Here is a 72,089-nt window from a genome sequence, read left to right on the forward strand (position 1 = left end):
AATAGACCATTATTGCTATCATGTATTACGTATAAGCTATAATTATTGGATGTATCTCTCTATCTTCCAGATATACAGAATTTAATTAGTTCTCCAGAAACATCCTTAAAAAATTCGCACAGATATATTATTCTTATCTCCAATCACCATACTGGCTTATTTCCACCCCCCCCCCCCCCCACCCCCCCCCCCCCCCACCCCCCCCCCCCCCCACCCCCCCCCCCCCCCACCCCCCCCCCCCCCCACCCCCCCCCCCCCCCAACTCTGTCCCTATCTACTTTGGTTTATTACGATATAAGTAGGTTTGCTTATGTTATCCATAAATACGTTTACCAGTAGTACCAACGTTAAAGGATAACATTTAAGAGCGCTCAAGTGGTATGAGCTTGAAAAATTTTTTACTCTCTTGAGGGATGTTTTTCTTTTTTCTCTAGAAGTGCGGGGGGTGGCACCACCGAAACTGTTACGGGATGGCGAGGGGCATTTCCGGTCGTTACTTCCCCGACATCGGATCACATCCCAGATAGTCCAAATTTTTCTGCGCCATCTTTTGGACCACCCGACACGTAATCTGAGATCGAGAAAGTGTCAATATTAAATATCCCTGGCCATCACTGCGGGCTTCGGGAGCAAACTTTGGCAACACACCCCGCACTTCGATAGAATAAAGAAAAAATCCCTTCTAGATAGTACCTAAATTCAAGCTCAGATCACGTGCATGGTCGTAAAATGTTGACTTTGACTTTTTATTTCTAATATGTAAGTACGAGTATGTATAGGCTAATAACAAATAACGATGCGGTGTATGACCTTCACTGTAGCGTAAGTGCAAAGCTGAAACGAGAGGTCACAGGTTCGAGTCCCGGGGTGGTCAATAAATATTGCGTAGAAAGAATCCCCTTATAAAGTATAGAGACAAAGTGGGGCTTCTTCTCGCCGAATTCGCTTCCTTTCGGGAGGCATATATCTAAAGTACCATGTTTTTATTAACCACTTAATGTTTAATAATAAAACATAATTGTGGATAATTGCCTCATAATAAGTGATAAATAAACACTCATTTATAGGGAATTTGCCGAAATATTCTTACAATCTTCAATAATCTTCCAAATATTTTTAATTGGAGCGATACCTTTGATGTATAGTTTATAATACTAGTCAACTATATCAGTTACATCAGATAATATATAGACGTAAACTGTAATGATACTATCACAGTGTATAACTTTCTATTATATACTCGTTTCATATATATTTATCATATAAACACAAAAGCCAGTAGTAAGTATTTACTTTTCGATAGGAATATGTTTTTAATTAACGGATTTTTATGTTCACCGGAAGTTAAGTAAAATATTTTCTTGTTTTATAACTGAAGGATTGCAAGTTGTTAACTTAGAGATACAACTGCACGTTACTCCTTGCAAAGTGTTCTACAAACAGTTAGTCGGAGAAACGAGATGACATCTGACACAATATATTAAGTGCAGTGCCATCCGCTCAGAGACGCTCCATCATCCCCACTTCCTCCACCTATTTTTTCCCTATTATACAGAGTGTTTTGTAACAGGTGACCTATATTTCAAAAATTAATTCAAAGCACTAGAAAAGAAAAAAAAATATGTAAAGAAACATATGTTTGAAACTGCTTAGTTTCCTTTTTATCTATAGGTAGGCTAGGTTATATTTTTAATGTAATTAAGTTATTTGTTCTATTATTTGTTACGAAAACTGTCCTGTCTCTTAATAGTATCAATAAAAGCCATTTAAAAAGCATTTGGGAAATCAGAGTGTAATCGGCTAAAATCAACATTTACCCAGCACTGGCTGCTACTTCACTCACACTCGTTGCTCTACTGAGGATGTTTTGTCTCTTTTGTTAGTAGATTTTGTCGTTCCAATTTCAATTGATTTCATCTCCAATATCCATTTATCTCTATTATCGGCAACTGTTGAGCTTTTTGTCAGGGCCAGACGGGAAGTTTTGGCATCATTTTTAAATTTCCAATTGAAATGTTTTTGAGGTCTGAGCTTTAATTTTTATTGTAATGAGACGATTTGAAGCAATTTTGGTTTCCGATTTTGTCCTGATCATTTGGAATATAAGGTTTGCACATGAAATCTGATATTTTTACCAGGCATGCGTTTAAAAGAGGCTTCCACCAAAATAATCTGTCCATTTTGCGGAGGAAACCTGCTAATCGATTTTTTAAAATGTTAACTTTGTTCGATTAGGCAATACAAAGTATGACTACATTATTAGTTAATATTTTATTCCTTGATTTCTTATAGAGACAAAATGAAAACATAAGTATGGATTACTGTATTAGGAGTCGGGATTGCGGTTGAAGGTCCAGTTAGTTGCCTTGCACGCACGCACACCTACACTCACGACCGCAGAAGGTTGGGGTCAGCCGGCACCTCCCGTTTTCAGTCCCGCATTATTTATTGACATCTCAGACATCAAGACATGACGATAAATTGATTGGGTGTAGTAGTAAGTAAGAAGTTATTTTCGCTTCATTTATTATTTATATTAGTACAGATTTAAAAGAATACAGCTATAGCATAGATGGGGTAAGATAATTATTCTGGAAATTTCATTCCAAAAAAGAATCCTGAATTAGTACCGCCATTGGGAGATCTGTATATAAAAATTAGAACAATTTTAAAATTTGAGTTAGGCCATTTTTAAATACAATTTTATTTCAAGTCTCACTCTAAATAATGAAAAGTTTTAAAAGTTCTGGCTTCAAAGATTGGCAAAAACTGTTAGACCTCTCCCATTGATACTTTCTTGACAAAACACCTTTGACAATTCGAAAATTGTTATTTTGAAATATTTTATTACTTTGATTTGGTTTCCGTATGCTAATATTATAGATACATGGATTTAAGGAGTGTTCCCAGTTGCGTATTTTGAGTGTAGAGAAAATTCTGTGTCCGAATATCACAATGTTATGATGCTTGTTTAAAGTCAACACTTAAGATGTCACCACATAAGTCAGTATCATCGAGTTTAATAATTGAGTTCTGCACGACGGTCACAGCCTGACATAGGAGATTTTTTTCACTCGTCAGCGTATGTCACGTGCTGAAGACTCGGACCAGTCCACACTTACAAGACGGTAGCTTGGCCATGAGTCTACGTGTACGTATCTCGTTGAAATCCTCAAGCCAATTCCATTAATGTTTAGAACCAGGCAGTTGTATAGGACAGCCAATTCATCAATACTTGGCTGTGGTATTCAAGAACACGGTCTGATAATGAGTCGGGTTGTCGATGTCCAAGTCATGATGGTGTTGTAGCGTAGTGAGGACGGTCTTGGTGTTCCCTCAACTATCAACCGAGGTCATGAGACCGGTTGACTTCTGTACGATCTCAACGTTATCTGGGACCATAATATTCGTAAGGTGGGGAGGGAAAGTTCCATATAAATGAGATTTCTTTGAGTTGAGAACGATAGCGTAATCTATCTCCCAACCGCTTCGAAGATTTATATATGTATTTAAAGAAACTAATTGGTTGGTTTCGCAGTTACGTCAGAAATGAATGTTATATTGCATTATGCACGGTATTAGGTTGGGTTTTAACCCAACCTTATTGAGTTGCCAATAAAAGTTGCGAAAGAATTAGCCTAACTACTATTGGATAATACGAACAGGTTTATTTGCGAGAACTATTGCAAGGACTGCATCACTAGTTGTTGAGGGAGTCAATGCAAAATCTGTTAACAAACAACAATGTATTTAATTAAAACTGAATTTCCGACACTGTTCTCCAGTATAATTCTCGTGTAAAACTGTCTGACACTAATGTAGTCATGACACAACTCAGGTTATGTATTTGTTTGCACTAGACAGTTTTATTGCCCGACATTGCTGTTCAGTCCTCGTGTACAATAGTCCGACACTACTGTAGTCGTTACAACCACTCGGGTTACGTATCTGTTTGCACTAGACGGTTTTATTGCCCGACATGGCTGTTCAGTCCTCGTGTACAATAGTCCGACACTACTGTAGTCGTTACATCACTCGGGTAACGTACAGTATCTGTTTGCACTAGACAGTTTTATTGTCCGACATTGCTCTTCAGTCCTCGTGTACAATAGTCCGACACTACTGTAGTCGTTACACCACTCGGGTTACGTATCTGTTTGCACTAGACGGTTTTATTGCCCGACATGGCTGTTCAGTCCCCGTGTGCAACTGTCGGACACTACAGTAGTCGTTACACCACTCGGGTTACGTATCTGTTTGCACTAGACGGTTTTATTGCCCGACATGGCTGTTCAGTCCCCGTGTGCAACTGTCGGACACTACTGTAGTCGTTACACCACTCGGGTTACGTATCTGTTTGCACTAGACGGTTTTATTGCCCGACATGGCTGTTCAGTCCCCGTGTGCAACTGTCGGACACTACTGTAGTCGTTACACCACTCGGGTTACGTATCTGTTTGCACTAGACGGTTTTATTGCCCGACATGGCTGTTCAGTCCCCGTGTGCAACTGTCGGACACTACCGTACTCGTTACACCACTCGGGTTACGTATCTGTTTGCACTAGACGGTTTTATTGATCGACATTGCTGTTAAGTCCCCGTGTGCAACTGTCGGACACTACTGTAGTCGTTACACCACTCGGGTTACGTATCTGTTTGCACTAGACGGTTTTATTGATCGACATTGCTGTTAAGTCCCCGTGTGCAACTGTCGGACACTAATGTAGTCGTTACACCACTCGGGTTACGTATCTGTTTGCACTAGACGGTTTTATTGCCCGACATTGCTGTTCAGTCCTTCTGTACAACAATCCGACCGTACTGTAGTCGTTACACCACTCGGGTTACGTATCTGTTTGCACTAGAAGGTTTTATTACCCGACATTGCTGTTCAGGAGCCCTCGTCCTACACTGGTTGCGAACTGCACTTATTAGACCTGGCCCGTTCAGACGGAGTGGACAGATATATATATATATATATATATATATATATATATATATATATATATATATATATATTAGTAGATATGAATATGGCGGTTCTAGCGCACTTTTGGGACAGACAGAAAATCAAGGGAAAATACTGTTTAAAGGACAATAAACGAATCTGTAAAATCAAACAGTAAGGCGGTTCTAGCTCACTTTTGGGACAGACGGTAAATCAATGAAAAATACTGTTTAAAGGACAATAAACGAATCTGTAACTCACGAATGAAAAATTACCGAATCTATAGCTGTTTGCTTCTACTTTCTTGAGCTGTCAAATCAATCTATTTGAAATGTCTGCTACGACGAAAAATCTTCTACTCTACAAAATTGATAGTAACACAGTCTTTATCTTTAATAGTCTTCTTTCCAGTAACAACCAAGTGTAATTTTTCATTTTTGTTTAATTCTTTAATCTTTTTCTCATCCAAAACAGTCAAAAATCTGTTCGGCAAGTGTACTTTACAATCTTCCAACTCGGCAATTATTGTAAACCCGAATTTATCTTTCATTTTCTCCAAATTCAAGATTCTATGTTTCTTCCTTTCTTCCAATTCATTTAACTTCTTATACTCTTTAAACATACATTCTCCAATATCATTTAACTCTTTCAAGAACTCCATTTAAATAGAAAAAATTTAAAGACGGAAAAAATGAAATTTGCTAACAATCACTCGAGAAGTCGAGGGAATTGCCAACATCTTCATTGTTTGACGAGGTTCTTCATTTACTTTCTCCAAATGTACTATAAAATCATCGAGGATTTCTGGCTTAAAATCGTACACAAATTCAACATCCAGATAATGAAAAAATACAGGTAATATCTTTTCATAATAAACGTGTGTATCGATACCTACAAACCTAATGTATTCTTTGAAAAGGAAAATAATTTTGTCAACGGTTCCAAGAGATAAGTAAAAATTTTTTATTCTGTTTTCTAAATTCTGTAACAAATTTTGTTTGTTTTTCACCTCCGTATTGTAATTTTGTAAGCAGATTATTCAAATGTGTTAGTTTATTTCGAAATTTCCTAGGTTTAGGTCTTTCGTACAAAATTAAATTACAATCTCTACAAACTAAATATTTTTTTATCAATAATTTCTCCTCTATTATAACACTTGTAACAGTTGGCATTATACTCTTCCATTTAAACAGAAAGATTTTTTGTTTAAATGGAGATTATGGAACTAACTCTGCCGAGATATAAATTTTTTCAGCGCAAATGTTTGTGTTTACATTTCTACAACAGAGATAAATAGAAATAATTTCATTCTATTGTACAACTATTTACGATATTTTGTCTATGATTACAAAGATTATTCCGGAAGAAATCGAGATTTTTCATCAGCGAAAGAGTATATTTTTGAAGTTTTAGAAGGAATGAAAGAGAATAATATGAATTTTAGCAAATTATTTTTCTTAAATAAAAAATCTATTCTACTAAATAGTCATCAAACAACATGAACTCTCCAAAAATCACTTCAGTTTCTAGCATTTAAAGAACTTACCACAGGAAATAGTTATAAAGACTTCTTTGAATTACCTAAATATGTTAAACAAATGTTGATATTTTCCTTAAGTGAAAACGAATCCTTAAATGAAAACGAATTCAGAGAACTTTTAAGTACTAAAAAGTGTTCAATGCAAATTTATTACAGACAACTTAGATAGTATAAATATGTTAAATGTAATAGGAGATTTTAAATTAAATAATAGAAAAATAAGAAAAATATTCCGATTTTTACAAAATAAACTAAAACACCAACAATCTGACATTTTTCATCGCTTTTATGCTAAATTTCATTGCTTATTTGTTGAAATGTTGAGAAGACAATATCCATACTGGACAAGAAATATGCATACAGCTAGTTTTTTAACAAGTCTTTGTAAACAACAAGATTTATCAAAGGAATTTATAAGAGATCACGCTTTTGTTGTAGATTGGGATAAATTATATGGAAAAAACATTTACGAAACAGATATATTGTGTGTGTGTGGTTCTGACGAAGAAAAGAGAAACGTTTGCTATTCAGCAATTCATTACGATATAATGAAAGACATACAAAATGAATGATTGTGTCTTTGGTGTAGTGTTGTTAGTGTGCGTGTTTGCGCTATGGGGAATCACCATCACATTCAACTTCTACGGTGTCTATTGTTTAGAGACTTGGCCCTGCACTGCTACTGTCCAACCAAGTTAATGGCTAGGAGCTGTAATTCGGGTCTTAGACTCTGGAATTTTTTTGTTCCCAAGTCTCATTTTTTTCTTTGGTAACTACTGTGTAGAAGTTGATGGAGAGATACAATTAGGGAATTTGTGTCGGGTGTTTTGTAAGTGTAATGTTGTATTAATGAACGATGTGAATGAATGTAATGAACGAATTAAGGAAGAGAAGGAATTAAGGAATGAAGTGGAAAGGTGAGGAAGCAAATGGCGCGCCAACCACAGTTGTCATTACTCGGCTTGTTCTATAGTCATTACACTATGGCCACTCGTGTAAAGACTTGTCCCCAACCACTGAAACGACAACCATGTCTTCCTCAATAAAAAGCGCGCCTGAAGCTCTGGGATTTGAACCCAGAACCTCAGGCTTTGAAGGCAAGCGTCTTACCAACTGAGCTACGGAGAGTCTCGAAAGTTATAAGCTATATCTCTGCTATATAAGTTGTTCAATTAGGAGTGCTAGTTTACAAATTTATTAATAATTTTATATTTCAAAAACCACTCAACCGATTTTAATGAAATTTGGTACACATATAGTAAATACTTAACTCTTTCGACTTAACTTATCCATAAGGGTGAAATCATCCCCTATTTCTTAATATTCATAAAAAAATAAAAAAAATTATCAGAAATATCTGAAACTTCAAAAACAAGCGAGTTCAACTTAAAATTTCATGAAAATAACAAAATTTTCAAAAAACTACCCCAATCATCCCTTATCTTAAAACTCTTATATCTCGAGAACTATTGGAGCTTTTTTGCTGAAATTTGGTATATAGGATCAGTAAATATTAAAGTATTTTTTAAAATCATAACTTCCGGTCCAACCCTTAAGATGACCTTGGAATAGTTTTTTGTTAATATCATCCCCATTTTTTAAGATATTCTTTTGAAATTAAAAATGAATACTTATATCAATGTCTTTAACAATTCTGTAAAGTTTTAAAATTATCCGACGAATAATAGTGAAAATAACGCGATTTTTACTGAATTTCTCTAATATCGTTCTTAATCACATCATAGGCTTAAAAATTTCTCAGAAACCACAACCACATAACATTTCGAGTTTGTAACAGCTTTTTGAAAATCCATATTGATAATTATATCGTTCTTTGAACCAGAAATATTTGTCATACTCTTTGTTGTATCAATGACATAAATAGGTCTATTCGCTAAAAATTCTTTAGGATTGTAATACATTTCCTTATTATTACAGTAAACTTTCTTAAAATCTTGATACATCTGATACATGATTCTGAAAAGACCTCCGGAAATGTTTAAATTTTGTAATTCATCTGGATAATAAGAACCGTTCAATTTTACTCTGATATTTTTTACATCCAAACTATCAAACTTTGAAGGATTTCTTTCTTGATTATTCTGTCTATCTGTTTGAAAACCTATAATAACGAACTTGGGATTGAAAGATATTTCTATAAATGTTTGTAATATCGAACGAATAAGTTGTTCCGGAAATACCTTTTTGTTCAATACATTGCCAATCTAGAAAATTAAACATAATGTTTTGACTTTTTGTAATTTCATCAATCAATCTAATTTTACTCGTGGTTTTATAATCAATCATTGGAACTCTAATAAAAAAATCTGTAATTGTTATTTTTCCATCAACAGGCATAACATTTCCAGTTGCAGTCTTCAGAATCACATCATCGTCTTCTGCTCTTATAAAACTTAGATAAAATCCTCCTTTATAGATCGGAATAGTAACATTTTCAAAAAATCCTAATCCAAAATGAGATAAATTTCCAGCTGCTTCAAAAACACCAAATTTAAAATCTGATTCAAAGCCATTAGAAGTTTGAGAAATAACATCACTTTTTGAATACGAAATAGTTCCTTTAATTGTGCTTAATTGGCCACAGTTTTCGACTTCTTCTATCAATTTATTGTGTTTTCTTACTTCAATCTTAGAAAATAAAAAACGGTATAAAATTATCGATTAATCTAACATTATCAGTTCCAAGATATGCTTGACCATCTTGTTTTGTTTAAAGTTCCAGAAATATAAAACTGGAAGTTAGACGAGCAAAAGTTATCTCCAAAATCAATATTAAAACTCAGTTCTTTTATTTGGTTCATTCAAATGTTGTTTACTAATTGGATAGAAATTTTTAAAACTCCGCCCTTTCAATATCACTAGCATATTTTCTGTAGTCCGCCATTTAATAAGAGAAAATTTAGAAATTTTAAACATCGTGTATCATTTTTTTATCGATCTAATGTACGTTTTTATAAGAAAAGATATAAATTTTAGTAAAATAATTAAAAAGATTAGAGTCATTTTTAATGATCTACTTCGTCATATTCAGGATTCTCTTCCTTAAATTTTGCGATCTCGGTCACATATTTCAATAAAATTTGCACAGGATAGTAACCGCTATCTATAATATTGTTCCAATCAACTGTATCTTTATTTTCACTAAAAAACTTTATACTCAAGTGTTGATAGAGACAAAGAACAGACATATGATCTTTTAATTGATAATGTATATTTTCTTGAATGAACTCTGATGATAAAGTTTGATATTTAGCAATGTTATACCAATTCAATTTGTTTACGTATAATCTCATCATATCTTCGGATAATTCATATTTTTGAGAAATGTCATCCCAATGTTCTTTTTTCAAATCTCTTTCGTGTTGCATGATAAAAAGATCGAAAGCACTGTAATGTCCCGCCATCTCTATTTATTAAGAAAAAATTTCAAAATCAAGTTTTTATAAATTGGCTCTTTTTTGAGTTACATTCAGCACATTTTCCAGAAATTCTCTTAACTCCGTTAATGTTTGCATAGTATTTTATATCATTTGTTGCAGTTTTTTCTTTACATCTCACACAATATATGAGCGCCATTTATATAAGGAAAATTAGTCATCATAGCCGCCTACTCCATTAAATCTGTTATCAATATTTTCAAAAGTTTTATTAACATCTTCTTTAAATTTATTAAAGTTTTCTTCTAGTTTATTTACTTTATCGAGATATAAAGAGTATCGATCATCTATACTTTTAAGTAATTCATTATTATGTGTTATTTTCTCATTGAAACGTGTACCTAAATTTTCAAAAAAGTTTATTTTCTCATTGAAATGTGTATCAAAATCTTCCAGAATTTTGTTAATTACTTCACCAACTAATACATTAACACTATTTTTATATGTATTAAAGTTTTCTTCTAGTTTATTTACTTTATCAAGTAATTCACCAACATCGTCTACTGATCTTCTATTTCTGGCTTCTAACTTGTCATAGACTTCTGTTGTAAAATCTTTAACATGCTGTTTATGATTCTCATAATTTTGTTTTAGTTCATTAAACATTTTAATAGGATCTTCTAATTGAATCATTACAACAACATCAAATGGATTAATTCCTTTACTAACACCGCTAATTCTTTTTCCTTTAAAATCTAAGGCATTTTTAACATTCGGATCATGTAAATCAACAATATCGATGTTTTCTGATAATTTTAGAGGTTTTAAAATTTGTTCTTTAACAACAACATCATGTTTGTCAATACCAGGTCGAACACCGACAATTCTTTTCTTATTAGCCAAACTAACATAATTCTTTTCAACTTTGATCGCTTCAGTAATTTCATCAGCTTTTTCGATGTGAGACATTAAATTGGTAAATAATTTTTTTACACCATCATCAACTTCTTTTTCCAATGTTTTTATTTTATCAGCAACTTCATTTGAACTCATGAAATTTGCAAGTTTGTTATCATATTCTGCTTTAAAATCTTCAATCTCGACAGCAAACATATCTGAATCTGGAAGGTTTTGTAATACATTTTCTAACTTGTTATCAAAACTCATTTCTCAAACTATCAAAATTCAAACTATTATCTACATTTTGAATAATTTGTGTTCCAAATACGTCAAAAATATTTTGTGAATCCATATTTATTAAGCAATAATTTGTTAACAACTTCTTTAAAATCTTTACCAGTACTCAGTTCATTCAAAACAAAAACACATAAATGACCACAAATTGGGGGATCTTTATAGTCTTGAATCTGAGAATCATTGTAGTAGACGCTTGATTTTTTCAAATATTTAATCAATTCTCTCGGTGGTTTGTCCTCAATTCTTCCATACGAATCAAAATAATATGCATTCTTATCATTTTTATAATAACAAATCCAATGTGTTCCACTTCCCATAATCGAGTCTAAATTCACAATTCCACATTCAAATTTCTTAACTTTTTCAGGTAATGTATCTCTCATGAAGATTCCTCTAAAATGTTTTAATATTTTTGCAGATTTCTTCCAATTCCCCGAATGTTAAAGGTTTAAATTTTTTTTTCAATGTTTGATTTCACGTAATTCAAAGTTTTTTCATCTAATCCAGATCCTGTAACATCTTCCAACTCTTTATCTAACCAATTTAAAATGTTTCGAACAATAGGAATCACATCTTTTTTTAACGATTGGAGCAGCTTTACGAACATAAGGAACAACATTTTTAACAACTGGAATATTTTCTCCAAAATCTAATAAATCTTTCAAAAGTCCACCATTTTTAAGTTCTTTCAACTGATTATAAGAAAATTCTATTCTGGTTCCTTTATTGTTTTTCTTATGTTTTTCGAGTTTATTGTATTGTCTATTTGTTAAAAATATCTTATCTTCGTCATTTTTTAGTTGATCTATTTTAAATTGAATACTAACGGGTATTTTTTTTCTTAAAAGCGGATTTTATTTTTTCTTTCTGATTTTTGCTGAAATTTTACATTCACCTCCATTTATATAGTTAAAATTTCAAGTTTCTCTTCGATTCCCATTCCTAGTTTTCTCTTCAAAAACATTGCTCCAGCTGTTGGAAGCGCAACAAATCTTTCACCTAAACTAGCATCTTTTGATAAAAATCTATCCATTGCCTTATCTTGCAAAACTTTATCTGCGATATGTCTGGAATTTGTGTCTCTATGTTTTGCATAAAAAATATCGTGTTCCATAGCAGCTTGATCTAATTTATTTATACCAGGATCTCCTCTTTTTAGTCTTTTTTCGAGTTTTGTGCCAGGCCCCAGATACTGATAAGTTGGTACGTGTAATTCAAAAGGTAAATTGTTGATAAAATCATTCAAAAGTCCGCTAACCCTCAATCATAGATGAACTTATTGCCGGCAAAACTCGTTTTAAATATTTAATTCCATCAGGTTTTTCAATCATTTCATCAAGTTTGTTCGAAATAAAATCTTTAATCGCTTTCTTTTCGTTCAAAAAATTGTTGTTTCCAGCCTTTTCTTGAGCATAAATATAATTAATAATTCCATCGAGTTTTGTCAAATCGTCGATATATCTGTATTCAATCTTATTATCACTGTATTTTCTCACACCTGATCCTTCGATTCTTTTTTCCCAAATTGGTTTAATCAAATTGAGATATTTTTTACCTTTACTTGACTTTGGTTTCTTAGTTGATGGATCATTATTTTTGTAAATTGAATCAGATTTCCATAAAATTTCAGTATACTTTTTCAAGTCTTCTTCAGAATATAAACCGTCTTTTGGAACATCAGTGCCTGTTTAATAATCTCCATAAACCTTGAGTTCCTTCATATGTTTTTTCATTAATAATGATATCATTATGCTCAAAATTCACGGGCAAATTTCCAATCATAAAACTTTTCTTTTTTCTGTCCCAATACAAACCAAATTTATCATCCTTTGCTCTAGGAAGAAATTTTTTACCAATTTCACCAATTATTATATCCGTTGTTTCCAGGACTTATTGGTTCAACTATGGTAGAGTCTTCAATGATTCTAGGTCTAAATGGTGTTGAAGATGGTAATTTTGGCAATTCAAACTCAGATTCTGGTATCGAAATATCAGCAAATTGTCGTACAACTGGAACCAAATTCATCAAATTTTGATTATCGCTTAAAACATTTTCAATTTTGCCCTCAACATTTTTTATTGCAGATGTTACAGGTTGATTAATTTTTTTGAATAAATTCTTGTTCTTTTTCATCAATTCGAATCTGTTCTTTAAATTCTTTGATTAATTTCTTTTCTATTTTGATCAAGTTTTTTTGCTTCTTCAGAAGTTACGTTCGCCATTTATTTAGGAAAATTTTAAACGTGGAACGTAAAACGTGAACACGAAACGTGAACACGGAACGTAAAACGTGAACGTGGAACGTGAAACACGAACGTGGAACGTGAAACACGAACGTGAAACGTAAACACGAACGTAAAACATGAACGTGAAACGTAAACACGAACGTGAAACATGAACGTGAAACATGAAACGTGAACGTGGAACGTGAACGTGGAACGTAAAAACGAGAACACGAAACGTAAACGTGAACGTAAAAACATGAAAACAACTAGATTATCACACGTTTATATTGGAAAATTTATTCAAATATTTACCATTTTTAGGCTTCAAAGTTAGATTAATAGTTAAAAATCCATAGTCCTTCTTTCCAAATTTTATCACACAATTCATTAAAGTGGTTAAAACTCATATCAGATCCCACATAATTGTTGTAAATCTTTTCTCGAATAGTGATCGTCTTGCTTAAAAATACACAACATATTCAGGTTATTTCTTATAACTTGTTTATCAACCTTTGAAAAGCATTGGGAAAGATAGATACAAGATATGTTTTTGTGACGAGACATTACGAAAATATTCCTTAATAACGTCCTGATTTTCCAAAATACAATCATCAAAAACGATTAACGAATTGGGTTTACATTCGCTTAAACGGAACTATGTCCTCAGAAGCATTATAAAAATGTGATATTTTTTTGTTTAAGTTTTTCTCAATATTTTCAAATCTTTCTTGTAATTTTTTATAGGCGTCTTGTTCTAAAGATTTACTAAAAACATACAAATTGGAATAAGGAATCAACCTATTGTAGATAAAATTCAATAATAAAGTTGTTTTTCCACATCCACTTGAACCAACAATTAACAATCTGATTGGTTGATCTTTCTTATTTTTCTTCAAACGTTTGAAGTTTTATCTGATCTTTTTGCTTTAAAAATTTCTCCATTTAAATAGAAGATTTTCATCTTGAAGCAACGCTTGCGAAAATGAAGCTGTTCAAGTTGACTTCAGAAAGCTCTAAATTAGTTTTAAACTTGGAACATCCTATACACTTAGAGGAAGAATCAAATTATTTTATCGGTTTAAGCGGTTTTTATTCTGACAATTTTGTAATAAATATTAGTGAAAGTTCTCCTTATTGTATAGGATTTAGTGAGAAGAACATAACAAAATATTATGGTTTAAACAAAGGATATTATACTTTCGATCAAATTAAAAATTCCCTTAAAAATTATCTGAAAACATTCAAACAATCAGATAAATCTTTAAACTTTGACGAAAACAAGTTTGAAATGCAAAAAAAATTATCTCTCTAATAAAATTCAAATAAAATCACCAGTAAGAATAATGTTTTCAGCAATTATAGTAGATTTATTAGGGTTTGTTCAAGAAACTATTGAGCCAAATCAGGTATATTTAGGAAATAAAACGCCAAAATTTAGACCGTTCGATGTAATTGAAGTACATTGTAATCTCGTTGAACCTAGTTTTGAAAATCATACCCGAACATTTACACAAAGAATCTGAAATTTTGTACACTTTTTTCCCAAATGTTGCTTATGGATCAAAAATTAGTGAAAACCCGAATGAAATAGACTATATTCCAATTAGAAAAAATATTAAAAGAATTCAAAAAATCGTTCTAACTATACAAGACTCTGAGGGAAATTTATTAAATAATGAGAGTAAAACAACAATATATTTAAGATTGTCGAAAGAATGATGAATCAAGGGGGGAACGAATCGTTCTTACCTTCAAACTTTCAAAACGAGTTGATAATGATGATAAATACCAATACTTTTATCTAAAAGATAAGGTAGCCCTCGAGGGCCGCCTCACAAATATTCACAAAAAATACGAATAAAGACAATGTTAAAGAAAAATACAAAAAAAGCTTTTGAAAACATAGATTCTGACAAGGGTATCGAATCGCGACTCTTCAAAATCTTCATCCTGACCCTGTTTTTATCAATGAATCTGGACTTTATTCTCGAAATAAAAATTACTAGTTAAATTTTATTTCTATCTAAATGGAGTCACTTGTAGACCTACTCAATAATCAACTAAAATTCAATAAACAAACATATCTTTACGATTGTTGACGAAAACAATGTGATCTGGTTTAAGGCTAAAGACGTAGCAAAAATTCTAGAATATGAAAATACTATGCAAACGATCAGAATAAACGTTGACGAAGATGATAAAAACTTCTATTTTAATCTAAATATAAGGGGGGCTATAAATAGCCTACCTTCAAACTTCCAAAATAACACTGTTTTCGTTAATGAATCTGGACTTTATTCTTTAATTTTGAGATCGCATAAACCAGAAGCGAAATTGTTTAAAAATTGGGTTACGAAAGAAGTTTTACCGAGTATTAGAAAATATGGCGAGTACAAACTTGAAAACGAAAATAAGCAGTTAAAAGATGAAATAAAACAGTTACAAATTAAAGATGAAATGAAATCATTGAAAATAGAGAATCAAGAATTGCGAATGGAATTAATGAAGAGAGATATGGTATGTAAAGATTTTGATAAGAAAAAACATCATGTTTTTGTGTTAATTAAGAAGAATCACATGTGGGAATGGCCTTATTACGTTATCAGAGCTCAAAAGAGAGAAATACCGAAAAGATTGAAAGAACTTGAAATTGATTACCCAGAAATGGAAATTTTATTAAGACATGGAGATCCAAATAGTATAAATCTCTACAACCAAATGAAAGAATCTTTGAATATTTTATACAACGGAAATCATTTTACTACAAATATGGCAGAATCTCGACTGATTTATAGAATATCTAAATTACACGATGAAAATGTTTCTAAATTTTACTAAAAACTCTCGATTTATTATATTTTTGTTTGTAAATGTTTAGCATAACTAGGTAACCATTGTAAAATATTTTTTTCATATTCACAAGGCATTTCGTTTTTATAACTTTCGCTGAAAATTTTTTTAGCACAATCTTTACAAAAAGCATCTTTTCTATCTTTACTATACTGCCAGTTATTAAATTCAGAAATATTTTTAATTTATTTACAAAAGTAACACTTTTTCTCTTCTAAAGTTAATTTGTTCATTTTTATCGTATAATTCCTTTACAATAACAGTCTTTTCTATTCTCTTCTTGACACTTTGTACATTTCTTTTGAGACTCCATTTATATAGAAAAAATTATTACACGATGAAAATGTTAAAACTCTTGAATTATGATATTTTGTTTGTAAATGTTTTTGATAATTATTTAACCATTTTATAGTTCTTCCACATTCACATTGAGTATCTTCATAATATAATCTATGGTGATTCTTCTTTACACAATCTTTACAATATGAGTCTTTCTTATCTCTACTATAGTGATCACTATTAAACTCTGAAATTTTTTTAGTTTCTTTACATTTAAGACATTCTTTCTCTTCCAAAGTTAATTTTTCTATTTTATCATACAGCTCTTTATGATACTTCCTATAACAATCTTTACAATTATAAATAATTCCATCTTTTCTACTCTTATCTTTATAAAATTCTTCAAAACCTTTTAATTCTTTGCACATTGAACATTTCTTTTGGGCCTCCATTTATATAGAAAAAATCTTTGACTTTCTCAATTCATATTCATAAAACTTTCCGGTTATTTCTTCATTATTTAAATCTTTTATACTATAAGTTACAGGATCTGTGTTATTAATTTGATAAATCACAAAGATTTCTCTTGACCAATTGTTCTTATATTTGTTCGAAAATGTTTGTTTTTTACTAACAATTCTTACATGATCATTGACTTTAAATTTAGTTTTCGTGTGAATTTCTGGTGGAACATACTTAAAAACCGACTCTAATAACTCTTTTTCTGCATCTTTATCTACGTCTTTAGGCTTCATTTTGATTGTGCTATGAACAGTATCGTTATATTTCTTTACGATTTCTTGAAGAATATCGATCCATTTAAAGTTTTTATTAATCTCAAAAATTACTTTCATTCTCTCATTTTGAGTTCTGTTATATCTCTCTACAATACTTGATTTCTCTTCGTTTTCAGTATGATAAATCTTAATGTTGTATTTTCTCAAAACATCGTTAAATTCTTTATTTTTAAACTCTAAACCCTTATCTGTATGAAGTAAGTTTGGAGGTTTGTGATTGATCCTTATGGCATCTTTTACTATATCTTCGAAAGCTTTTGAAATATCCTTGCCGTTTTTTCTTTTGATAGCTCTTGACCAAGCATATTTTGAGAAAGTATCAATAACATTTAACATATACTTAAATCCATCATTTTGATCTGAATAGTTAGACATTATAACTAAATCTGCTGCCCATAAATCGTCAATTCCTAATGTTATAATTTTTCTCTTTTTAAACTTCTTTCGTACTGGTGCATGAATTTCTCTAGCTTCAATCTCGATTTCTTCCTTATTTTTAGATTCTTTCTTTACTTGTTTTTCATTTGGATTCTTTATAAATTTACTCTTATTTGTCTTACATTTTGAACATTTTGCTGCAATTCTATACAACCCGTTTTGAGTTTGAACGATTTTAGAATCTATATTTTTCGTTTTTTTTCTTGCATTTGTGGCAGTGAATCAAATCATCTTCCATTTACATGTCAAAGTTTCCAAGTTTATTAAACTCATCTAATATATCAGATTTTGCTTCATTTTTATAGCCATAAGGTACTGTATCGATCTTATTTTCTAGAACGATTCTCTTATCATCTTTAGCGTTCAGTGCCAGCTTGTTTATGGTAACTGTGTACAATTCATGTTTATAGCTTTTTATTACAGTCATCTCCCTAAATTCTTCTTTATCTTCGAACAAACATCTCTTCAAGTTTTCGATATTTATTGTTTTATTTACAACGCTTCTCTTAATTCCTTTACACCTAACTGGATTTTTGTCTAGATATTTGTACGAGTACATCTTTGATCTTAAACCACAAAATTCTTCTAATATCTCGCCGTTCAATTCGTCTTTGAATTTCCCTATTACCTTCTTATTTTTAGTAGTGAAACATTCATGATCTTTTGGATAATCGCTCGTATCAAAGTCATCTATATTTTCTTTAATAATTTTAAAAGGATCTCGTTTCAATTCTAGAAAATAACTGTCTGTATCCATGTAACACAGATTCAAATCTGGATCAAACTTCTTTAATTTGTTTGTAATAAAACTCGTACATTAGCAATTTTGAGAGGTCGAGAACTGAAAATCCTATGTAAATCGGTTTTGTTAAATTTAACCTTTTGTTTGTACATGTGACTCGCTATACAGTTGTCGTCAAAGATGTTAAAGCATTTGAAATTTGTTTTCTTAGCTTGTTTCATTGAAAATTCTTCATTTCCAAGCTTAATATCACATCTGTTTCTCACATTTTCCATAGATTTTCCAAAAACTGAGTTGTTCATCAGCTTATAAAAGTCCTTTTCAAAGTCGCTTGTAGCTTTGGTTCTCATGTTTGTGTTAAAATCAATGTATTCTTTCATAAAAGGCTTCTGATCGAATGCAATAACTCTATTCACATGTTTCAAAATCATACCTTGTTCCAAATAGAACTTCAAATTTCTCGAATGAACAACGTATTCAGTTTTATCCAGTAGAGTTGTGCAAAGTTTGTTTTTAAAATGTTCTGGAGCAAGAGGTAAATCCTTGTGATGTTCGTGTAAATTTGTTGGATATTCTAGATCGACTTCAAGAATATAGCCATAATCTTCGTCGCCAGTGAGTTCCAAAATTGTTTCTTGCCATTCTGCTGTTGTATACGTTTTAGGATCCATCCACTTGATATCGTTATATGGTAAATTTTGCATAAGCCCATACCCATAAAGGTTGTTTGCATCGACGTACAACAGATAGCTTTCTGGTTTTGTCTTATCGAAATCTTTCAAATATTTGTTATTTGCTTTAACATATCGTTTAATACATTGAGAAATGCCTCCGCGAATACCTTTTTCAATCATCAAATACATGTTATAATCGTTAATTAGCTGAAGCTCAATTTTCGTTAATTTTAACATTGCGTCCCATGCGAGACTGGGAGCTGTTAGATAGTGTGCCGGATCGAGTTTATAACAATTAAGGCAAATGTTTCTGAAATTTTCGAATATATCAGCAAGCAATAAAACATCTTGGATATTGTACAAATCAGAGTAATTTCCAAGATTTTTCTCTTTTAATTTGTTCCAAACGCTCAAGTAGTGTTGATAATCTTTCTCAGATATGCTCTCATCTGTCAAAAGTGAATAGAAATCTTGAATTCTTAATTCTTCTGTGTAATCAAGTTTTTCAATACTATCGATAAATTCATAGGGAAATATTCCTTTTCCTGACAATATTTTAAAAATCTCTTCTTTGTCATTTGGCTGTCTTTCTATAATTTCATTCAATATTCTTCCATCCTGTATAAAATGATTTGTATGTTTGAAGTCTTCTTTCTTTAAATTTTTCGCTAATTTTTCGATAGATGACGCCATGAATCTAAACGTGTCTACGAAAGAGAATTTTATGAACTTTCTAGGTTTGTCACCATCAAACTCATACCCGTATCCAGAATTTACAGAGTAATTTATATATCGTTCATCGGTGTTTGCAATCAAATCAACATTACCGTATTGTTTTGCCAATTCTTTTATGTACAAAATGCGTATCGTAATTAGACATATTGTGACAGAAAACGGGAATATTCTGAGGAAATTTCAAATTCAGATTACAAATTCTATGAGCTGCACCTCGAAATTTTCCAGTCAAATGACAGTGATCTCTGCATTTTTTGAATGCATCATAAGCAGAACTCCAATTATCTGGTAAAAACCCTAAAGTTTTTTCAGTGTCTTGATACGATATTTCTTCACAAATGTGGCAAAGATTTGAATTTTGATACGAAATTTCTTCTTCGTCAGTCAATTTCATGGGCTTCATGTTCTTTGAATTATATTTTTTAGCTATGTATTTCGATAATTTATTGAGCTCTTCAAACAATTTTGTAGGAACGTTCGGCAACTCTTCTTCATTTTTGGCTCGATAAACATATCGGTTTGTACATGCGATTGGTCACATTCGACACTAAATATAGAGTAAAACCATAAGGAATATGCTTCTGAATCTTGGTTGTAGTCGATCTTTGTGGATTGTTCTTGCATGTCGGAATTTTTTCTAATATGCTCTCAAAATCCATATAAATAACGTACGGATGGCTAAACTTCTTTTGATAATTAGTAAATTTAGTTGTTTGACCTGGAAATGGCATAATAGGTTTGCATACTTCATGTTGCTTGCAAATTTCTAAATGATCTGCTAAATCTCCAGATTTGTAGAAATGGCTTAAACATCTTCTACATAGCAATTTTTTATGTTCGTGTTTAGATAACTGAGAACTCACTAATCTATTTAAATCTGTTATCAACACATAATGAGATTTGTCTTCTTGTTTTACATACAATAAATCGATTTCTAACTCGGCATTATAAACTTCGGAAATTTGTAATGGAACAATGTTAATTTTTTCATCAAAACTGTAGACATTGATAGACATTTTTGGATATTTGTACTTGGAATTGTAACTTCGTTTCTCAAATAATTGTATATCTTTTAAGGACATTGGATACTCGAAACCTGAAAATATCTCGTCATTTACAAATTTTTCATATTGTTTTTGATCTTTCGCAGTCTCTTTCGGGTTTTTCAATAGCACATCGGATAGAATAAATAAAGCAATAATCATCTTTATTTTTGATATTTATACAAGCTTTTTTATCTTTGATTTTCTTTGGCAAATCGATATATGATCCTGCGTTCATCATTTCGTGTTTGTTAAGGCTCAAAACTAGTTGTTTGCAGCTTTTAAATGTCCATCCAGAACCCTTATTTGGATGATTTGTCTGTTCTCGATGTGTTAATTTATTAAATTGCTTAGTAATAAAGTCGTTTACGTCAAATATTTCGTCTGATTTTATAGTAAAGTACATTGGACACGTTTTGTGTTTCACCGTTCACTAAAGTTCTTTCGTATTCACATTCCAAAGATAAATAACCTTTCATATTTTTAAACGGTTTCTTGAAATTTTTCTATTAAACTTTTAATCTCTGGCCTCATAATTGATAGATATTTGTAAATTGACATGAAATTTTCGTTTAAATTTGTTAAAATGTATTGCTTGAAAAGACCGTGTATTGAGGATAAAACTTCTACATCTATGATATTTTCAGGTTTTTCGTTAAGAGTTTTATCAATTTCTTCGATCATTTCAGACTTAGTTTTATCGTTTGTTTCTATGGACAATTTTTCAGCGATTGATTGAATTTTTTCATCATTAAATAGATTGAGATCTTTTTTATCTTCCTTAAAGCTTTTCTTTAATTCACGCAATTTTTCTATATTGTACATCTTTTCGTGACCATTGATTTGATTCTCTTTAGCCCAAGTCCTCAAATAATTTAGTTCTTTTTCATAAATATCTTTATTTTTCAGATGATTCTTTGAATTATAATGCCTGGTGTAATGATGTTCAAAAACATCTTTTTTGCAGTATGGGCACTCTATCTTTTTCCGCTCCATATTTAAAGAGCAAAAATTTGTAAACTAAAATTTTGAGAAGTGGTGATTTTTGACACAAATCAGCACAATTTCTGGTCAAATGTTTTCAGATTGTTCTATTGATTGTAGAAAAATCTTTTAACTAAATTTAGTTTAAAAGATTTTTCTATAATAAATGGCGGCGCTGTTACAAGAGTTGAATAAGGTTGGTGAACTAAGATTCAAAGAATATAAGAAATTAGTGGAATTGGAAGAAAAAAAGAGATATAGAATCTTGAATTTGGAGAAAATGAAAGATAAATTCGGGTTTACAATAATTGCCGAGTTGGAAGATTGTAAAGTACACTTGCCGAAACAGATTTTTGACTGTTTTGGATGAGAAAAAGATTAAAGAATTAAACAAAAAATGAAAAATTACACTTGATTGTTACTGGAAAGAAGACTATTAAAGATAAAGACTGTGTTACAATTAACTTTGTAGAATAAAGATTTTTTATTAAGATTTTTTGATTTTTTCATTAAAACAGCTTATAAATGTAGAAGCAAACATTGAACAGTAAAACAGCTAAAGATTCGGTTATTTAACATTCGTGCTTTCCTGTTAGATTTTATTAGATTTGTTTATTGTTCAATGGACAGTATTTTACATTGATTTTCTGACTGTCCCAAAAGTGCGCCAGAACCGCCATATTCATATCTACTTATATTTATATATATATGTATATATATATATATATATATATATATATATATATATATATATATATATACATTAAATTTGTAGAAATGGCAATAGCCTTATTTACTTTCAATTGACATTGAATTGCAAAAAGTACTTGCTACGCCGGGACTCGAACCCGGATCTCTCACTTGCCGGGTGAATGTGCTACCATTACACCACAGAGCCCTTACATTTTACGATTCAATTATTTTGTAGTTGGCCGTATCTGTCACATATGCGTTTAAATAACCAACTTAACATATGATCCGAAAACCAAACACCTGTCAAATGGCTTTTATTTACATTAAATTTGTAGAAACTGATACGGCCATTAATTATTATTTACTAATGTAATGACGTATCTGTTAATACACGCTTACCGTGACGGCAGGTGCTCCCCAAGGCTCGATTCTTGGCCCAGACCTGTGGAACATCAAGTACGACGGGGTTATTCGTATGGAGATGCCGCACGAAACCTTCCTCGTTGCCTATGCAGATGACATTGCCGTAGTCATAACCGCGAGAGAGTTGGATGAGGCGCAGAGATTGCTAAGTCTATATCTGAGGCGAATACTCTGCTGGATGGGTGAGCATGGACTGCTTTGGCCACCGAGAAGACGGGGATCGTGCATCTCACCAGGAGAATGATAGATCCCGTCGTGCAGCTAAATGTCAACACGGAGCTCATTAGTACCAAAACGCTGCGTCAATTATCTAGGAGTGAGAATGGATTCCCGTATGACATTCTGGGACCTGCTCGCCTGTGCGGCCGAGAAAGCTGAAAGGATTGTGGCCAATCTGAGCAGGCTCATGACCAACGTCGGTGGACCCGCAGAGGCTAAACGCCGAGTCCTCATGTCCGTGACGAACTCGGTTATCCTCTACGGTTGCGAGATATGGGCGGATGCCTTGCGGCAGAAGCGCTACAGGAAGAAGGTCGTGGCGGTGCAGAGGAGAGGAGCTCTCCGGATTTAATCTGCCTATCGTACCGTTTCGGAGCCGGCCGTCCTGGTGATTGCTGCGGGGGTAATTCCCATCGATCTTCTTGCTCTTGAGCGGAAGCGTGTCTACGGGAATGGGAATGGCACTGTCAGCCGTGCTGCTGCCCGTTCGCACACAATGGATGAGTGGCAAACTCGATGGGAGACGGAGAGTCGAGGACGTTGGCTTTTAGGCTCATAGGTGATCTGAGGGGATGGACCGAAAGACAGCATTGAGAGGTATAATTCTACCTTACCCAGCTTCTCACTGGGCACGGTTGTTTCGGCTTCTACCTTAACAGAATGGGGAAGATCCTGAGTCCGGAATTCCAGTACGGGGATTCGGATGCGGACGATGCCCTGCACACCTTCTTCAAATGTAGAAGGTGGGAAACGGAGAGAAGGGAGCTGGAGGCAGCTATCGGGCGTGTTTGCCTGAGACTATTATAGAAGAGATGTTGGATAGTCCCGAATCGTGGAGCGCTGTCGCTGCGTTCTGCAAGAGGGTGATAAGGCAAAAAAGAAGAGAGCAGCTAAAAAGCACCAGAATAGCTCATGCCGGTGCATTTTTGAATGAAGTAATGCCCATTGGGTTAACGATGGCACCCTCTTGAAGTAGTTGCAAAGATGCGTTCCCGAGAGGGTTTCCAATGCCTGGACCGGTAGGTTTTTAGTGGGTGAGAGTCCCACACACCAGGGCGAACATCTGTCCCTGACGGTGCATTTTCCTATCGTAAAAAAAACCAAAAAACAAAAAGAAATACACTCTTACCGTAATGGAATAATTTGTACTTATTGGTTTTATTAGACTTAATGTTATATGGAATTAATTTTTTAGACATTATGCATTTCTAAGATAATAAATTTATGAGTTATTCAAAAGTTTACTTTTATCCTCTGGGAATTTTTCTCCTGCTTTTGTCTTCAGGTTTATAAATCACGGAGTTACCATTTTTGTAAAACCTTAAACGACAACCATATTGTAATTTATTGCTGAGTTAATGTTTTTGTTTACTATCTACATCCTGCCCTAATATATGTGTTGCAATGGAAATCTGAGTATTCTGCTCACGAAATCCTTAGCTGAAGAGAAGAATCGAAATCGGAATATGGAAATAATCGAAAAGTTGCCAGAGTGTTAGCTCAAAGAATTACGGCATCAATTCAAACGTTTTCTTTGTGGCCAGGCTTTGGCCAATTTTGTGATGATTTGCCTGTTTCGACTTGATTTCGTCTCTTTAGCTTATGAGTTTGGGTGTACAGCCACAGGTTTATAAATTGTCCCCCTGAGGCACTACAAATGAAAAAATAAACAATATTAAAATATCGACTTAATGCACTTGTTGATAAAATAGTAAAAACAATTTATCTTATTGTTGCAATGTGAATGACGAATGAATTGTAATGTGAATGTGTGTAGATGTTAAGTGAGTATGCTACATATTGTAGAACAACTTTATAAACAGACTTTACAAATATGACTTTTGAAATACAATCGTATTAATTGCCAATACAATAAACTATATTACATTATGTTAATATATTCTGTGGTAGTCTCATACCATGGTGTATTTATCCTTATTTTGTGACTCATATTAAGTTATGTTTAAAATGCCAAAAGCTTTAAGAAAATCAAGGTAAAATGGCAAGGCGTTGTTTTATATATATATATATAAAACAACGCCATATATATATATATATATATATATATATATATATATACTTTTTGCGATTCAATGTTTATTGAAATTATATATACTATCATATATACATGTGTGTGTGTGTGTGTGTGTGTGTGTGTGTGTGTGTGTGTTTGTGTGTGTGTGTGTGTGTGCTACGCATCTCTATCAGGTTGACCTAACCGATTGTCAGTCAAAAATGAATTGCATTCTATATTTTAAACACTTTTATTATTGTTCTCAATATTTTAGCTATTGTACTTAAGACAAGAAATGGAACGATAAGACAACATAGCAGTATCATTCAAGTCTTAAAACGTTAGCATAAGTAACAGTTTATAAAATCCCCGGGATTAGATATTGCTTTCACGAATTTTTATTATTTCTCATAGAAGATGAGCAAATATCATCCTAATATAAATTATATTCTAGCTGGGCTGTGCGGAAATGATAGTAGAAACAGGCCGTAACCCGATACCTATCTTCATAATGTTTTCTAATAAATAATGTTATAGATTAAGTGTTTATTCCTTAAATAACTTTTGAAATATTTACACATTTTATTTAAATATTTTCTACTGTTTCCGCAAATTTACACGTATCATAAAATGTTATATGATTGAATGTTATATGAATAGTAGTGTTGAAGCCATCTATTTGTGATTAACCACGCCACCACTACTGAGGCCGGAACATATAATGTTAATACAACACTACTCTAGCTATAGTGCACAATGTTGTCATCATAAAGTTAACTTATAGCACCTTTATTTACTAGATCGTTGGCAGCCTTGATTTTAGCAAGGAAGCTCTTTACACTTGCAGGAAACTCGCTATGCTTGACCCATCCGGCTTTATATACTTTCAAGAATATGTATGCGTACAGAACTCAGAACTAGAACAGTGTTATTGGATGGTCCTTTTAAAGTGGCAAATGAAATCATACATGTTAATATCCGTAGCTGAACCATATAAAATACTAATAAATGGTTATAAGGACTCAAAAACGAGACCGATAATGCTTTTTCTTCATGCGAATGAAGATTTAGTGCCATAAAATTAATACATGATTATATGTTAAGAGAATTCTTAGACGAGGCCTGTACTATCAGTGATTTTTCTGTCTGTGAATGAAGAATAAGTAGCTGTATCGCACGTCAGATAAAAACAGTAACAATAAGGGGGTAGAAAATGAGTTTGAAGAAAATGAAGTCCCAGAAAACCCATTCTACAACTTAGAATACTAAATTGGTCGTTTTACGAAACTTGTATTGTTCACAAGCTATGCCCAAATTTCTCTGAAACTACTTGAATTAGAGTGCTCAAGTTTCGCACGCTTTTCAACTCAAGCTTTTACACAATTGGACATTTTTTATTATGTATTTATTTTTAATGTTTAATTTGCGTGTTTTTTGTTTTTTTTGTGGTATACATAGTTAGTGGGAACGACAAATTTATTGCTGACTCTTTTAATGGGGTTTTATCAATATTATAAAGAAATCATTTTAAAATATTTGGTCAAACAGTTTTCAACTCACTGAAGTATCAAATGTAATCTGTAGGTTTGTCAAGGATCAATGTTCTTAATAACAATTATATCAGGTATAAAAGAAATTACCGTGATTTTAAACTTTATATATTATGTATATATAACTTTTATATACAATGTTAAAACTATGTGCCCCGTTCTTAATAGGCAGGACGTTGCGAATGTTACCCACTGAAATGTATGTAGTCGAGTTCTTACCAGATAGATTCACTGATAACTGTGTACACAAATAATAAGTGTTCCTGAGATATTTGGGCTTAAACAATCTATGAACAGTAATCTTTATGTAACATCGTATTATTTGGAATTGTAAGAGACCAGTAATACATTTATTATGCAAACCTCTGACAACTTATGAAACAGTTTACAAATTGAACCTCGGGAGCTAACGGTCCTTAGTCCGTAGTTACCTGTTTACGGGTACACTTTATAAGCTATATGCAATATCATCGCCAGGCCTTCAAAGGGAATATCTTATTACTCTACATGTAAAGGAAAATGTCCGTAATCATCAAGAGAAAGTATTGTTTATTAAGAGAAATCACAATATATTAACGCAATGTACTTTTTCTGAAGAACATATTGAAGAATAACAAAAAGGGTGTTTTCTAAATTTTTCAGTAACACATTACGTAATTCATGGTGATTTCAATAAATTTTCATCCCTGCAAACTATACTGCTTGACTGGTCCACATGCTTTAGTCTATTTCCAACAGTGACTATTATTTGAAATGTGAGGCTAGGCTATAAAGTTTTCTATTTCATATTACAAAAAACGTACATAAAAAGCATAATCTCAAGAATTAAGATAAAATACCTTTTCTTTACTGGGTAAAAAAATACAATCTACTTCATATTGGTAAAAAAGTTCTCATTTCAACAGTTGTAAGAATCAAGAAACGATGAGCCATACCACTTTTCGCTCAGCTCCTATTTTCAAACTTTCAAAAAAAAGCAACAGAAATACTCGAGGCCAATTCTTAGATTCTGACTCAGAAAAAATTAACTCTTTCACTGAAGGAGGAGAAAAATATACTTCAGTATTTGAGAGAAGTATACGGTTTTATTTTTGCCACCATAAGAGTAAAACCCGCATCGACCATGTGAGATGTATTTTTCACTCTGATCCTTCCGCCGCCACTCTGCCCCTGCCATCCCTTGTAAGAAGCTTGGTGATTCCTTATATACTTTTTAATACTTACTATATTTATCTAGCTGGGTTCTTGCCGACTGTTCCAAAGGAAGTCTCTGGAGTCACATTCTGGAATCAAATCTTGTATCTCAGGACATTTTCTAAGTAGATGATTATCTAATTGCTGAAATATAAAAACTACGTCAAAACTAATGTTTACTCAGTAGAGAATTTCCCCACTATAAAGGTAAACAAATAGTAGTTAAATTAATTATACATGTGATTGTCCTGTCATAAAACAAAGTTTTACACAGAGCAGTTGATTACATTTGGCAGGATCATTCCTTTAATGTTTTACAACTTTAGATAACTAGATGGAAATTTTCACTACTTTAAAGACCATCGGATTTTCAAGATAAGAGTAGGCTTATTCTTTGTTTCAAGGTTATTTTTGACGATGGAAGGATTGTGAAGGAAACAAGATTTTTTCCGAAATAGGCTTATATTAAACCAGAAACCCTAAGAAAGTACACATACAATTTTATTGCTCTCGGCTGAGTAGTTTACTCATGAAATAGACAAAAAATAAAATTAGGCACTATTGCATTTGAAAATTTTTAGGACGCCTAATTTTACTAAAATTACAGGCTAAAAATAAGGCAATTTTACTGTACATATTTTGTTAGTCTACAAAAAATGTGAGAACATCAGGAGCGAGACTATAAGGTAGTTTGCCCGGTGAGAAAGGCTGGACAGAGTGATTCACCACCAGACAAGTTGCGCCAGCGCCATTCGCTATCTCTCTTGCACGCAGTCATGCTATTGTTATTTCCTCACACGGCCAAGATCCGCGCTACCGTCAGTGTAGTACCAGAAAATTCCGGGGAGAGCGCGCCACTATCTACCCTTCATCAACTTATATTTAACAATAATTCATTTGGTAAGAGAATTGTTTTTTTATATAGAAAAGTATTTTTTATCTATGCATTAGTGTATAATTTCAACACTTTACAGCGGGCCAACGATACGCAATGTCTGATATTAGGGTTACTCACCATCACCTCATCGTGGAATGTATATGCGAATTATCTAGCATCACACAGCTCCTGAATACACCATTGCTAGTCATATATTTCAAACTTTGGTCTAAATATACCAGTTTGGAGTATCATCCTTTATTTTTAATCTTCAAAATGATATGTCCAAGTGGGTTAGTCGCGTGTAGACTTGGACCACACAACTTTGTATGACCCCTATTAATATCTGTGTAGTTTTATAATTCCTCTGTTATAGTGTAACGTCAATTTTCGCAAACGTAACGTAAACTGACCCAGAAAGACTCAGTCGTGGAATGGGGTAAAGTATTCCAGGGTTTGGGAGAAGGTAGTTAGAATGGGGAAACCCAAGGCTCAGATTGAGAGCAGAGTCAACCTAAGTGGACTCAATACGAACGCTCGGTATCATCACAGCCCAGGCTCCAGGTAGGGTATGAGGAAGAGTGAGGGACAATAGTAACTTGGAAATTAAAGCGGTGGGAAAGGGTCTAACAAAGGAACTAAGGTTCCGCTCGGATGTCTCTAGCGGGGACAGAGAAAGAGGCGCTGGGATTACTCTAGCGCAGGACGAAAGGTTCCGCTTGGATCGCTCTAGCGGGGAAAGAAGAAGAGTCGCTGGGATTTCTCTAGCGCAGGGCGAACGGTTCCGCTTGGATTGCTCTAGCGGGGTGAAAGGTTTCGCTTGGATTTTTCCTGGTTTAACGAGGAAAATCTCGCACATTACAAAAATTCCAAATTACAAATTGGCTTGCGCGTTTTGTCGACCTCACTCCAAAGGAGGGGGCGTTGCAATTTTTCTGAAACAAAATTTCATGTTCTCCCCCTTTCCGATCCAAGATTTAGCCGAAAAAGACTTTGAAGCAGTAGGAATCAATTTGCAAACAAACAAATCTAAATTGTTAGTGATCGGAATTTACAGGTCTCCCAGCGGATGTAAGGACACTTTCTTTTTCAAAATTCGAACAATTACTTACGAAAACTGACTAACCAACGTCAGAAATTCGTCGTAATGGGGGATTTTAACATTGACGCGTTGGACAAAAGTCATCAGTCCACCATTCGACTAGTCGATTTATTGAGGTCATTCAACCTTGAGTTGCTTGTCAACACTCCGACGAGAGTTACGGCTACAACTAAATCAGCTATCGACAACGTCATCTCCAATCACTCAAGTGTCGCAGTGTCTGTGGTAAACACAGCGATTTCCGACCACTGTGGCCAAGAGGTCATAATAAGTGGAATAAAATTAGAAAGGGAGCCCAAAAGTACACAAACAGTAAGAGACGTAAGGTCAGAAAACATCGCTCACCTCAACACTTCCCTGTCTAAAGAGACATGGAATTTTCTAAATTCATCTGATCCTGTAGAGCAGCAATTCAAAACGTTTAACGACACTCTAAATTTTTCATTTTAACATCTGCTGCCCTACCAGAAAAAATTAGTGTTTGCGAAAAAAAATCAAACAACAAACATTGGATCACTAAAGGCATTTTGGTTTCTAGAGAAAAATTAAAGTTTTTCTCGGAAATTTATAAAAATACTTCATATGACAACTTCAAAATTTTTTTTTAGGAAATATAAAAGCATTTACAGAAAAGTGATCCAAGCTGCAAAAGCATATGATGTCTCTAAATCAATTCTCTCTTCAAAAACATTTCAAAAACAACTTGGAGCATCATTAATAATAAAACAAAAGTTCACAAGCAAATCAAAATTAAAATTGGGGACAAACTTGAGGAAGATGCAACTGAGATTGCTAACCAGTTTAACGGGTTTTTCGCAACCGTTGCTGGTGGGCTGAGTCCTCGACCATCTGAACCTCAAGTACGCCCCTCGCGAAGACAGAGCCCCATAGACTCCATGGTGTTGGCGCCTGTTGTTGAGGATGAGCTTAAACGAATTATTCAGCAGCTCCCAGCCAAAAAATCAAACGATTTAAATCTTACGTCAACATGGCTCATTAAAAGTGTCTTCAAGCACTTAGTGAGACCATTAACCCAACTGATAAATTCTTCATTCCAAAGTGGACTTTTCCCCTCCCTCCTGAAAGTCGCTAAAGTTGTACCAATATTTAAGAAAGACGATCCGCTGCATATCAATAATTATAGGCCTGTCTCAATTTTGCCAGTATTGAGCAAAATATTTGAAAAACTTTTTCTCATAAGAATGCTTTCTTTTTTGGATAAATACAATCAGCTCTCTGATGAACAATTTGGGTTCAGAAAGGGCAAATCGACAACTGACGCAGTTTTTAGTCTTGTTGATATGATTGTGGAGGGGATAGAAAATCGGAAACACACAATGAGTGTGTTTCTTGACCTGTCTAAAGCATTCGACTGCGTTGACCATAACATACTGCTAGACAAACTGGAGTCTCATGGCATTCGAGGCGTGCCCCTTGAATGGCTTAGCTCATTCCTAAGCCACAGATCCCAAGTTGTCCAAATTTCAAATCAACTGTCCAGGCCAATAAAACTGAAATATGGTGTCCCACAGGGATCCATACTCAGTCCTGTGCTTTTCCTGCTTTATGTCAACGACATAGGATCATCACTCCGGCATGGAAAACTAGTGCAGTATGCTGATGATACGACTCTCTGTTTCAGTGGGAAATACAGTGAAGTTTTGGAACAACAGGCTTTTGTTGACATCAACAACTGTGTCCAACACTTCAACAGCCTCAATCTCACAGCAAAACTCATCAAAATTAAATGTTTTGAATTTTTCTTTGCGTGTGGTGGAAAACCTTAGTGAACCCGCAGTTTTCTTGGGGGACTCCACACTGGGACGAAGTCTGCTCTTCAAAATTCCTGGGAATACACCTTGATAGAGGGTTGACCTGGAATGATCATATTGACCACGTTTGTGCCAAAATTTCCTCAGGAATTTTCGCTTGGTTCTGTGGGGAGCGTGTGCAAACACTCACTTCCAGAGAGTTTTCAGACTTCAAAAAAAAATCGATTCGAATCATCGCAAAAATTCAATTACAGAGAGTCGTGCAGGCCGGTTTTCAAGAAATTGCAGCTGTTGACGTTGCCGTGTCTCTACATTTTAGAAACAAACATGTTTTGTATGTACAAATGTGCCTTAACCAGAGGCCGGGACATTCACATGTATGAGACACGAGGCAGAGAAAACTACCGTACGGGAAGACACAGAACGGTAGTTTGTGAACACTTGCCTTCGCAAGCAGGTGTTAATTTCCTCAACAGACTGCCCAACTCTATAAAAACTACCCCAACGGCCAAGGAGTTCAAAGCTCGTCTCAAACGCCTTTTGGTGTCGCATGCATTTTATAATGCAGATGAGTTTTTTGAATTCGACTGGGAGACCACACAATTAGAATGACTGACTCCAATGTTTGAAGTGGGTTTCATTGGCCAGGAATGAAAGATGCGTGATTGTAAAACTGTATGTTTGAATGAGGTAATGTGGTATGAATGTTTAAAATTTTAGAATTACTCGTACAATATTGACGTTTGCTATGCAACTCATACATGTTGTCCTTGCAATAAAAGAATTTGATTTGATTTGATTTGATTGCTCTAGCAGGCGAGGGGATAGAGGCGCTCGGATTTCTCTAGCGCAGGACGACAGGTTCCGCTTGGATCGCTCTAGCGGGGAAAGACGAAGAGGCGCTGGGATTTCTCTAGCGCAGGGCGAAAGGTTCCGCTTGGATTGCTCTAGCGGGCGAGAGGATAGAGGCGGCTCGGATTTCTCTAGCGCAGGACAAAAGGTTCCGCTTGGATTGCTCTAGCGGGCGAGGGGATAGAGGCGCTCGGATTCCTCTAGCGCAGGACGAAAGGTTCCGCTTGGATCGCTCTAGCGGGGAAAGACGAAGAGGCGCTGGGATTTCTCTAGTGCAGGGCGAAAGGGTCCGCTTGGATTGATCTAGCGGGCGAGGGGATAGAGGCGCTGGGATTTCTCTAGCGCGGGGCGAAAGGTTCCGCTTGGATTGCTCTAGCGGGCGAGGGGATAGAGGCGCTCGGATTTCTCTAGCGCAGGGCGAAAGGTTCCGCTTGGATCGCTCTAGCGGGGAAAGATAAAGAGGCGCTGGGATTTCTCTAGCGCAGGGCGAGAGGTTCCGCTTGGATTGCTCTAGCGGGGAAAGACGAAGAGGCGATTATCTTACCTGAGAGTGGCGAAGCGTGGTCGGTCTCGGAGAGCTTCCTGCGGTGGTCTCCCAGGATCTACGTAGCGTTGTATTCGTGGTGAACTCCCAGGAACGAGTGAGAGCTGCGCTGGTGATCGGCTCCCTTATATAGCAGCCAGGTTGGCGCATGCGCAGAACCCCTATTATTGTCAGTCTGTTGCCAGCTGCGGTGCCGGCAACATCTCTCCGTAGGGTTATATGGTCTGCTTGTTGCAACCTGTTTGAAATGGCGACGCTGCTGTTTCTGAATACTCGACCGTATTCTTTATTGCAGGGATGGCGTCGTTAGGGGTCCGTCGGCATAGGGAAAAAAGTGCCGACTTGTATGAAGCGATGCTGCAAGACGTATGGGAGGTAGGAATTAGGTGTGCATGTAGGAGTGTTTAGGAAAGGATAAGGTTTATGGGGAAAGACGGGGAAGGCGATAAGGTAACGGGAAGTTTCATCGGCGGCGCAGAGTAGGGTCAAGTGACGGAGGGGCCGGACTGATTGTGGGAAAATAGGACAGGGCTTATTGTAACGTCGGAAAGCGAAGGACACAGGAATTATAAGAGGAAGTGTGTATAGGACTACGCCGACTACCTGAAGGCGACGCCCAAAGCGGATTAGTAGGATACGAGGACAGGAATCGTAATATGGTAAGCGGGAACCTGGATAACCGCTAGGGTGCGGGTAAAGGTCAGGGCAAAAGAGGTAAGTGGAACCAGGACACGACGCAGGGGTAATCAGGACGACGCGGGTTGTTTACGGATAGGAGGGGAGTAGAGGAGATGTTTTAGGTGTAGCGGAAATAAGGATTGATTGGCGGAAAGAAAACGAAGGGTGTAGGACTAGACGTAGGGCCGTGGGAGGAGACGCTAAGATAAGACAAGTTAGGAACAACAGGACGTCGGTAATAGCAGAAGGCGGAAAATAAAAAGGTCAAGGGCAATAAGGGAAACCACTCTGGTAAACAGGGTTTCTATTAGAAAGGGTGAAGATTAAGGACGGGGACTGATAAGGGTCGTTACAATAGATAACAGCAACATTAATTTCTAAACAATATGAACTGGATATTGTGAAATTATATTGAAATAATAGCATATTGGATTACCTGCTGCCACCAAGCTGAATAAGTAATAACTGAGGCACGAAGCCGTGCTTCCACAGTTTCATTACTCGGTAAGAATACATTCTGTAGGAAACCTGCAAAGTTATCCCTCCTTTGTATCTCTTATTATTTTCATCGCGTTCAACGGTTAATAAAGTTTAACCTCTAACTGAATTATCAAATCTAATAATAATTTGTAATTTTGTTGTATTTAAAGTAGTGTATGGGACACATAGGGAATGTCGGCATACAATAGGATTTTATTACTATTGTACAGGGAACTATTTCATTCCATCACCACCTCTGAAAGTATTCGGAATCAAAGTAATACTAATAAGCTAATATCGTCCTTGCCACATTCCGATGAACAAGATATTTAATTTATACTTTTCATATGTACTTACAAATTCCAAGTTAAGCTGAACTGATGTATAAATACATGGTTAAAGCTTTTTATATAACTTAACCAGTATTCTGGAACACGAATTATTTATATTGGTTTTTGAGAATGAATGAATTCCGCTGTATGTGACGACGTTTTTTATTTGTTAAAATAGGTCGAGAATTCCTTTCTGGAAATAAGTTCCAAAGTTTTGCTAGCTTTTCAGAATAAAACACTTCTCTTTAACTGTGTAATCGCTGCCTTGGGTGTTCCGTGGTGTGGATCATTTTCCAGCAAAGAAATACAAGAATGAAGCTATGAAATGTATGTTAGATACACAAGTCTTAACTCGACAATAGTTATTAGCACCACGAAAACACATAAAGCAACTATAAACCAATTACTTTCAATCAGAACTATAATAAATAAAAAGTATGTTTCACTAGGAACGCGTGCATAAATTACTACTAGTTTTAATAACTTCATATAAAAAGAAAGTCAGATTGTTTTTTTTTTGCGTTATATCATTCAAATGTTAAATGTGTTAAATATAACAACTGTCGGCTACATAGCTGTTTTCTGACGGAAATTAGAATACATACCGACAACAGCTTCAGTGATTTGTCTTCGTAGCCGAGACAAATTAATTTTGACTCTAAGAAAAGGAACTCACTTGTTGATATCCTCCCTAACTGCATTTAACCGCTGCAAAGGCCACATTGATTTATATCGTATAAAGTGACTGCCGTACTTACTATGGTTCACATAATTGTTTTTATAAATTATATTATTACTATTGTGCAATGTTATTGACAATTGGTTCGAGTAAAAAATCACACCTTTCTTTACTAAAATATTAAATAATTGGTACCTACCTATATATTACACAAACTAAATAATTTTATGTATTTATTTTAAGAGATACTCTGTGCAATTTTAATCACATAGTGTTCATCTTATCGGGGTTTATTAGGTTTAAGTTAATAGCGTTGCTTTGATCTTACTATTGGTTCAATTTCGTCTCTATACGAAGTAAGAATCAATATTTTCTCAAGACAAATTAATTTAGCTCTCTTTCTACCATCTCACCTGTGCTGTGCAATAAGGATAAACTTACTCATAGCTCATAAAACGATTTTAAAAGTTTCTATATCTTACCAAAGAACAACTTTTTTCTAAGAACATATATTTTTATTAAAATGTAAAATTATTCAGTTTACACGACTGCTTCTATCAGATCCAACTATATGGTGATATTCAGATCAAAATTGTTTTACCACGTAAAAGAAAGTAATTAATCAATAATAAAGTCTATTACATGTTCAATTTAATTCCAAGTGGTACTTTAGTATAACTTTAAGCAAATAACTGTTAGTAGCAGGAGTGGAATTAAAGACCGTAGAGCGCTGAAAGATTTTCTAAAGAAACCCACTCTCGGTCTATACACTTGGCGCCTTTCTTAAAGTTTCCAGCAATTTCCTACCAAGTGCCTCTTATCCTCAAGTTTATCCAATAACCCGTGGTATATCGCTGACATCGCTTATTTAAACCCTATTTCAGACTCTTTATTTCCTTCAACACGTACAAATAAGGTAATCTTTAAAAACAGTGATGCACATAGTTTACATATTCATTATTTTTAATACGTTTAATTTGTTTTGAAGACACTCTTATGAAGGAATAACAGATTTTCAGACATTTTCTGTTGTTAACGTAACAAAAATAGAATACTTTCTATTGATTACTGGAATCTATTACACGATGTAAGGTTAAGCGTACACAATAAACTAATACCTAATCATTATGTGGAAATGAGCTCGCCCATGTCATGCATGCTAAGAATAGAACTCTCAAACATTTAACTGAGGTTCAAACTAATAAGTACAAACTATGTCTAGTTATAATTATTCCTTTTATAGAAGGTTGCAGGTTAGGAAAATCTAACATGTGCACTTCGTGGTAACGTGACACATCATCTGAGAAAAAGGATTGTGTATAGTTATGGTTGGGAAGGGGTTGAGTTTAGTTTTTGGTTTTATGGCCATGGTGTCGTTTATAGTTTAATAGGGCGAGGCTTTTTTGGAGCGTTTTTCGTAATCAGGCTAAACAGTCAGGTATATGTTAGGGTGCCCTGCACCTTGTTGTATTGTTTAAGGCACAGTAATCGTAAAAAAATTAAGCTATATTTTGTACCGTACGTGGGCATTGCGAAAAATTGGCAGGGAGGAATGACTAGTCGGTCTATCAGCTGGTCTCTTTATTATACCGTATATCAGCTTTGTTTGTTTTTTTTGGAATATTGAAAAAACTTTGGTTAACGTGATTTTTCGTGTCTAACACTAATAATAGAAGATTATCTTATTTGATTTTAATTTTGGCTATGTAATATATATATATATATATATATATATATATATATATATATATATATATATATATATATATACAATTAAGGATCTGGGGCTGGAACCAGGATAATATATTCGTACGTTAAATGCTACAATATGTAAGTGCTAGATCGGAAGTGGACGTACTTACTTGACAGAGAACTGAGAAGCTAAAAAATGTTGGCGGAAGAATACTCTGGTTAAAAGAAAGTTAGTAGATCAATATGCAGCCGAAGAAGAGCCAGCGAACCCCTGGTAACATTTTTAGCTCCCTAATTAATGTAAGTCTATGATGATTAGTAATTTAGTATTATCTCCCTATGTTTTGCTCGTTTCCCGACAGTATCATTTCCTAAATTTGCTTAAATAATTACTTAATATCGAATGAAGATAACAAAATTCTCCTGGATGATTATGACGGTAATAATTACTATTTTACATGAGTTTTTCAATTACCTTTCAAGAATATAAGAAAATATATTGCTTTTATTAAGTTATGTTTAGCATCTAAGAAAGATTTTTTCAACCCCCATGAGCGGAACTAGAAAGAGTTCAATCAATAAAATAAAAATAGTTATCTCTTATCCCATATGAACTTGATTAATGTACTATATATGATATATATTATAAATAGTATGCTAATATTAAGTTTGTAGTGAATGGTTAGTACTATTAAAGATAGAGATAGAGATAGCGTTTACTATCCATCACTTTTATACAATTTATAGGCTACTACAAAACTCTTCTCAGATGTCTTTTGACAGAAGTACGCCTCTTAAACCGTTGTGTGTATACATTTCCTTGATGAAGGAAACAAGACATAAAGAACTGTATAAAAAGTACTAAATCCGTAATATATTACAATGGCAATAAATATACTTTTTGACACATTTTTCTTGGTTGTAGCCACAAGGCAATCTCAACATTGGCGTTCGAATTCATTCGAACCAGAACTGTTCAAATAAATGTGCAAAGCCTGAAATATTGCGGTGGTACCGTGAGTAACTGCTAGCAATTCGTAAGAGATTGGGGTTTACTTCTGCAAACAAGCGCAATAAAAAACGATAAGAGCGCTAAAAACCAAATTATCTGAACTTTCTAATAGAGTATTGACTTCTGAAATGGAAAGATATGGTTACCATATAAAAAGTAAAATTTATAAAACCTGTAATTGTTTTTGTCCAGGCCAATAAACTGTTAAAAAAGTAAAGTATCTTAAGAAATTTTCTTGTATTGAAACAATAAAATCCAGATACGTGTGTAAAGGTGCAGGTGAGACGTGAGCGAGACACACCCGAGCTGTAGGCTACGTAACATTGCTGGCGGAAACTGTTGTATATTGCATCTCTTTGAACTCAATCTGCGGCTTTTCATCGTGCTGTCAATCTTACGTGACAATGAATACTAAATTTTGTGGAAATACATTCCGACGGCTATGTAACATTGCTGGTGGAAACTGCTGTATATTGCATCTCTCTGAACTCAAGTTGCGGCCTTTCATCGTACTGTCAATCTTACGTGACAATAAATACTAAATTATGTGGAAATACATTCTTACAGCTATGTAATTTGTGACGTTTATTTTTCTCCGTTCCACAGTCACACACACACACACACACACACACACAGTTTACACATTTTGTTGTATTGTATTATTATATTTTATTTCCTTGTTATTTAGTACTATGTAACTGTATAAGCAAAATGTTCTATAGCTCGTTGTTGTGTCAGTTTGATGTTGTGTGTTGAAATTTGTATGGTTGTGTGTTTATTTATAATTTTTATATAGGTGATATTTGTATTTTTGTTGGGTTGTTGAGTTTTGGCATTTTTTTTTAATTTAAATTTCTAGTAGTAAAACTAAATTCGATAAAAATAGCTAGCTGCCACGAAGCTTAAATAGTATATGGTATTTGTATATTCATATGAGCCAAACCCTCGTGCACCCTTTTTGGTGCTTGGGCGTAGGAAACATTATAAAGCTTTGTAAATTTGTTGAATAAAAGATTTTTGACTTTGACAGTTTGTAATTTTTATTGATGTTTGAGTTTTTTTTGTTCATGCCCACAAATAGTAATATATTGTAAAATAGTATGAGGGACAGAACATTTTGTAAAGGCAAAATCAATTTACCAAAAAAAGAATGTCACTCTCAGTTTTCCAAAGTTCAGGCGCACTGGAAGGTCGACCACAGACCAAAGAAGCCTTTGATCTCAAATGTAATCTCCTGTAATTACCTTATACCTGGACAGCAAATCTTTGTCAAAAACCACAACTAGTAAGCTTCTTACGATATTCCAATGGAACTACATTCAAATCTCAGGAAAGCGATCAGTTAAAGATTTTAGACTGATGTGTAGTTTAGTTGTGTCCAGCAAAGTAAATGTGGTGATCATTTGCAAACGAAGAATATTTATAATTCTAAAATAAATCTTACTATTTAATTTTTATGTCAACATCCCGAACAATATTATAAAATTAAATATATTTTAAATGTCACTTTATCACTATTTAATTAACATATCACCACAATTAACACATCGTGTATTTTAGTCCCACATGAGTCATATAGGCTAATAAACCTATGAGTCTATTCTTTCGGTGCGCTCTAACGTTAACATGATTCGTAGCTTGTTAATCGTGAATGATATGAACTCAAGAAAATTATATGTTAAAATTAAATTAATTTTTAAATAAAGTATTTAAAATGTTGCTGCAAATTTTGTACGTATCATAAAATGTAATATGTTTGAATCCAGCTGACATACTACAGTAGTGTAAAAGTCATCAATTTCTGTTTAACAACGCAATCACTATAAAAACTGGAACACAGAATGTTAAAAAAACACTACACCAGCTATAGAACACAATATTGTCATCGTAAAGTTAACTTATAGTATTTATATTTTATTAGATAGTTGGATGCCTTAATTTTAGCAAGGAAGCTCTTATACTTATACAACATGCTCGCCTCGCCACATCCGGCTTTATATACTTAAAAAACATTAGAGCAGATCCTCAGCTTTCTTACACCAAAACTGCCAAATCAAAAGCGTCTACGCAAAGATTATTTTACGCATCCATGTCTTGCGGAAACTTAAAAAAAACTTGTTTGGTGTTTAACTAATATAAATATACAACTATATCTGTCTATTTTGTTGTTGTGCTACTGTTCTCAATAAAAACTTAAAAAACGTTTAGAGCACAATGTCATTAATGTTTAAACCGAATTCCAGGTAGCAGGGCAAGGATATTCTCAGACAGTTTCTCTACAAAGCGAACTGGTACCTGACAGGGACCACTAATACAAGACAAGAAGCAAGGAAATCTTTCAAAATGAACAAAACAGAACGACGCTATTTGAACACTTGCCATCTCAGCTTTTCGTGAAACTAAGAAACTAATCTAATCTTCCCGAGAGCTATTACACTTATAAATAATCTTTAACAATAATGTTAGTCTTGAAAATACTTTCTGGTATCAAACTGCTTTATACTGTTGAAGAGTTTATGATTAGCCATTAGGATGAAAATATTTTAATATTATTGATGGTCAAAGAGAAAAACACAGACTCTGTAATGCAAAAAACAATAGGGTATTGAACAGTTGACAAAAACAATTGTGATGACCTAAAACGAAATTTGAAATGGTGAGGAGAGGTTTGCACTCATGGTATTGTCATGCTATGCAACCACCCATGTTATTGCATACGCGCCACGAGTCCTTTATAGTATTTCTCTCTTCGCTTATCATTATTCCAATTAGACTTCGAAAAAAAAAATTCATCTTTAATATAATTTAATAATTAGAAATATTACCACTAAATAAAAATATTGAATAGGAATTAAAAAATGGAAGATTTTTATAAATCCAGACTGCCTTTTAGAAACATGTGGCTTTTTCTATGTTTATAAGTTTCTAACGCACTCTTAATTATTATAAAAACATATCAAGCACTAAACTATGAACAATAAACCTCCCTACTATACACTGCTGTACATAGGCAATATAAAACCACCCCGAATATATTGTCAGAAAAGAAATTTAAAACAATGCTACAGCTATCTTTACAGAAAGGGTAGCGCGGGCGCGTATAAATACAAAGCAATGATATTAAATGCTAGCACATAGTTTTTTTAGCGAGTATGGAAAGAAACAAAAATATGAAACAATAATTTTCCTCAGATTGCATTTTTCCAGCTTGATACACTTAAAACAGATCATGTAATACATAAATAATAGTTGGTACTTAAAGTGAAGATAAAATATGATCTCAAAAAATTTTCTTATTTCGAAAGGATCAAAAATATTGTATATATATATATATGTGTGTGTATATAGTTAAAAATACAGAAATTCTTTGAACACCGCTAAAAATTTAGGAAACATTTGTATTCAAGATGAAGCGTGCTATATCTATGATTTATCCGTTTTATTGTAGAGGAATAGAAATGTATTTTATTCATTATACAGATTCCTTTTTTCAGCTATGGTGTGTAATAAAGACCAGTAAATGGTGTATCAAGTTTAGTGCGATAAAAAGCTTTGAATATAAGAACAGTTTACATGTGTTTGGTATGTCGATACAAAACCTCACACCAACAAATTGAAACACTGTTAGCCCCAAGGGAGCAGAGTTTTCCACTTCTACCACCAAAACAGAAACAAAAACCTTTGTGTACGTGATTTAATAGTTTTAATTATGTAAATATTACAAAGAAGAATATTATTTAACACTTAATAAGAGTAAATTAACACCTTTATCCCCAAATAACAATGAATGAATAATATATTTGATCATGTTTTGAATCATAGTGTATTTGTTATTTTCATGAAAAATATCATAATTAAAATGCGTTTAAAATCAACAAAGAATTATTATGTTAAATCTTGTATGGTTTCTTAATTATTTCCTAGCTTTGTGAGATATATTATTTGCGAGGTAACCTTCTCCTTTGTAAATAAATATTTTAGGAGAAATGAACAGAAATGTTATACGTAAAATAATGATATATTAACATCCGTTACTTAGGTCAGATTTTAAATAATTAAAAAATATTAAATACCCGGTGTCTTATGATTAACCTGTTTAAAAAAGACGTTACATTTCTTTACAGTTCCTTAGTTTGTTGATGTAGAAAGATTCGAAACATTGAGTAGTTAAACCCTTAGTTTACAATTTGGGCAAATGGAAATATATGCGTATTGTTTATATTCAATAGGTTGTTTGTTTGATTAGGTATTGTGCTATATTCATAATTAATTTTTTAGTTATATTTAATTATTTTATATTGAAATACCAGTAGTTAAAATATATAGTTCATTAAATCAGTAAAACCGTTTGATAAATCATAATTGTTTCTGACTAACGTTAACAATCGTTTGTTTAAGTTTTTTACAATATTTGACATTCTATTTTGTAACATTATTCTAGACTAACCCTAAAATAAAATTAAAGTAATACATTTATAAGAAAATGCTTACAAAGTTTAGTGTTAATCTTTAAAAATCTTATATTTTGTTTTCTTGTTTAAGGATTTGAACTTATAAATGCATTTTGTTGAACTCAAAGTTCACATTGATTCAGATAATTGAAACTTACTTACGTCCTTAATTTTGTATCTGCTGTTTGTTCACGACTATTTGAACAAGAGATTTATGACCTTTGAAAACGTATTCGAGATTACATATAAAGCAAATTACATTGACAGATAAAGAAATGTTGTGTTTTAAGTTGAGATAACAACAAAATGTCGCTTGTAGAAATTGACAAACATCAAAACGTAATATCTGCTAATAGTGTACCAAACCTACCAAATAATAGTGTAAACAAAAGTTATTAGCCTATTTCAAAGATAATAGCTTTGGTATCTATGTGGGATATTGCCATTGAGTTGCTAAGATACTCCATAATTAGATTTTTACGAAATAATCACGCGTCAATTATTTTGATAGATGGATTAAGGGTTATTCCATTTATAAAATTACACATAATTGTTTGAGTATCGGTTGTTATGTTTATTGTAGATGCATTGTTCGAAAATAATCGTGATTAGTTAGCTCAGTTTAATCACTAGTAATACAAAACAGGCTGTGTGTGATTTATATCTAAGTACTAGCTGACCCGGTGAACTTCGTTTCACTTACCTCTTAACATAAACCATATTAATTTAAACCCTACTTATGTATTGCTGAACCGGTAACTTTATAAAGGCATCATCATCATAGTATATGCCATGCTATGGCATCTTAGAACTGTTCAAAATTCAATGAATACAGCGCCTTCTATACGGCAGCTGTTGAAAAATGCCACAATAATTAATAAAAAAAAGGTGTCTTTAAAAAGGTATTTTAAATTTCTGTCAGATCAAGTGTCAGATCGCTTTGTTTTTATAATTGCCTGAATTTGTTTGTAACGTGATAGTCACTTTCCTTTCAATTGATTGATTGATTTGTTTTTGTAGAAGAAGAACTTTTACAATCCATTGTCCCTTTTGCAAAAAGTGGATAGAACGCAAAACAACTACCTGTCCCAGTTGCACTAAATAATTGCTAAGATGCGACGAATGTTTGACAATAACCGCTGATACTTTTAACTTTTGTGTCAAGTGCGGTCACAATTTGAGCCGCATACTAAGACTTAACAGGGCCAAGGAACAAAAAAATCAAGTGAAACAACAATTGTTATCAAAACCGAAGTTCGTCTCAACAATGCTATCATCATCATCATCTGAAGGAATAACTTTTTCAGAATTTAATTTAACTGGTGAAGAATTTAAATATTTGGATGAGATAGAAGAAAATAAGGAGCACAACATCGGCAATATTATGGCTGTGCTAAACTTTTCCGAGTCACCGAGGCCTCCCGCCGCGCCGTCAATCTCGTTGGATTAAATAGGAGAAAGTCAAGAGGACAACATCAGCAATACTCTGGCTGCGCCTAGCGATCAAAGTGAAGACATCATTAGCAAGCCGGGTTTATAAATAATTTTGATATGGAGGTGGAGTTTAACATTTAATTTTAACCCTCATCATTCTAAAGTTATGTTGTTTAAAGATTCAAGAGCCGATTTTTTCAAGTGCCGAGAAATTTAAGAAAATATGTTTCTTACCATAAAGACTGATCAATATATCTTTAATTTGATTTTTGGGCACTATTATCGATTTCTGGATCGTAGGAGAATGCTGCTCGTTCCAGGATCACAAGATCATTGCGTTTGCGGAATCGGTCAATTTCCTTTTCCCGGACTCGCTGCTGTTTTGATCGATGTGCCCGAACTCGTTGCATTCTTTATCTATCCACTTCATTTTGATTTACTGTAGAACGCAAATGTGCCATACCAATACAACTGTTATCATTATCAGTCTCTTGCTGGTCATCAGTGTGATTAGTGCGTGAGGTAGCTCGCCGCACATTCGATCTACTTCGACGACCTATACTATGTTAGGTCGTTTTCTTCTCAGCATTGTAATCAGTACCAGATATTAATGTTTTCTTGCAATAATAATGTTAACCTATAATGGCGACAGCTTTTTTACCAAACATTGTACGCAGTAGTAAGTAAACATATGATACTGAGACACTTCGTCATTTGTATTTGTTACAGCTGTCAAATTAAATTAAGTTAAACATGAACATCAATCAAACGTTTGACAGGTAAGAACAGTTTGTATGGGAAAATCAAATTGTCGTTTTTAGTATTTTCCATGCAATTTTGTTATATTTTAAACCTTCCCTGGACTTCCACGAACATTTCAAGACCAAAATTAGCCAAATCGGTTCAGCCGTTGTCGATTTTTAGCGAGACTAACGAACGGAAATTCATTTTTATTCATATAGATAATAGAATATAAAAACTACTTGTCACTTAATAGCTATTATCACAGCTGATGCAATCGTATAATTTCCATTTTATTAGAGTATACAAATTACTCAAAATAATTTCGAGTTGTTAAGAGCAGAAATATGCTTATAGGACTGTCTTTTATTATTATATTTAATCTATGAGAAATCCGTAATGAATTATTGAACTTTAACAACAAAGGAGAGGTAATATCCCTCAAAAAGTAATCGTTTGCATTCGTTATTATACTAGCTAAGTACTTATCATGAAGACTAAAATGTTATCTTAAAGAATTTTAACCAATAACACAGTATGAATTATTACACAAAAAATAGTGTGCTACGCAACGTAATAATATAAATCTCATGTAATCGCATATATACAAGTATGTTAAAGTAAGGGATATTTAATCACGTTGAATACTAAGTGCTTGACTTCAAATAAAATATTATATTTCTTGATATTGAAACCTTTCCAATTAAAAAAAGACTTATTTCACCCTTCCCACAATCTATTACTTTACCCAAAAATATAATACACTGTATACTCATAATACACAAGAGTATTTCTTCAGTGTACTAGTAAGCTACACCTAATGCATTTAAAAAAGCGCTATATTCAATTAAACATTTTATTCTCTTGGTTTTTTTACTTCTATATTCGTTATAGAAGAAATAATGTCATTATAAAATGCACAAAATTATTTATGCATAAAACGCTTATGGATTGTTGACGGCATGGATGTAGTAACCTCAGTGGAAATTGTACTCAGTCAATAGCTGCATGTGTGACGAAACGATGTTTTCTCGAAGTACGAAAAATATCAGGGGTTAGGATATTAGGCGGTCCAGAAGTTAATTTCTGTCCAGCCTAGTACTACAGAAGACAAGGGAGATAAATGATTTAGCTTCCAGGTTATAACAAAGAAACAGTTATGTACAATGAAAATATAAAAAACAATAATTCAAATTTTAACATTAATTTCCCAAAAGTTGAGAAAATGAAATTTAATGCTTGATTGATGCCTCTCTTCTAGTAGTTTACATCTTGCAATAAAAAACAGTCTGGCACGAAAACAAAGGATTGAGCAAATTGTGATTACTATTTATATTTTTAAATTGTTGTTGCTATGTTTTGTAAACGGTAACACTAATTAACATACTATAAATTATACTAAATGAGAGCAGTAACTACATCTCAACGTTGCGACATTAAAGTCTTGTTCAACATAAAATATGACAGTGTAAGCTACAGAGAGCTGCAACCAAAATACTGGAGGAAACTTGTGTAAGTAGAACATCCTAGCGTACCGTTATGTAAATATGGCTCGTTGAACTTAACGTTCTGCATACTATTAACAACAATCTAGTAACTTATAAATGTTATGTAGCTATGGTAGGAAGGGTGGATTAAATTAGATTTCGATTTTAGCCCTAGTGTAGTAACTTGAGTTTAGCTCAGTGTAACTTCTTGATTCCATGAGTCAAGTCTGAGGTAGCGTCAGATACCAGACGTTCCGGTAAAAGTTTAATGAATATAACTCGAAATTCAATAAAATGTTATTTGCAATGATAAAGTAATTTTATTAAAAGTTAGGAATGAGACATTCGTTCAGCGATTTCATTCATCTAATCAGTGTTTAATTCATCAAGTATATTCTATTAATTAACAGAATGTCGCATGTGTTTCTTGGTTCAAATTTTTAATGTACTGATTTAAAAAGCTAATAAAATTAGATAAACGTGTTATATCCAAGACATTTTTAACAGCATATATTTTGGTAAATGTGAATTAAACCGCCGGAGTGGCAAAGCTCGATTTTCGCTCTATGATCCAGTTAATACCGTCCCAATAAACAAAACAATACGTTTAAAAGGTGAAAAAAAACCAGGTTATACAACATTAAAAGAGGAAATAATTTTCCCACTCGAAATTTTCTTGTTCTCCATTTGTGCTGTGTGTCACATGGCCTTGTTGTGACCGTGAATCAATGTGGTATTTGTTATTGCTAATATTAGCCGTTGTGCTATCTTTAGGCAAGTAAAATAACAATAATGCTGAAATCCGGGGATACTTTTTAAACTCTGTATTTATACCTTCTGAGTATACAGTAAATGTTATCGGTCTAACACAAATGCCTCCAGCCATCAGCGCGGGTCAGATCCGATGTTGCTGTCCTTACGCTGGTGGTAACAAATGACAACCATCCCTCCAATTAGCACCTATCACGAAAAAATCAAATTCTAGAGGGTATGATCACGAAAGCATCTGGCCACTACTGCTAACAAGGAAACGCAACATAACATAGCAATCAAATATTGTAAATTCTCCTAACCACAACTTTTTATTATCTTGCAAGGAAAACATTTAATGGTACAATATGTATTATTTGTCATTACCTTTTTCTAAAAACTCATATTGCTTTGCTCAGGAGAACAATTTCAATAGGTCAATAACATTTATAATCTCTTTACCAGATTGTATAAAATTATATTTGGGTAAATACAGATAAATTTAACCAAACTTTCTACAAACGAATAAATATTGTAAAAAACAAACATGAGTTTAACCAAACTCAACAATAACTTCCCATTTTTGTATAAACGTATATACCCATTTGTAAACCACCCGCTAAAGCGTAAAACCAACTTCCAATCACATAAAAGTATGGTTTGTCAATAAAAAAATAATACAAGATTACAAGACGACTTTATACTCTCAATCGGTAAAAACACGATGTCCAATTATAAAGGAATAAATTAATACATTTTCCTAACTTTTGTAATACGTCTCATACATTAAACAAAACTGTTTCATGGCCCTTTCTTATACACAAAAGCCCCTCTCTAAGAGAGTGAACTAAAATTACTAGAGTTACACAATCAAACAACTCACTAGGAATGTTATACTTTTTGCAAAACTTTACTAACTGGTAAGTAAATTCTAAAATTCAAAAATTCCAACCTGGTAAGAGGTTACAAGATTCCACCATAATCATTTGTAACGGACGAGACGGGACTTGGGAATTAGATAATCAGAAAACTAGTTGGCCGCAAAAATCTGATTTTAATTTAATCTTTCACATTAATAATTATTACGATACTATTCACATTCCCTAAACTGTACTTTTAAAATATATTAATCATTCATCAGCGAAACAGTAGGTTAAAAAAAATTTAGATTTTAGAGGGAAGGGCAAACACGGAGCGACGCGTTACGTTCGAGTACCGGCGATCAACTCACTCCACGCACATACTTTTTCGCTACAAATTTTTGTTAAAATGGCGGACTAGACTCCGTACGGTGCTGCTCCCAAACGATTTACTTGGGCGTAACAGAGTCTAGAAACGACACAGCTTGGCCAGACACAGGCTGGAGTCAGCAGAATCAGCAAATTCCTCAGCCAGCTGCAGCTAAAGCTGCCACGGGTATCGGGCTACTTCCGCTTAACAACTCAGTTGAGATCAACTAGAATATTCCGAGCAACTATTACTTGGACTTATATCTTACTAAATAAATATATAATAATCACTGTTCCTTATTTCCTTTTAATAATTTAGGTGACGGTAGATATTTTGTAAGTAATATTACTTACATTTTACTGTTAGGAACAATGAAGAATCGTTGGTTGGTAGTACTAAAATATAAATACTGTAGTACTTCACTGGTCAATAATAATATTAACCTCACAGTGTCAAATGGTCAGGGGCTTTCTTAATGGGCCGTCACACATTGTTTCCAATCTATTCAATCATTACAGGAGTCATGTTGCTTCACTCCTATCTACAGGTTTCTCACTAGCGTTCTCTTCATATGTCTCCGTCAGGAATCATACTTTCTTGGTTTTCTCATAGACCTTTACAGGAATTTTCACGAGCACTCCACCTTGTTTCTGCCAAACCAAGTGACATCATATACTCGACATTAAGTAGCGACCCAAATATCCAATCCGATCTTCAAAACGGATGTCCTCTATTTTCCAGATGTTTCACAACGGTATATACTCTTTCTAAAACGTTTTTAATATTACCGTTTAAGTTTTCCTAACAATAGCAGTACAGTGCTGGCAGGCAAACAAGTTTTAAGTCCTGACTTTATTTTTATCTCAGCGCAGAGCCGAAAATCCATAATAAATGTTTCACAACAGACAAATCCTATTAATTGGTTTTACATCTCTGTAGCTGATTGTGAATTATCAGTTCGGAACATCGGGGAATCGCGCCAATCATTTAACGGTGCTGTCTATTAGTTTACGCTGATAAAGTAGAAACCAATTAAGATTGCAATTGCATTTTATCCGTATACATCTTTTTTATACAGTGACGTCCTGTAAATGTAGATATGAGTGTAGGGAAACGTATTAAATGAAATTACAGTCATAGCACAGTATTTCAATATGAATAAACATCCTGTAAATTAACATAAGTTTTAAAAACTATGGTAGCTAACCAATTTCGTACACGCATCATCACATCATTATTCATGTATTATAAGCGATTCAGTGTTTTTGAATATTTTTCAAACACACCATATATTTATATTGCACGTACAAATCAGTGAAGATAAAATAAATGCACCGTCATATTAATGTTCAATCTAATTACATATCATGCATCGTTCCTGGATGTCTTTGTGTAGATGTCTTAGTAATAAGTTATTTCCGACGAATACCAACTTAAACTTAAACATTAAAGCAAAATTTACTGTTGAAATTATATTCGCTGGACTCAGCGAGTACATAAGACCAAGAGAACGAGTTAGCTCGGAAGTGAAGACACCCGTTCCGCACTCTGCTATGGCAATCTTGGCGGCGTGGGAGTGAGTAACTCAATTCAGAAATAAGTTTAGAACGGTCTACGTGAAATAACTTGTTTGCGTAATATAGTTAATAGATAGTAAAATATTAGTTCATTTTCTAGGTATACGCTCGTTCTCCCAGTAGTACATGAGTATTTTCAACTTCGAAAGCATCTACTATAGAATATTATTCCACTAAATTTGGAGGGAGAGAGGTAAGTTCATTAAAGGGAAGTTAATGAGGAATAATTCATAAGGAATGTATTGGAGTTACGATAAGATTTGTTTTAAACCGATGTAAAGTTGTTATTGGTGTGGATTTGGTTAACAATGAAATTGGTTTAAAAAGTTTAAGTTAATCGGTCTATTGCATATCAAGAATAAACTACCATAGTTACAAATATTTACTGAAACAATAATGTAACATTTAAAGTTTGATGAAAATTACTAACAATAAGAATAATATTAATACGACAAAACGCACGCCAAATATCGGATCGGCGTGGGAAGGTTTGCTTTTGCAACTTGGAAGCGACCTTCATAAGGTCTATTGCGTTATTGTTACAGTGGAGTGTTATCTCGTTGCTCTATTGGTGTCCCAGAAATACTTTTAATTTAACTAAACACTTTCAACTTACCTTGTGCGGCACGTTTCTTCTTTATCTTCAACTTGACAAAAATGAACAAAAATTGACTCAAAGAGTTACCCTCGCGACAAACAATTCCCTTACATATACGGCCTTCACGCATGGTAAGGTGGTACGGCTAGGAATGTTATGTTGATATGCTTAACTGTAACACAAAATAGTTTGTTTTGAAACACAATAAAATGTTACATCATTATTTAAATAATTCACAATGCCTCTGCATGTAAACGTGTGATCGTGTAGAACAATTCATTGTTGTCCATGCGTCAAGGTACAGCTAGGTGCTGTGTTATAACGTAAACACGTTATATTTTGTAGTTGAACAAGTTCAATCCCGATCCTAACCTAAGCTTGGCCGAATCGCATGGTGTGCCTCTGGAGATGTCTCGTATAGTCAGGGAGTCGGGGATTGGATGCTATATATGACACATAAAATTTTAGCATCCTGACGTTGTTTCTTGCTTCTTCAATAAAACATTCATGATTACGTTCTTATCATGAATGAGGTTGTCGATGTCCAGATCGTGGCACTGCGGAAATTGGCGAGGACGAGCTCGGTATTCCTTCCGCCACTATCCGATGTAATGGAGCGAATTGATATTATGGATCTTGTAAGAATAATATCAAAATATTACTCAAGAGACATAACATTAGGAAAACAATTCAATTATGTGAATATTTTTTAATTTGTATTTTTAAATACTTTGCCTAATAATTGTAAATCAATCATAGATAATTTGAACTACAATTTGTAATGAAATGCTTATAATAGAATTTTTATCAGTCTTAATAAACTGTAATACAATCAATAAATACTGTATTTCCAAACTACATTTTTGGACTGCGCTTTATTAATGTTTAGATGTTATGTTAGTACTATTGCAAATTGGCTAGAAAACATTGTATAAGTAATTTGATTGCAAGTTTGTCTTCGCTTTGACATGATGTGAGGAAAGCAAAATGTTCGGGAGAGCTCTGAACTGGTGATGGACAATCTGGTAACTGTTTAACACTTCACACCATATCCTTTAGTCCAATCTACACCATTGATGGATGGTTTGGAATTCCAATGGAGCTTCTTCATCTTCTGCTGTTCCCAGATTATTGGGTGACCACTGCGGATCGTGACTGTACCTGGCGGCAAGCCTCACTGCGCAATGAAACATTATCAGGTGTACAACTCTATCAATCGGGCAGTGAAAGATCGGCTAGGCTCAGACCTTTTAATCAGGTTCTATATTTTTGGAACTTTGTTCTGGACATACCTAAATTCAAGAACTGAATTATCTTCTAAAACCAATCAATAGTAACTATATTGTATTACAATCTATATAGTATTTCATATGGTGTTTGATCAAATGTAATAACTCTCTTTTTAAACACATATTGTTCTAGATAATATCAAGGATTTGTTCATAGCCTTAAGTATTAAATTTTATGATGCTTATGAATTTTTTAGATTTTTTGGATATCTATATCGACTTAAGGAATACATCCATAAGAATCTTCATCAGTAAGTACTGAAATTGTTTCATTTAATTCTTCTGTTGTACAACTTATCACGTAGAACCACTTTATAAAACAATTTGGCCTTTAATTTATAAATTATGAAATAAAGGCTATCTATGAAGATGATTCACATTAAAAATATAAAATTATTGTCAATCCAATTTTGATAAATTTTGGTTGTTTAACTATCCACATGAAACTTGGGGTATTTAAGTAATAAGATATTTTGTTTTTACCAATTAAAATATATTTGTTTTAAATTTTCAAACAAATCCACAAGTAATAGAACATTTCTTGAACCTTTCTCTCTCAATTTGTTTTAAGAATTCAAACAATGTTAATAATCCTGTAATAATAACAATTGTTTAGGACATGCTTTAGTCATTTAACATTAAATAGAACTTTAAATTCTTGTATAATACTTTCATAAAGTAATGATTATTTTTTAATAAATTATAAATGAACGTGTGTAAACACATATAATGTAAAACCACATTAAATATACAGTTAGTTGTAAATACTATAAATTGACCATTATTGCTATCATGCATAACCTATAAGGTATAATTATTGGATGTATCTCTCTATCTTCCAGATATACAGAATTTAATTAGTTCTCCGGAAACATCCTTACAAAATTCGCACAGATATATTTATTCTTATCCCAAAACACCATACTGGCTTATTTACAAAACAAATTGTCTTATAGCCCGGAGTATTCTTAATTGTTAGCTCTAAAAACGTATTGGATTGCACATACAATCTGTATAACATATATAATGTAAAGCCACATGGAATATACGGTTATTTGTAAATACTAGAAATAGACCATTATTGCTATCATGTATTACCTATAAGGTATAATTATTGGATGTATCTCTCTATCTTCCAGATATATAGAATTTAATTAGTTCTCCAGAAACATCCTTACAAAATTCGCACAGATATATTATTCTTATCCCAAAACACCATACTGGCTTATTTACAAAACAAATTGTCTTATAGCCCGGAGTCTTCTTAATTTTTAGCTCTAAAAACGTATTGGATTGCACATACAATCTGTATAACATATATAATGTAAAGCCACATGGAATATACGGTTAGTTGTAAATACTAGAAATAGACCATTATTGCTATCATGTATTACCTATAAGGTATAATTATTGGATGTATCTCTCTATCTTCCAGATATACAGAATTTAATTAGTTCTCCAGAAACATCCTTACAAAATTTGCACAGATATATTATTCTTATCTCCAATCACCATACTGGCTTATTTACATTCTCTACAAAGTTTGTGAGCAGACTATAAAAAGCACTCTACAATAAATCAGTTATATGGCTTATAAATTTATGGACGAATAGTTTGTAAGTCATTACTGAAGGAGTATTGCTGGTGTGGATTGTGAGTAGTAATTATCCCAGTCATACTAAGTATTGATGGTTTTAAGATGAGATGTAGTCTCTTTAAATGAGTTATAACTAGGTAATGAAATGAAAGATGTAGAATACGTCTTTTAAGTAAATGTTCAGCATGAAGGGTTTTGTGACAAATGACCTGATACGGTGACGTTCTGACAGTGAAAAATATCTCGCTGGTGTGACCGAGTTGGTAACACTGGTCTAAATAGTGGTAGAGCTAAAAATATTAAATTTTAAGAAAAATGATTTAAAGAAACGAGGAGAAACTAGTTTATGTATTGAAACATTTATAATACCACTGTAATGCATACTTAAACAATTAAATTAATAACATTTTTTAAAGTGACACAAAATTAATAAACTTAAGTCAAGGTAATAACTAACACTGAGACGTAGTCAAACGAGTAACCACTCAAAACTGCGAGAGTTACAGTGACAAATAACCTTCATCTTGTGTAATCTCGTTGTGACAGTGTGCTGAATAATGCTTAGGTAAGGAATAGTGAGTTTTTAGAACATAAAATCATACGGTGAGTGGAAAGGTGATAAATAATCTACTTTGTGGGACCCCATTGATACAGTGTGCTAAATAGTGATGAGAGCAAGGAATAGTGAGTTTGTAGAAAATAAAATCATACGGTGAGTGTAAAGGTGATAAATAATCTACTTTGTGTAACCTCATTGTGAACGTGTGCTGTGTAGTGATGAGAGCAATGATTAATGAGTTTCTTTAAACTAGCACGATACGGTGAGTGTACACGTGATAAATAATCTACTTTGTGTAACCTCATTGTGAACGTGTGCTGTGTAGTGATGAGAGCAATGAATAATGGGTTTGTTAAAACTAACATGATACGGTGAGTGTAAACTTGATAAATAATCTACTTTGTGTAACCTCATTGTGAACGTGTGCTGTGTAGTGATGAGAGCAATGAATAATGGGTTTGTTAAAACTAACATGATACGGTGAGTGTAAACTTGATAAATAATCTACTTTGTGTAGCCTCATTTTGAACGTGTGCTGTGTAGTGGTGAGAGCAATGAATAATGATTTTGTTAAAACTTAAATGATACCGTGAGAGTAAAGGTGATATATATTCTACTTTGTGTAACCTCATTGTCACATTGTGCTGAATAGTGACAAGGGCAAAGAATGGTGAGTTTGTTAAAAATAACATAATACGGTGAGAGTATAGATGATAAATATTCTACTTGGTTTAACCTCATTGTCACATTGTGCTGAATAGTGACGAGAGCAAAGAATGGTGAGTTTGTTAAAAATAACATGATAAGGTGAGTGCAACGTTTGATAAATATCTTATATTGTGTGACCTCATTGTGACAATGTGCTGTGTAGTGATGAGACCAAGCGTAACCTGACTTGACCATAGAGACCCGTCTTGTATATAATCAAGTAAGGCACTGAAACAGTTACCTAGTTACCTTAGTTATACCTAGTTATCTTAGTTATACCTAGTTATCTTAGTTATACCTAGTTATCTTAGTTATACCTAGTTATTATAGTTTAACATACCATTCCATGTGAGTTTGAAAATCAGTAATACATTAAATAACTTGCAGTTCATTTTAAATTATGTTGATATTCTCTTGTCACATATGTTAATATAAGACATAAAAGTTGCTAATAACATGACATAAAAATGAGCTAAATTTGCATTATTAATTTTGAATATTCAAGGAAATAAATCCATATAATCCATAGCATAGAGGTATTTAATGTTCTTGTAAGTGGTTGAACGAATTAAACATATATTTTACCTAAATTTTGTTTTAAAATTGGAACAAACAACTATCAAAATAGACAAATACTTTTATACTGTAATCTTATTTAAAATTTTACAGTTTTAAAATTACCTGACGGACATTCGGGTTTATTTTGAGTATTTTTAAACAAAACTACTAATACTTGATGACCTATAATAAATGGGTAATTGGTTGTCTATCATCTTATTATATGAAAGTCGCAACCTAGACACACTTCTCCAATGATTCTCCTAGTTAACTGTAAACAAACTATAAAAAACAACAAAATATTAAGTAAGTTTTAAACTGATGAAACAATGTGGTAAGTAAATGGACATATGAGCTTAAATTTTTAAAACTCGGTTAGCTATGGTGTGCCCATTTTAACCTTTGCAGGTCTTTTCTTGAAGCTCTATATTAGAAAAACTAAAGGTTGCGATAAAAAACGATAGCTCGAATGCGATGAAAACTAATTAGTGCAAAACAAAGTGATATACAAAAAAATCTAGTAACTTTTCGCTTCATCTCTCGTAGTTAATATACAAAACGCTTGCAAATGTTTAATTCCATTGATATTTTCATTAAAAATTATGATCTGAGCCTGTTAGCGGTCTGTCGATTATGAATATCTATTAAAAATTTGTTGCAATAATCCCTTTTGGTATTAACTTACTCAGAATGTAAAATATAATTCACTTCCTGTTTTGCTGGAAAGTTGAAATTTCACACAATTGTAGCTTTTATACTGGTTGGCTAACCACATCTACGCAACTTATCAACTATTTCAAAATTCATTGACCTACTTAAACTTATCTCCGATTAGGCAAATACCTGAATAGAGGCTTGGAGGGACATCACACAACGAGCTGAAATCAAGTTGGAGGTTATATAGTTAAGAAGGCTACTAAAGTTAAAATCTTCCAGTACTTATGCACTTGTATTAAACTTCGGATACAGGGGTACAGTGAAAAAGTAAATTCCGCTGTAAAGCTTTTCAATAAGGATGCACTGGGGCTAAATATTTTTAGCGTACATCACACGGCTTTCGATATCATTTATAGTATATTTGACTAAAAACTAAACAATTTGACTTTCATATCTGGCATATTCATACTATGTGCTCCACACACGTTGCAGAATCATTTTTTATTAGAATAGTGTTTTCTTATTATCAAGCTTATCATATGCTTTCATTCTATACATGTAAAAATAAAAAAAAATACGATAGAGGGAGAGAGAGAGAGAGAGAGAGAGAGAGAGAGAGAGAGAGAGAGAGAGAGAGAGAGAGAGAGAGAGAGAGAGAGAGAGAGAGAGGTGTAAAATGTGACAATTTCTTTATTTATCTGCCCCGGCTTAGACCAAAGGCTCACTTTTCCGCCGGGTCAGGCTTCAAACATTTTTCAATTTATCAATCATTACAGTCGTTGTGGCTTAAATATGCGTTACTTATACAAAAGCAATATTCAATTATAACTGACTTTTCTTTCAATGGAACTACATTACATGCTTGTTACAAATTGGTCTTACAGTACACAATTAAATTATATATATATATATATATATATATATATATATATATATATATATATATATATAATATATATATATATAGTATAAAGGTCAAATTCAAATATTTCATGGAATAAACATTCATCTCTAACTAAATTTAACATTGCACACGTTTTACTCAATTACATGCATTTAAATATGCATAATAAAGAGTATCATAAATATTCATTAGAATTCAACCACATTGAGCATCTTGCGCTCAAAGAACTAAAACAAACAGCACAGAACAGGATTATTTACATACTGTACGTTAAATTGAATTAATCACATACATTATGTTTTTAGAATGATGCAGTATTTCCTTATGTCTAGCCAACAAACGATTCTTTAGAATTTTGTTTAACAAAGCTACACTAAGAGCATATTAGGTATTTTCATCCCTGTTGTTTAATAATATTATACTCCTTACGTGATTAGATTTATTATATGTTACTGTTCTATGAAATGGGAATTGGAAAATTTAGTTACCAAATCTTGTTTCCCCACCATGCACACGGATTATCAAGATATATTGATGGAATAAATAATCTGGTTTCTCGAACATCAAAATTTTATACATCTGTAACAAAACTCTGTACTAAATTATTTCATTTATTCTTAGCCAACACAGCTATTTAAAATAAACTGTAATATGAGCATCTATTGGTAAATAAATAACTTAACGAATACATACATTTCTACCCTTTGTAGCCTATGCAGTTGATCATTATTTACATCACAAAATACGGCATTGGAATGGTCGAAATATGAAAAAATAACTGTGGGTACAAGCAATATTTTCATATGTACGGTTGGATTGAAACAGAGCCTTCATTGTTACACTCTCTTATGAACATAACTAACTTACTCTGACCATGACAGCGTTTATATAATCTAGCACCTAGGTTAACAACAGCATGCTTATAATTAAGTGCAACTCCATTTCTTGTTACATGTAAAATCTCATTTAAGTTACCATTAGATTAAATAAGAGAAGTTATCCTAATATTATAGGTTTGCATTCAGCTGCATTCAGGCTTAGCCTATGGTCAGAAAACTACTTATATAATATTGTAAGATCAGCATATATGTGAAGGAAACAGGATTTTTCCGGACATTTGCCATCGTTCAGTGAAACAAGAAAACAGTAACACTACGTTTCGAGATCTGCAATCTGATCTCTTCTTCAGGTAAAGAACTAACCTAATACATAATTACAAACTAGGTTAAAATATGAATTGGGATGAAGCCCACATAATACATCGGGAACCACATTTCTTCAAAAGGAAATTAATTGAGGCAACATACATTAAATTGGCAGACCAACCAATCAGTCAACCATCAGTCGAGATTAGGCCGCCGCTTTGGTTGCCAATTCTAAAAAATGAACTAAAGAGAAAACCAAAAGTATCAAACGGATCGGATATTAGTAAATAAACCAATGCGGAGTCACAATATGGTTTTAAGAAGTTCATCTCGCATGAACCAATAATAACGAAAGGGCCCATTCCTGTTCCCCTTCCCTTGTATTTCCGCCATCTTGTTTTAGCCAGCCGTCACGATTGCCATTGGCTAGTCCCTCTGGTCAGTCGTAGGTGGTTAGTAGACGAGTGAAGACGTATTGTGACCTATATTCCGTAGTTTAGTTTTAATGATTAGTGTTTTGTATAGTTTTTGTATTAAGTGCATGTCTTTAGTGTTAGTGAAGTTGACAACAACATGTAGGTTGTGATTCCTGACTTAGGCGTGCCACAACGCTTTAGTAAGATTTGTTTATTTTAACCTAGTTTGTAATTATGTATTAGGTTAGTTCTTTACCTGAAGAAGAGATCAGATTGCAGATCTCGAAACGTAGTGTTACTGTTTTCTTGTTTCACTGAACGATGGCAAATGTCAGGAAAAATCCTGTTTCCTTCACAATCCTTCCATCGTCAAAAATAACCTTTAAACAAAAAATCAGCATATAGGCGGTCAACAACAATATTGATATCATCCAACTGACAGTGGGTGTACATTTGCCTGTCGTCAGCATATACAATTGTTTTACCGAAAGTAATTGGTTTATATATTCTATTTATGCACAAAATAAATAACAATGCAGACATTTATTGACTCTTACAGGGTTACACTTTTAGTTTCAAATCTTTGAACTCTATCTTCTAAAAAAGAGAAAAACCGTTAAAGAACTATGACATTAAAATTATAGGATTCGAGTACAGACAATAGAAGCCTATCGTTGACAAACTCGAAAGCTCGACTTAAGTCCAAGAGCGTCAATATCGTTAAATTCCTCTGATCCATGGCTCGTCTGATATCATCTGTTACTCTTATCAGGGCTGTTTGAAGTCGTTAACCAGACTTTTGGTTTTTGAACAGGATATTATTTACATTAAAATATGCTCTAACCTGCTTATATACAAGCGTATCAAGAATTTTCCCTAGAACCCACAGTATATTTATAGACCTGTAGTGTCCACATTATAAATAATTGTCAATCATTGGCAATTGCAGAATAATGCTCTTTTCCACTGACTATTATAAACACTGTTATCGAGTGAGTAGTTAAAAATGTACCATAAAACATACATGTCATTTCATCATACACCAATTCGATTAATTTTAATGGTATACCATCATTTCCCACTACATCGGAGGAAATTACTTTATTACTCCTATACTATTCAATGACTTGTTGTCTATACCATTATTAACACCACAAAAATAATTATTAAGATCCTTCATGTTTACAATAGGGTCTTAAATATATTTCTGTTACTTACAAGCACTATTTAAAACCTTCCACAAGTCTTTGCCTGAGGTTTGCTCCTCTAATAACAAACTAAAGGGTCGATTCCTCGCATCTCCCTGTAACGTCTTAATTCTCTTTGTTAAATGTATGTATTCTTCTCAGTCTCCCACATTTTTTTTTCACAAAAAGCTTATATTTAGAGTCTCTTTTGTGCTATTAACCCTTTCCGTTAACCATCTATCCAAGGACAAAGCTTTGTTTTATTACGGATATCTCTCTAAGTTACACATTTATCACATAATTCCAACAATATTTCCTCAAAAATATTTCATCAATACTATTAGGCCTATTCACACCATTTCATCAATACCATTACTACTATGCACTTTGCTCCAATCTATATTTAAACATTCTTTGTTTTTAAATTAATGCTATCCACACGCTTTAATCTCTTATAACTAATCTGTTTTTATTTAAAATTAACTCAAATTTTTAATTAATTCTACAAAAATCAATTCATTGTGAGAAATCCCTAAAACACCCAACTTTCCATGTTTTTTTTACCTTATATACATAATTTATTCTAAGTCCAACAGCATATCGCTATTAGGTAAATGGTAGGTTGCATTCAGTGATAAATATATTTAAATTAAGAGTAGTTTCAACATTGTTCACACCTTTATAGGGGCGAGAGAGAGATAGAGATAGATGTCAATTTGTGAGTAGTATTTTTTTTTAAATCTATATGTGATGTTTTGATAGTTGTCTTAAAATATTTATAATAGGCGCAATTGTTTTTATAATTAGGAAAATAATTCAATTAATTTTCCCCCTACTCAAACCTATGTGCCAAGTTTGGTTTCCTTAGCATAATAGTTCTATGGATATACATTTTTTATAAACCGTACAAAATGGTGGCTAGCGGCTTAATGTTTTTCGACACACACACACACACACACACACACACACACACACACACACACACACACACACACACACACACACACACACACACACACACACACACACACACACACACACACACACACATATATACATACACACACACACACACATATATATATATATATATATATATATATATATATATATATATATATTGATGTTTTGACACCCTTTTGAGATCACTCTGTACGAAATTGCATGTCAGATTATGATATTTTGAGTATCACTCAATTCAAAGTTTCAATATACGTAATATATATATCTATTTTATTCTAGTCTGATCTCCAAACTACTAAAATGTGTACTCACTTAGAAGTATGAAAGGGAAACACAGTAGAAGTCCACTAAGACCTGTACTATGCTCTATCTCGTACTATTTTAGCTTGATCCTACCTTTATCTAGCTGCCAGTTCCATCACCCAACTGAGACTGAGATTTATTTGTTTGTGACCAATTAAGTCTAGCGTCGTTCTGCCCGTACTGACAATACTTTGTTTATAGACATATTACCTCTGATTATGACACATTTTTCAGGTGTTGTTCTTTAAATATATTTTAAATTTATAAAGGAATAGTTTAAAACATTAAAATTAATTAACTTAACAATGATAAAGCAATGACTTGGACATTTTTTCCAAATGAAAAGATAATTTAAAAGAAATACGCATAAATAAGTATAAAAAAATCTTAATTCCGCATCATATTTTATTCTCCTATCGTGAGATCCTTATAACCTAAACAGAACAAAATAGTATATGATTCTTCCCGTGAAATTTATTAATACTATTCGTGTATTCTTATAGAATCGGAAAATAAATGTATGGAAATATTTATACAGACGTTTGTCATCGTGATGTGTTCAAACATATGGAACACAACGATTGGAGGGTTGGAATATAACATATTATTTTGACAGGAGTGTCAAAAAACCTATAAGCGAAAGGTTACGTATACACAACAAATTAGGAACTAATCAGTATACGACGATTACCTCGTCAAAGTGAAAATTTACTTCCTGTCCACCATCACCATTGATTTGCCTTGTGTCATGTAACGCGCCACGCTACCACGGGAAGTGCCGCGGTGTCATATTGATCGTCCTCAGTGTTTCACCTTCTCTGATGCGTGTGGCACGTGCTCTTCAGTGCGCTAGAGTAGAGCCTTTGCTACTCTTACAACTCTGGTACATCCTTAAGATAGAAATACAACTTTTTTTGTTGCTAAGTTTCACCGTGGTGATGTCATCGTTATATGCCAATTAATACAATTTAATTCAAAAACTGATTTATTGCTAAATAAAGAAAATATAATTTCATATTACATTAATTTATATCTAAAAATATTGTTTAAAAATTATAATTTTTTAATAAATGAAAGAAAGTACCCACACAGGAAAGCCTGTGCGTGGATACGTGTCGTTGAAATAAAATAGCACGTACCGAATTTCGGATTAAGTTAATTACATATATATATATATATATGTGACTAATATATATAGCATAAAAACCCCACACATACGCATATACATACATGCATGCATTTATATATACATACGAATACACAGATATATAAACCTTGCTCCTTGCACAGTAGAGTCAAGTAAAGTAAAGGGCTTAGGTCGGTACGACAGATAAGGGCCTTAGGTGGAAACTCCTATCTGTAACTAGACGCAATAACTCTCTGTTCTCTATTGCCTCCCCTCCCAAATCTGTTTGCCAGTTGACCATTCGCTTCTTAAACATCGCAAAAACGTCTATCGCAGTGCTATACTGACCAGTAATGCCTGTATGCGAGACATTTACCCGAGCATTATGATTAGTTATTTTGATTAAAATATATATGTTCAATACACGATCCACTGCCCCTTTCAATCGTCACCCTTGTAGGAGTATTTACACAAATTAAAAAAACCAGTTTCTGTCAAAATGTTTAGGTAACGCTCTGCATATTCAGTAAGTATAAATTTATGTCACCAAAATAATTATAAGTTTTATTTTTTGTTGTACTACTATCATGTCGTTCCAGTTCGTAAATAAATAGATCAGTGTGTGATGACGATAATGTATCAGTTAAAACGATAATACCGATATCTCTGTTGTCATTTCAAGTAAACTAACAAACTATCAAGATTTTTTCTAGTTTAATGGGAAATGTTTTAAATTACGTTATTTAAGTTATTTGAGATAAAAGCCTTAAAATAAAATCTAAACTCTGGACATGCAACTTTACTAAAATAATCCATTTCGGAAGGGGTTTCCATTAGTTTTGTTTAAATTTCCTCTTACCGATCCGCTATATATTGTTATCTATATTTTCCGAAGACATAATTATTACTGAGAAATAATTTAGAGTTAAAACGTATATTAAAATTAAAAAAAAAAATATTACAATAAAGTTTATTTTAACTTCTATACAGTTGTATAAGTATAAATGCTGCCTATGCACTACAAGAAAAGTTTTGTTAGTTCATTGCGTATTATATCTTCAGATTTTTCTTTTATACTTAAAAGGGGGATAAATTCCAAGGCCCAGTGTTCTAAAGATGTTTAATAGCAGAAAATCTGGTAACCTTTCAAATCATCAACCTCGACTGATTTAAAAAATCCTCAAGCGTGACCTTTAATAGAATAGATTATTTTTAGAGTTAGATTTTAGAGACGAACGTTTTTAAGTAGCTGGAAGTTTCTAGAGAGTAGAAAATTCTCGTAATAAAGAATTCCAAGACGTTGCGATTTCCAGAGTTGGGCCATTAGTAGCAGACATCGCACTTTATATCTCTAGTTCCAGTATACGTTTGTAAAGTCATTTATCAAAGGGATTATTTAATTTTTCAAAAGTATAAGTAAGATACATAGAGTATTAGCTTGACCTTGGCGAAAATGGGAGCTCCGATTTACAGAGAGGGTTTTTAATAAAGTGATTTACGTTTTAAAGAATTCTGGTCACTTTGATCTAAGATTTCTAAAGTACTATCATTACTCTATATAATATATCACAAAAGAAAATTTTGTGTATGGATGTCTCGATGTTTTAATTTTTGAAAATCAAAAGACAAAATAAAATGAAATATATTCCATTGAAAGAATACCACGCACATACACGTTCAAATTAATTTTAAAATATGTCTACTCTACAAGTAATATAATTATAATAGGAAGGGTTAATTCAATGTATATGTGTTAAAATTATATGTAAGAAATAGCAACATTCAATTAGATTTTTAATTTAGTAGTTTTTAATAGAACATATTTTTTGAATTTATACGAAATGGACTAAATGTTACATATTTCTTAATATAAGTCAGGTATATCAGACTTTAATATTTTAGGTGTTCCAAAACTCCTTATAAATTCTATTCCTAAACCTAATTTATCTTATTACAGTATTTTTTAATTGTATTTTGATTTCTTTTTTTTCATTTGATTCAAACACCTGGATTTTGCCAATAATAACGTTTATTTTTATATTTGAGGATATGTACAACTGTACATTGTACAGTTCAGTTAAGGATGCAGCATAAACTTGGCCTATAACATTTTGGACAGTCTTCATAAAACTGCAGCAAATAATACATGAAACTTCTTCGATGATGGTTTCGTACATTACTTGCCAAAAGTAATGGCACGTGAGTGCTGTGTTAAGGAACATTTGCTCTCCATTAGGTCTGTAGTATCAAACAGAGTATCTAAGTTCGATGATGATGGTTCCGTACAATACTAGCCTAAGCTAATGGCACGTGAATGCTGTGTTAAGGAACATTTGGTGTCCATTAGTTCTCCAGTGGTAAACTGTCCATCTAAATTCTACTATGATGGTATCGTACATTACTTACCAAAGCTAATGGCACGTGAATGCTGTGTTAAGGAACATTAGTTGTCCATTAGGTCTCCAGTGGCAAACTGTCCATCTAAATTCTACTATGATGGTTCCGTACATTACTTGCCAAAAGTAACGGCACATGAATGCAGTGTTAAGGAACATTTGCTCTCCATTAGGTCTGTAGTATGAAACAGAGTATCTAAGTTCGATGATGATGGTTCCGTACAATACTAGCCAAAGCTAATGGCACGTGAATGCTGTGTTAAGGAACATTTGGTGTCCATTAGTTCTCCAGTGGTAAACTGTCCATCTAAATTCTACTATAATGGTATCGTACATTACTTACCAAAGCTAATGGCACGTGAATGCTGTGTTAAGGAACATTAGTTGTCCATTAGGTCTCCAGTGGCAAACTGTCCATCTAAATTCTACTATGATGGTTCCGTACATTACTTGCCAAAAGTAACGGCACATGAATGCAGTGTTAAGGAACATTTGCTCTCCATTAGGTCTGTAGTATCAAACAGAGTATCTAAGTTCGATGATGACGGTTACCGTACAATATTAGCCAAAGCTAATGGTACGTGACTGCTGTGTTAAGGAACATTGGCTGTCCATTAGGTCTCCAGTGGCAAACCGTCCATCTAAATTCTACTATGATGGTTCCGTACATTACTTGTCAAAGCTAATGGCACGTGAATGCTGTGTTAAGGAACATTTGCTGTCCATTAGGTCTCCAGTGGCAAACCGTTCATCTAAATTCTACTATGATGGTTTCGTACATTACTTGCCAAAGCTAATGGCACGTGAATGCTGTGTTAAGGAACATTTGCTGTCCATTAGGTCGCCAATAGCAAACAACGTCTCTCAAAGGATTAAGGTAAAATAGTACGTGACAGAGCATAAGACAGCTTCTTAGACAGTATTATCTTATGGTTTTCATTAATCTCGTAGTTAAAAGGATGTGTTTGACATTTATAAGTTTAACTCCGAGTGTAGTACTCGGAGTTAAACTTCTGAGAAGGGTTTTAATTAATACCTCAGTGAACAGGAAGTATGAAAGACTGATAAGTTTAACTAGTTGTATACCTTGGCCTTCTTAGATATTATAGTTTATTTCATAGATTAAAAATATTTATTCTCGATCATAAGAAATAAATTAAACACGTTTATAGCAATTATATCTGTCTTCACAATGATAAACGAGATAACAATTTCAAGTGAAGGAAATAACTCACGTTTACATAGTATCCATTACACACTACACAGCCCACCAACTGTGTTATAAACTTCATTCGCTTACAGGTATATTAAAAGTTAAAATATGTATGCTCTATATTCTACAGTCCTTTATTTATAAATTATAATAAAGGAATGTATCGTAAATCACTAATGCAAATTAACTGTAATAATATTATAATTTTTAATTTTGTATACAATCTGGAAAGTATTTATACGATTTGCCTTTTATCGAGCAAACAATACTGAACCGATAAGGGTTAAAACAATAAATGAACTTAGTTTAAACTCTGGAATATAAGACTTCGTACGCTACAGGCCTATTAATTCCGCAATAGCCTTCCACCGTACTTGATCTTAGATGTTGAAAAATGTAGAAAAGAACTAAATTTTTCATCACATTTTTACATTTTAAATCGTGAAATTAATTAAAACATTTTTAAATCCATCCTCAATTTATATTAATAATAATGTCATATTTTCTGAATCGTGTAAAGTAGTTTTAGAAACAATAATTAATAGCAAATCAGGTCTTACCTAAAGACTAAAATTATATATATATATATATATATATATATATATATATGCATATAATACATAAATATATGTTATATGTTTATATATATTAGATATAAATATAATCATATATTATTGACAAAAAAGTTTATAAAACATTTAATTATTTTTGGTACATTTGTAATTTTTATAAACATTTACTTATCACTCTAATTCTACAACGAAATATCAATATATGGAATAGAGAATTTAAAAAAAATAGGACCTCTAAGGCTAAGCCTATTTGAGGTTCAATCGTTATTAATACAATATGTAATGTGCGATAGAACGAAAAGAATTTGTTTCATAAAGCGGTCTAAAACTAAATATAATTATGTTGTATTTTTAAATATATTATTACTACTACGTAATTACTATTATGAAGCGTTTACCTAAATTAAAAATTGGGGAATAAACTAGGAAAATTCTATATATACTATTATAAAACCCAAACTAATTACCAACATGTGAATTTGAATATATGCTCTAAAATTTGCTTGCAACTGACTTCCTTAAGATTTGGATACGGTTTTTTAGTAAGATTAAAGAAAAAAAGAGAGATTTATTACACTAAATTCGCTCAAAAACCCTATTCTAACATAATATAATCCTATAAAATAAGTGAGTGCAGCGAATGTATGTCCGTTGCAAATGTCATAGGAAGAAACACTCAACAGAAGTGTAAGTTTTTAAGGGCCAGGAACTATGGAGTGCAGTGAGTACGCATTGCAGAATACCAAAACTAAATTAACTCTCAGTTAGTCGGCTGGCGTCGGTGTGGAACCCCATTCTTAGAATAATACTTATATCTAATACTCTACAATTCTCAATGATGGGCGTAGGAGTTTTTAGATCTCCCACTTCTGGTCTCCAATATATTAACATGTACATTTTCCAGTTCTGAAATTTGACATATCGTCCTAAAGCCCTCACTTACTTATCAAACTACATAAATGCCTTCTCCATCATACACCTTTTCCCAGATTAATACCTTGAGGGAATTTAAAGTGAGTGAGCTATATTTTATTTTCTGTTATTTATTGTGCTTTTTTAAGATACCCTTGTACACAAATACTTACCTTCTCAATGTTTGTACAGCTTTATACAATTTTATGTCACTACTTTGTGGTTATTGGTAATCGAGCGGATTTTGAAATCAACAGCAAGTAAAAAGCAAGCAAATTGTAAGGATTTCACCTAAGCAAAACATTCTACCTTATTGAACGTTTGCTAAAGTTTAAAAACGGTCCCAAGATATTTACTGTTTTCTCGCTGCTGTCATTTACAAATGTTTTACACTCCTGTCATAACTTTCAGCAGCGCAGATTATGAATTTATTTCCACCATAAATTCAAAATGTTTTTCAGAAAGAACTTAATTTCCATCCCAAAAGTTTATAGGTAGGGTTTTTTTAAACTTTTTAATTAGTTTAGATAATACCAAAAACTATATCACATTTCAATACTCCAAATGGTCAGCAGTGTTTGGTTGTTTTTCGCAAAATTTTGTACTTGATAAATTGAACTAATTTGTCTAGTTCTAAACTTAGGTTTTATTATGTAATCTGACGTCAAAAAGGATAAAAGTATTTATTTTGGAGGATCTGAGCATATCTTAACTAATATTACGATAAATGCGAAAAAGAGTTTGTACGCATTCACGCGTAACTAATCAACTGGTTATACAATTTTTCATATTATATAGCCCTGAACTGCAGATTGACTAATAATAATAACAAAGTACTTTCGTATGATGACTAGTTTGTGTTGTGATGATACTAATATAGTTTCCACGTTGAATAAGTAATTATCTGGTATCGTATTTATTGATACTAACACGAGAATATATTTTACATGGACATTATTACTGTTACTGGATAACATTAATACCTTTTTTTATCCCAAACTTTTATATCCCATTATATATTACCTTTTACAATATATCAACAATATATCAGCAGTCGTCAGCATGGGTTTATTTCTTCGCGTTCTATAAGTACAAATCTGGTGAATTTTGGTAATTTTTACTTCTTCAGCTTTGGACTCAAGGCATCAAGTCGATGTTGTTTATACGGACATGTCAAAAGCGTTCGATAAGGTTGACCATTCTATTCTTTCGAAGAAAATGAACTACTATGGATTTTCAGCTGAAATAATAGAATTTTTTATCTCTTACCTTAAAAATAGACGGCAATTTGTTTCCTTCCAGGGATACAAGTCCGATTCCTTCCTAGCCCCCACTGGAGTTCCCCAGGGCAATAAATTAGGTCCTCTTTGTTTTAATATATTTATTAATGATCTTAACTACATTCTTAGAAGTAATTTTATATTGTATGCAGATGACCTAAAAATGTTTTCATTAGTCAAACTACCATCTGCTTGCGCAATTATACAAAACTACTTGGATTCACTTAATCAGTGGTGTAGCCGAATAAATTGATTTTGAACGTATATAAGTGTTCGACTATGTCATTCTATAGAATGTTACATCTAGTCTTATTTCCATATAATATCGATGGCATAGTTTTAGAAAGAGTTAGAAAATTCAGATATTTGGGAGTTATAATGACCAGATTTGCAGTTTTAATGAGCATATTGTCCAATACGGTCAGTAGGTCCCTCAGCACACTTGGATTTATAACTCGAACTTGCAGTTTGTTTCAACATCCACATACTTTTCTAACTCTTTACAAGTCATTAGTTAGATCAAAACTTGAGTTTGCAAGTATTGTCTGGTCTCCTCATTCAGCTTTATATATTGAAATGATTGAAAGAGTTCAGAAAACGTTTTTTAAGAACTTTGTATTTTAAGGTATTTGGATTCCGTATTTATCCTATTTACACAGTCAGATATGTAGAGCTCTTAGAGATGTTTAACTTCCATCGTTTGGATGTAAGGAGAAAGGTCGCAAGCCTTGTTTTTCTTAAGGGTGTCATGTCTGGGTCCGTGGATGACCCCGAGCTGCTGGCGTGTGTGCCGTGGCATGTGCCGAGACGAGGAGGCCGAGCAAGTAGGTTGCTCTACGTGGAGTATGCTACAACAGTGGGGCATGCCACTTCACCAATGTTGACGGCATTTTATTTGCTAAACAATGTTGCCAATAGTTTAGATATATCTTTAAAAACTATAGATTTTAAGAGAAAATGTTTTAATATTATTTCGCAAACCTTATAAATGTAGTATTATTTTTTTATGTAGCTCTAGTATATTTAAAATACAATAAAATGGTACATTTATGTAAATTGTTATTATAAAATTAAGTACTATATTATAATATATGTATACAATTTTGTTGTGATAGAAGTAATAAGTTTGTGTTAATTTTACCACTATTATTTGTAGTTTGGCAGACTCTTTTACATAGATATTAGATTAATTATGACAGTTGTTGTTTATTCAATTTGATATAAGGATTTTATTTAATTTTCGTTTTACCGGGGAGGTAAACCTTAGCATAGGGTTCCCTTATAATTGGGCTTTATGCCTGTAAGGGATACCTTTTGCGGGATATTTAAAGTATATATTTTAGTAGTAATTATTGTTTATTTATTAACTGTTTTAATCATGTGTTATTTTGTTTGATTTCATTTGAAATTCAGTTTGTATATTCCTGCACTAAAGAGAGTTTTCTATTCTATTCTATTCTCTATCCCAACAAAATATTTGGATAAGAACTACTGGTCTCTAAATTTGGAAAATATCCCATATCAGTCTCTAAAATTACACCACAGTAAACAAATATTATTTTCCTGTATATGTATTAGAGCCTGTTGCATGTAATCAACCGTTCTGTGTAAATAGTGTTATGACATTAAAACCATAAGTTTCATTATTTTTACAACTACTTTAAATTTTTGTAAACTTATAGTCTTGAAAGCATAGAGTAGTTTCGCAAGAAAGCAAACTTAAAATTGGGGTCATAAATAAAATTAACTCGAACCAAAAGTATAAAGCCTAAGAAATTGATGCAACGGGTAAATGCTAATATTATCATATGTTGGTGAGCCTTATCCGGTGTAAATTTAGATACAGTAGTTTAAATCTCAAGACACGTAACTGGACAAAGATACGAGTACATCAAGGGTGCTGTAGATAGGGATGAGTAATAGCCAGCTGGAGCGTCCACCACCGAAGTCAGCTGCTCTACTACACCCATGTAATACTGTATATATTCAGTGTATTACCAGCTCAATCGCATACATTTATTTACAGCTCAATTATCTCTGTTTAAAATCTCGACCAATAAAACTATTAAAAGTTAAACTCAGTTCCTTGTTATTTGTCCTTTCTTATTAAGTAAATATTCATTGTACTTAGGTCTATCCGATTGAAGCACAGTGCAAATGATTGCTTCTATATCGTGTTGGTATAATTTAGAGGCTCAAACATTCAGGCTAAAGTTGTGCTTATTTCCCTTTCTCTTATGGATATTTCTGAATGTTTTAACCAACATATTCAGTCTCATAATTAACATTTTGATGCTAGATTTAATTCGATGTGCACGCGCGCGCGTTTGTGATCATTTTTATTTAACACAATTATATTTGATGAAGGAAGAGATATTTGACGGTAACTCTTGTAGGCTGGGGAATTAAATTTTAAGACCAATGTGACGATAATAACTCAAAATGTAATCGTTATCGAATGAGTTGTGTTAAAATCTACCAAAAATTAAATTTTATTCTCCATCTAAACTATTCCATGGGTTTAGTAAACAATACGAACGTTACGATGCCTTTGATGGAAGCAGCGATCAAAGAAATGACATGTTCATAATCATTGTATGGGCTGTTCTATGTCAACTGCAGAAATGGATGGGTAGCTTGGTTCCTAAATATGTTCAAATACCTTTTTCAAGGAATTCTTATGTCGGTAGTTATGATTATGGTTTTTCGTTTTTACATTTCTTATAGTAGTTCATAAACTTTGTTGTTTGATTTTGAAATGTTTTATTGGCTTACAAACTTCATGTTATTTACAGATTTATAAAATATTCGATAAATCCCCGACTTAAACATGTTCTACATATTAATTGGTTTTTATTTTTGTATAATTGTGAATTTAGTTCTTTACTTAAGAAAACATGTAGCCTCCTTTTAAAGTGCTATACTAACTGATGGTTCGAGACTTCAGTATTATCTGAAATATATTTCAGGCCATTGAAAAGGAACCCATAACTCTTTGTAAGAACAGTATTGTTTGTATGAAATAGGATTGATGACTATGATCATTTAGAAGTAGAGATAGGTATATTTGAGGTAGATATTATTTCAGAATTCACAGAATGTGTTAAATAAAAGATATATCTTAGTATGAGAGAAGCACGATCATACTATTATTACACCTAGAACATATATGATAACGTTAAATCTCTAAAGTAAAACTTCTGCCTGCCTTAGACACTCAGGTCACTGTCTTCTTTTTCTCTATTTTTTGAAAATAGAAAGCTTATATAAACCTGACACAATACAGTGATTTACCATTTTTTTAGGATTTGTGTTCAATGCATTATCGTACTTTGTTGGCTTATTCTAACAATTAAAAGAATATTTATGTATCGTATCCCATCTAATTAAATAATTGACTTATTGCCTACTGGATGTTATTCTCTGCCTTCTTTGTAAATTTCTTTAAAGTTCTATTTGTAAATAGCGCGACGAATCGTGTTATCGTCCGATGTTTTTATTTAGTCCTTCAGCTATTATAAACGTTCCATGTCACAATGTCAAAGATCCCGAGTACCTTACTTGTACATATTCTCAAATTTGTTTATTCAATTTTATTTCACAGCTATTCTAAACAATATTTCACTGGCACCTTCTATGATATTATACGAATGTAACTTATGTTTTGCAATACAGTACTACCTCTCAAAATGCTGCGAATTTTCCGTTTCCATTGAAACTACGGATCGATAATGAATATTTTATATTTTCCAGCGTGTATTTACTTATTACGACTTATTGAACACTACCAATGAACAACATTAGGTTTTTTATTTATAACCACAAAACACTAACTGCCTTAAGTAAGTAAGCTAGACTGACTGAGTTTGTTTGTTTTTTACTTCAATGTGACTATATATTACAGCGTTGTACATGTAGTAAGAATGCCTAGACTAAACAATAGATACTGTTACCACGCTACAAATATATGCAATGAATAGGTTATTGAAATATCGCAATAATGACACCAAGGAAGTTTTCTCTAAAGTCAATGATCATATAATTTGCGGTTTTTTTATGTAAGGAAGTGTG

Source organism: Homalodisca vitripennis, chromosome 7 (assembly GCF_021130785.1).
Source record: "Homalodisca vitripennis isolate AUS2020 chromosome 7, UT_GWSS_2.1, whole genome shotgun sequence".
Classification (NCBI taxonomy): Eukaryota; Metazoa; Arthropoda; class Insecta; order Hemiptera; family Cicadellidae; genus Homalodisca; species Homalodisca vitripennis.